Genomic DNA, 72,089 nt, shown 5'->3' on the forward strand with positions numbered 1-72,089 from the left:
CATCAGTAACTCCAAAGAGGTCTCCACTGAGTGGGGGATCTCATGGCAACTCTTTCAGGACTACTCCTTCAGAGTCAACATGACTATACTACCCTCCTATATTAGATTGCACTCAAGTTCATATTAGAACCTATCTCACCACACAGTGATCACCAAGCACAACAGACAGAATATCACACAATAATATATACAAACAAATATCAAATATACAAATATATACACACACAAAAGTAAGTTAAACCCACTTAGGACTAATCCCCAGCAGAGTCGCCACTTAATTTCTATAGCGGTAAATTCATGACCATCAAGCTATGGGTAAACTTGACGTCAATAAAACCAGAGTCGCCACCACGCTTTTATTGTTTCCAAAGGAGAAGGTAAAAAGTACGAACAAAACCCAAAGATAAGAAGTTTTCAAATAAAAACTAATAAAATGTTAGAGATTACTGGTAAGGGGGTTAGTTACACAGAGGGAAGGTGTTAGCACCCAAAGTGTCATAGGTACTCCTAGGGAGCCCTTTCTTGTCTGCAAGTGATTTGGTCTAAATGATGTTTGATAAAATATAGAGTGGAGGGATGAGAAAAGAATTCATAAATCATATTTTTTGTGTTTAACAAGACCTTCAGTCTTGTGCCTACGTACCAACATAAAATGAGGGATCAAAACCTCGTAGTTCGTGGTAAAAATTTCAAAGAAAGTCGGTGCATAGATTTTAATCAAAAGTTTAACAAGAAGGCCCAAAAGACCAAAGATTTGAATGAGGTTGTTAGTTCTTTTTTTCTTTTTTGAAATTAAGGTTAATATGGTTAAGTTCATTTACAAATTTGATTAAGAAATGATTTTTAAATTCATTGGCATAAGGCTAAATTTTCTAATCATTAAGACATGTCTAAGTTGGAAAACACAAGCAAAGAAAGATTTTTTGAAAAGAGGGAGATGTTTTGAAATTTAAGAAGTGTGAGGAGATGAAGAGACTATCTTAGACAAAAATTAAAAGTTAAGGGTTGAAAAGATCTGACCAATGGGATGCAGTCCAACAGACAAGAATGTCATATAGAAATCCATTTTCCCTTGGACTCCAGCAAGCAACAATCATATGCAATAAGCAACATCCAAGCATTATGTGAATATCAATGCATCAAATAAAGATATACATAATATCCAAGCAAGTCATCCAATAGCTAGTAGTCTTCAGTGTTTTCCCATGTAGCAGATGAAATATTCCTTGATCAACTCAGAACAAAACATCATACATAGACAATAATAACAAAACAATTAAGCACATAGATAAAGTAGTTGATGGATCCAAAGCATCCAAGGTCTTGCATCAGATGACGGCACAAGTAGAGATAGCTCAGTCTCAAATGTTGGCATTGGCCAAGTCCTTTATCACATGGAGTGTTGCCTAATTCTAAGTCCAAAAGCTCAAATCAAATCCAATAGTCCACCAAGATGTTTTTTAGGGTTTTTGTTGTTATTAGGTGTTTTAAGGTCCTAAGACCATAAACAAAATCAAAACAAGCAAACAATATACACAATCACCAGGATATGGCTCAAGTGAGCAAAGTGAAAATGACTGAAACATAAACAAGTTGCATGAAATGTAAATGGAAAATGAATGGTAAATGACTAAAATTTAAATTGTATAAAGTAAATGACTTGAAATTAAAAGCAAAAGTGAATAAGAGTTAGTCAAGTGTTAGTCAAATGTTAGTGAAGAATTTTGATTTTGTTAAGTCATTCTTTGGAGAACACCCAACCATTCATTCACAAGTAGGGATCCTTGAACCAAGACATCATCCATGAGAAGGGATCCAACTTGGATAATTCAACAAGTATGCCACTAGCTCTCGTGAAAGGAAAAAGGGTCAAGTCTCCACACAATGTCATGAAGAATGGGAGACTTACAATCTCACTTACTAGAATGTTACGCCTTCTTGATCAAATTTAGCTCTATGTTAAGCAATCGTAATTGGACTCATGTAGAAGTCACAACTATCTGAGGTTGGACAATAAAAATATAGTCGTTAATGCATGTTAGAGATTTGGTATAAAGAACCAAACTCCTAACACATACCACACACTAAAAGAAAAGTGGGAAAAACCTATCTCAGTCAGACTTTTGTTGATTCATCTGACACAAGATCATCGATGAATCAACTAGCATTTAGACATAGAGAAATCATTGATCAAATGAAGGATTGGGAAAGAATAAGGATGAAGATGAAGGGGGAAGGGGAAATAGAAACACAAATTGATCATGAGAGGAATTTCATTTGATCAATACCATCCATTCATTTTGGGAGATGAAATGTACATTTCATCAATCCCCTAAATCCAATGGTTTTGATCAAACAAAAGTCAAATCAACCATGACTAAGGCTCAAACAGAAAGTTAAACATCACAAGACCATAAAAATGGCTCAACATAATTTTCAAGTAATTATTCAATAAAAAATCAATTTAAAAATGAATTAACATGCATTTTAATTTGGTCAAAACCTCAAATCCCTTCAAAAACACCAAATAAATGGCCAAGGGATTTATTCTAGGTCAAACAAGGTCAAAGGACCTTAGACAAAAAAATTCATGATTTTTGGAAAGTCATAAGTATTTTTAAACAATTAAAAATATGCACAAAAACATTTAATTCATGAAAAATATCAAAATTTATCCAAAAAAAAATATTTTAATTCAAAATATGGAAGATAAAAATATTAGAATATTTTTGGTGAAAGTCCCATATTTTTTGGATTATAAGTGAAATTATTATGAATTAAACAAAATAAAGGGATTAAATGAAAATTCAGAAATTAAAATAAAATTCAGAAAAACAAGGGCCATCAAATCTCCCTCATTACTTGAGGTGGCAGATCATATGGCCACATGATAAGGTGTATGATGCGCTCAAGTCAACCACGTGGCAAAAGTGGTAATCACAATGGATGATCAGGATTAGAACGTGGAAGGAAGATCTGATGGATAGGAGCAAGCCACCACATCACCGAAATCATAGCTTCGATCATCTTCTGTGGTGGACCTCACCGGACTGGTCCACCATCAACCACCACCAAAATGAAAAGTAAGGAAGTCATTTTAAAGGAGAAATGCTCAGGAGCTCGAATCCTGCCTCAATTTCTTCCAATTCCAAGTGTATTGAAAGATACATGGATTTGAATTTTGAGGATCATGCTCTGAGTTGCTTCGGTGTAACCTTAAAGCAACTTAATCTTGTTGTCTACATTGGTAGGACTTCAGCTAACCAACAATCAAGCAAAATAATTGAGAAATGAGGGAGAATCGAAGAAGTTTGACAAAATTCACCTTCGGGTAGCTTCAAATTGACTTGATCTTGATCTGAATTCACTTGGTTCTTCCTCCTCTTGCATGCAGTGACCGGTTGAGATGAAAAAGGCAATGAATCCTTGGAGTTTTAATCTCAAAATAGAAGGTGAAATTCAAAATCGATTTCAAAGAAATCCTCAAGGTATTCTATGGTTTAGGTTTCTCGGATGGCTTGGCAAAGCAATGGCAATGCGTGTGTGAAGTTTTGAGGCAATGCACTTGTTTATATAGGCAAAGGAATTCAGTTTTGCACCCTTTGAATTTTTTTCCAAAATTAGCAAGTTTGGTTGCATGGATGCATGGGCATGTACAATGCCCATTGAATGATGTCAATGATCCAAGATTCTGTGCTAATCAACCTGAAATGATTCATGTGGTCATGCATTATGAAAATGAAATTTGAACATAGATCTTACCAAATGAAGCCTTGTAAAGAACCCATGCGCAAGTCCTTCAATTCTTGTCCAAATAGTGATCTTGGACTTTTTGGAAAGGAATTATCAAGGGGAACAACTTTGATGTTGAACACTTTTCAATTTGGAGCTTGTATCATGGTGAATTTTGAGGTGGGAGTTTCAGAAATCAAACATCATTGGGTGAAGAAAGGAGGAATGTTTGAATTGACTTCTGAGTTTCTCATGGGGAAAGCTACTATCTTTTATCAAGCCGGTAGTGTGGATGCTTTTGAAGCCATCTGTGTGTTGCTCATCTATGGTTTGGCTTTGTTCCCTAACATTGACGGTTTTATTGATGTTAACGCCATTAGAATCTTCTTAATTGGGAATCTTGTGCCTACTATGTTGGGTGATATGTACTTCTCTTTCCATTTGAAGAATTCTAAAGGTGGTGGGACTATTGTATGTCGTGTTCCTCTTCTGTACAGGTGGTTTATTTCGCATTTGCCTCAGACGCCTGCTTTTATGGAGAATAAACAATGTCTACGGTAGTCTCAGAGATTTATGTCTCTCACTAATGATGATATTGTTTGGTATGATTCTGCATTGGCTAGTGTTGAGATTATTGATAGTTGTGGTGAATTCTCTAATGTGCCTCTCATTGGTACACAAGGAGGAACCAACTACAACCCTACTTTGGCTCGTCGTCAACTTGGGTTCCCCTTGAGGGATAAACCTAATAACACTCAGTTAGAAGGTCTTTTCCATTAAGAGGGTAAAGATCCCCAACATTTGAAGCAGAAGATGATACATGCTTGGCATAATGTGCATAGGAAAGGAAGATCCGAGCTTGGTCCGTGCAACTGTGTAGCTTTGTAAGCTTACACTACTTAGGTGAAGAAGAGAGCTTTAGAATTGAAGATGTCGTATGCTTGTGAAAGACCTATGTCTTTAGTTGTGGCTGAGCCATCAACTCTCCCTAACCAAGATGTACTGGAGTTGGAAGACTCACTCGCCAAGATGAAGCAAGAAAAGGACATGTGGGAAGAGCGGTTCCATGCTTTGAGCCGAAAGCATGAGGAGTTGCAGCTTGAGTCAAAGGACAAAGACGCGCTTATTGAACTTCTTGAGGACCGAATAGTGAAAAGATAGAGAGAGTCAGAGGTTCCATCTTCATTTAGTATGCCTCAACCTTCCGATGCTTGGAAGAAGGTTGTTGATCAGCTTGTCCTTGAGAAGGCTCAGATGAAGACATATTTTGAGTCCGAGATTCGATGCATCCAAAGGAAGTACGCGCCCGTAGCCAGATCATCTGACACTGTTGCTAGGGGATCCTTAGGATGATTGTACTCAGTGTAATGCTTCCAAATTTTATGAATAAAAAAGAGATTTTATGGTCAATAAAATTGATATTATTGTTATTATATACTTGCAAGTAAAGCAACATGTTCCTTGAAATTAAAAATAAACAAAAACATTGCATTTCATGCATCATTTGCATATTAGGTTTTCTTCTGCCAGATGTCTTATCGGTTATTCTTCTGTGCTTCAGCCAAGCTGACTCACCGATACAACACTCGAGCCAATCAACCCAAAATTATGGAGCATTTGAAACTAGAGAATAGAGAGCTGAAGGATGAGATTGCTCGACTGACTGCCATGATGGAGTCTATTCTTGTTGCGCATAATCAGTCTTCACCAACTCCCGCAACTCCTCCCCAAAGGATTGTCATCTTCGAGGTTGCTACCTCAACCATTCCTGTTGCTGCTACTCAATCTGGTCCAATTATGTCTCCTGGATTCCCATGGGGGATGCCACCAAATTTCATGCCTGAAGGGTTTGCGCCTACATTTTCTTCTATGACGGCATCTAGCATATTCATGTATGTGCCACCTCCGATTGTTCATACCTTGCCTCGTGTTGAGGACACCATCTACCCTTCTGAGCCATCTGAAGGCCCATACGTTTATGAGAAGATGGATGAAATGAAGGATCAGTTCCTTGAGTTGTGCAAGGAGTTGAAAACTTTGAGAGGAAAATACATGTTTGGTAAGAGTGTTGCTGAACTCTGCTTGGTACCAAATGTGAAGATCCCGATGAAGTTCAAAGTCCCTGACTTTGAAAAGTATAAGGGAAACACCTGTCAGTTGAGTCACCTTGTGATGTACTCCATAAAAATGTCAACTTAAACTGATAATGATCAGTTATTGATTCACTACTTTCAAGACAGTTTGACTGGTGCTGCTCTGAGATGGTTATGGGGCTAGACAGTGCAAGTGTTCGCACGTTCAATGATTTTGGTGAAGCTTTTGTGAAGCAGTACAAGTATAATATGGATATGGCGCCTGATAGAGACCATCTGAGGTCCATGTCTCAAAAGGACAAAGAGACATTCAAAGAGTATGCCTAAAGATGGAGAGAACTTGCAGCTCAGATTAATCCTCCCTTGGAAGAGAAGGATATGACGAAGATTTTCCTAAAGACCCTGAGTTCATTTTATTACGAACGAATGATTGCCAGTGCCCCCAATGACTTTACTGAAATGGTAAACATGTGGATGATGTTAGAAAAAGGAGTCCGTGAAGGATGTCTGTCCAAGGAAGAGGTGTCATCCAATAAGAAATACGGTAGTGGTTTTTCCGAAAGGAAGGAAGGGAAAACCAATTCAATATCTGTGGGGAGGCAAAGGAGGCCTCATGTCAGAAGAAATCCTCAACCATGCCAGCATCAACATCAAGTTTCATCATTAATTCCAGTATTTTCTGGTAATTCCAAAAATCAATCAGTTCCAATTCAACAACAATGTCAACAACAACCGCAACAAAGAACCAACTATAACAACAACAACAACAACAATGATCAACAACAAAACTTCGAGAGGAAGAAGGTCTCTTTTGATGCTATTCCTATGTCATATGCCGAACTGTATCCATCTTTGGTTCTCAAGAACCTACTCCAACCAAGAAATCCACCTCAAATTCTCGAGCCACTTCCATGGTGGTACAAGCCTGAACTCCGTTGTGCCTTTCACCAAGGGGCTCCTGGCCATGACATTGAGAACTGCTACCCGTTGAAGTATAAGGTATAGAAGCTCGTGAAGAGTGGGATGGTGTCCTTTGAGGATCATGCGCCAAATGTGAAAGCTAATTCGTTGCCGGCCCATGGTAACGCTTTTGTCAACATGGTAGATGGTTGTCCTAGAGAGTATAAGGTTTATGATGTTCGCCATATCAGACAGACTTTTGTTGTAATTCATAGAGATATCTGTTTGGTCAGTGATTGTGAGCATGATCATGATGGTTGTGTAATATGTAGCGTGAACCCTCGCGGATGTGTCATTGTCAAGAGTGATATTCAGAGGTTGATGGATGAAGGGCTCATCCATATTTTTCAATCAAGAGAGGTATATGATGTGAATGTGATAGTGCCAGTGTTCAAGACCCCTGGGTGGGTAGTGATTCAAATTGATAGTAGCAGCATCAACAACGCCAATAGATCGGTATCACCGTTGGGAATACGGTTAGCGGGGACCGTCCCGTATACATCCGATAAAGTTGTACTTTATCAGTATAATGCCACCATGGTGGAGAATATTCAAGAGGTTTCGTTGCCTGTGGAAAATTATGTGGTAAATATAGTTGATATCACAAAAGCGACCCGTAGTGGTCATGTATTTGGTCCTATTTTTTCAAAGGAAGTAGAAGAGGCTGCAGTTAGTAAAAAGTGGATGTGCCTGTGGTGAATCCAATTAGTGCTCCAGTGTGTCAGTCTGGTGAATCCATCAAGTTAAAGCCTAATGATGATGATGAGGTACTACGTTTGATTAAAAGGAGTGAGTTTAATGTGGTGGAGCAGCTGCTCCAAACCCCGTCGAAAATTTCAGTGCTATCTCTGTTAATGAATTCTAAAGCACACAGAGAAGCATTTCAGAAAGTACTAGAGCAAGCCTATGTTGAGCATGATGTTATTGTGGATCAGTTTGACCACATCGTCGCTAACATCACTTCTTGCAATAATCTGAGCTTTTGTGATGAAGAGCTTCCGGAGGAAGGCAGAAATCACAATCTGGCACTACATATTTCAATGAATTGTAAGGAGGATGTGATGTCCAATGTATTGGTTGATACTGGTTCATCTCTGAATGTACTCCCGAAATCAACTCTATCCGGACTTTCCTACCAAGGCACCCCGATGAGGTATAGTGGCGTAATTGTTAAAGCATTTGATGGTTCTTGCAAAACTGTCATTGGAGAAGTGGACCTTCCAGTGAAGATAGGTCCGAGTGATTTTTGAATTACTTTTCAAGTAATGGATATCCACCCGGCCTTTCGCTGATTATTGGGAAGGCCATGGGTTCATGAGGCTGGAGTTGTGACGTCTACTCTGCACCAAAAGCTTAAATTTGTGAAGAATGACAAGTTTGTCATTGTTGGTGCAGAGAAAGCATTATTGGTGAGCCATCTGTCATCTTTTACATATGTTGAAGTTGAGGAGGAGGTTGGAACTCCGTTTGAAGCCTTGTCTATTCCTGAAGTGAAGCAACTGGAGCACCCATGTCTTCTTTCAAAGATGCTCAAAAAGCTATTGAGGCAGGCAGTATAGATAAGTGGGGCTGAATGGTAGAAGTTGCCGAGAACAAGAATAGGGCCGGATTGGAATTTCAACAAAGGTTGTTCAACGTCAAAGCTGAAGAAGTATAACCGAGTTTCCGCAGTGGAAGGTTCATCCATGGTAATGAACAACACTCAGCTGCCGTGATTGAAGGTGATGAAGGTGAAGATTGTGCCAACTTTGTGACGCATGGCCAGACTTACAACAATTGGGTTGTTGTTGATGCTCCTGTTATTGTCCATCGCTCTAAGTAATTTGTTTTCATGTTTTAAGAAAAATCCTTCTCCTATGCTTAAGGGAGAAGTGAACATTGTTAGGCATTTTCAATCATCATTAATAAAATGCAATTCTATTTCATCCACATCTATGATGTTTTATTTTTACTTTTTGCCTTTCTGAAAATGGTAATCATGAAAAAACCTAAATAAATAAATAATAATTGTCCATCTGCATAATATTTGGTCACAATTCACTTCTCTAAAATCAAAATATCAAATCATTATGAAGGTTGGTTCCCAAACCCGTTGAATACAATGATCCAACTCCCTCTCCAAACTTTGATTTTCTTGTGTTTGAGGCTGAGGAAGAGACTGATGATGAGGAAGTATTTGATGAATTATCTCGTCTACTTGAGAATGAGGAAAAAACCATTCAGCCGTTTGAACAGCAGAATGAGTTAGTCAACTTAGGTTCCGAAGATGATGTGAAGGAAGTCAAGATTGGGTCTCAACTGTGTCCAGAGGTTAAGAATGAAGGAGAATTGCCATCCAAGGCGCAGCGGAATATAAAAATTTCTCCTTTAATGATCCTTACGAATGGGCATGATCAGTGATAGAATCGTTACCTCTTGTGGCGATTCAAACCTTTGGTGCAAATTCCTTGTAACGATCAAAACCTTGGATACAGATCCACGGGGCGATCACGAACGTTGAACGATGACAACCTCTCTACTCAGTCCACATGAACGGTCTCCTTCAATCTCAGTGCTAGCTGGTACGAATGAAGGCTTTGAGTGAGAGAGAGAGAGAGGGAAACGAAATTCCAAGTCTCTACTTGAATTTCAGTCTGAGTGGAGTGACAATGCTTCTACCCAAGGGGTTTATTTATAGAACCACTTGTGTGGGCTTCAAGCTAAAAAAAGCCCACTTAAGTGTATTTTGGCCCATATCTCATAATATGCCAAAATCACTTAAGTATTTGGTACCTTACCATATTTCGTCTCCCACTTAAGTGCACCGTGCCTTACGGTGTTCCTTAGTTGCTCTATTTCTCATCAATCCGCCCTTTGTGTGTGACCTTGTAGGTTTTCGCGACGTTGGCAATTATATTAAATCACGCATTTAACATAATAAATAGTGAGCGGTATCTAGTAACACATCACTGCTACCCAAGACACGAAAATGTCATGTGATCTGACAAAACCTCCTGTGATAATAATTATGTGTATAATTACCCCTTTGCCCTTATGTCTATATTGAACACAAGGTATAGACCGTGTCACCCATGTCCAGTTCAATATTGGGCCCATAGACATTTATCATGTTACGCAGGATTGGCAAATTCCATCTAGGACACTCATGTCCCTCAGCATGCTTCGTGGAGTACCCATCAACTGTCTTTATGGTTATCCAGTTACGGACAATGTTGGATCCACAATAAAGCACTCTACTCTACATCTAGGATCCATAGTGGTTTCATGTCGAAGAGTGGTATACACTATTATCACCATGAGAATAACTTATGACACTTTGCATAACTTTCTATATAGTATTCTCATAGCGGGTCAATCCGGTATAAATATTACTTCTAATATTCATACCTATGTTTAAGACTTGATAACTCTTTATCCATGATCCATGAGATGTGATCATCAGTCTACAAACATAATAGTCTTAATGCTTTAATGTTATCCCACTTCACACTAAAACTCGACTACGAATATTTTAAGAATAGTGTCGTTATGTTTAATGTGTTCTCATGATTAAGTCGCACTTAATACATTAAACGGACTATCTATTCCAGGGACTTTATTAATCAACCATAATAAAGAAAATGCCTTTTATTATTAATAAATAATTCGATACAAGTACCAAAAGTATTGGCCTCTAGGGCTTACACCAACAAAGAAGGGGTTGGTTGATCTTCTTTGAGAATATTCAGATGTATTTGCTTTTTTCTATCAAGACATGCCTGGTTTGGATTCTGAGATTGTGGAGCATAGATTGCCATTGAAGCCAGAATGCCCTCCAGTCAAGCAGAAGTTGAGGAGGACTTATCCTGATATGGCAGTGAAGATCAAAGAAGTGAAGAAACAGATTGATGTCGGTTTTCTTGTTATTGCTGAGTATCCATAGTGGGTGGCCAATATTATGCATGTTCCGAAGAAAGATGGAAAAGTTCGTATGTGTGTTGATTATAAATATTTGACCGAAGGGCATTTCTTGGAGGGTATTATTCTTCCTTTCTACAACTCCATTTTATTATGGAGTTCTGGGACAGGACAAATCATGGGATATTCCATTAGAGTCAAAAAGTTATTCAAAAAGTTTGTTTTCAAATTCGCCACCATGATCACTTCTAACTCTGATGATTTTAGAGTCAAATTCATTTTGCACTTTTGAATAGAAACTAGTGAACACAGAATGTGACTCATCCTAGTGTCTTAAGAATTTTACCCATGTCCAACGACTATAATCATCAACAATAACAAGTCCATACTTCTTACCATTGACTGACGTTATCTTAAGAGGTCCAAAAAGATCAACGTGTAGAAGTTCCAGAGGTTTAGAGGTATAAACGACATTTTTGGTTTTGAAGGTTATTTTAGAAAAGTTTCCTTTCTGACATGCTTCACAAAGAGCATCTGAGAAAACTTCAGCTTAGGTAGGCCTCTGACTAGCTCGAGTTTATTTAACTAAGAAATTCTCATCAAGCTAATGTAACCCAAGCGTCTATGCCACAACCATTGCTCTTCATTTACATACATTAAGCGTTTTACATTTTGATTTTCAAATTTGAAAGATTTATTTTATAAATTTTATTCTTCCTCTTTCCAGTGAAAAAGACTGTGCCATTTTCTGATTAACAACTTCGCACATTTTTTGATTAAAGATTATGTCATAATCGTTATCACTTAATTGACTTATGGGTAACAAGTTATGCATTAATCCCTCAACATAGAGGACATCAGAAATAGAGGGAATAAATCCATTACCAACTGTTCCAGATCCTCTGATTCTTCCTTTCTGATTTCCTCCAAAGCCTACGAAGCCAACATCTGTAAGTTCCAGGTTTTGGAACATATGCTTTCTTCCCGTCATGTATCACGAGCATCCAGAGTTCAGGTACCATGGTTGGTGTTTTAACTCTGCTGCACAGGATATCTGTACACTTTTGGGTACCCATAATCTTTTTGGTCCTTTAGGATTTGTTCTCCCAGAGTTTCTGAAAACTTTGGGTTTTCTAGGATTATTAAACTTTTGTGTTTGTGCAAGTGTATAATGATAAGAAAAGGAAGATTTAGATTTGTTTTCTATAGAAGGTTTTAGATCATCTTCATCAGAGGCATAACCAATTCCTCTTTTATGATTATGACTAACACCATAGATCATAGAAGCCATTTTTCTTCTTTCAAGTTCGTTATTCAGAAATATCTGAAAAGCTTTTTCATATTTGTATATGATAGTGTCAAAAGTAGGCGGAGCTTTAGAAAGAGTTTCTTCAAGTTTTAAACATTTCTTGGTTGAAAATTCATTTTCTTTTTCAAGAATGAAATTATTTTCTTTAAGTTCAGAAAATTCTTTCTCAAGCTTATCACACTCTTCAACAGTCTCTTCATGAACCTTTTTTGAGGTTCTTGAATTTCTGTTGAAGCTTCTGATACAGGCTCAGAGATTCTGATAAATAGGCTTCCAGATCAGAACGAGAAAATTCAGAGAATACCTCTTCAGAGTCAGATTCTCTTTCAGATGAACTTCCAGAGGTAGTAGCCATGAATGCTACATTTGCTTGCTCCTCTTCAGAATCATGTTCTAAAGCTTCAGATTCAGAGTCATCCCATGTTTCCATGAGTCATTTCTTATTTGCTTTGAAAGAGTTCTTCTTGAAGCTTTCCTTTCTGGATCTATCCTTCTTTAGATTTGGACATTCATTTCTGTAGTGTTCAGGTTCTTTTCATTCATAACACGTCACTTCCTTGTTCGGTCTGCCTCTGGAGGTTGAATCTAGACATTCTCCCTTTTGTCTGGGCCTTCTGAAGTTGTTTTGTCTCTTTCTCTAGAGCTCTTTGATTCTTCTGGAAAGAAGAGATAATTCTTCTTCATCATTAGAATCTTCATTCTCATAATCATCATCTTCTTGTTCATCTTGAAAGGCTTTGTTCCTTTCTGAATTTCTTCTTTATGATCTAGACTTTAGAGCAACATATTTGCTTTTCTTCTGAGGTTCATCTTCTTCTAGCTCTATTTCATGACTTTTAAGAGAGCTGATAAGTTCTTCAAGACTTATGTTGTTCATATCCTTGGATAACATCAGAGCAGTAACCATAGGTCTCCACTTCTTGGGAAGACTTCTGATTATCTTCTTGACATGATCTGTTGTGGTGTATCCTTTATCCAGAACCTTGAGTCCTGCAACTAAGGTTTGGAACCTTGAGAACATTACTTCAACAACTTCATCATCTTCCATTCTGAAGGCTTCATACTTTTGGATTAAGGTCAGAGCCGTAGTCTCTTTAACTTGATTATTGCCTTCGTGAGTCATCTTCAAAGAATCAAAGATTTCTTTGGTTGTTTCCCTGTTGGTGATCTTCTCGTATTCATTGTAGGAAATTTCATTTAACAGAATGGTTCTTTCTTTATGGTGATTCTTGAAATCACGCTTCTGATTATCACTCATTCTGCTTCTTGGAATAGAGATCCCAATTGCAGAAATGGGTGGTTCATAACCATTTGTGACAATATCCCCGAGATCAACATTGTAGCCTAGGAAGAAACTTTCAATTTTGTCCTTCCAGTAGTCAAACTTTTCTCCATCAAAAACTTGAGGTTTTGTGTTGTAGCTATCTCTTTCATTTGTGTTAGCTATGAAGCTTTTCTCACCCTGGGTCTCTCTACACGGTTAAGTGTTTGATTCAAAAATCAATAACATAGCCTAAGCTCTGATACTAATTAAAGGTAGAGAAAAACAAGAAAGGGGGGTTTGAATTGTTTTCACAGTAATTAAAAACTTTTTGCAACACCACACACACAAAGATAAATGCTAACAATACAAGGAGTTTATCCTGGTTCGCTTGAAAATCACAGCTACTCCAGTCCACTCGGCCAAGGTGATTTCGCCTTCAATAAGGACTTAATCGAATAATCTCAATAGATTACAAAAACGTCTAAGAGTTTAACAATCTCTTAGCCCTCTCAAGTCTACAAACTTAACGAAGTCACTTGAGAAATATCAATAAATTTGGAGAATTACAAGAGTTTTATCTTAATGCTTCTAGATAAGCAGTATGAAGACAAGTTAAGAACAATGAGACAATGACCACACAATATGAGCAACAACTCTTGTGTGATTATTGAATATTACAAAGAGGGATATGAATATATGTTGTATATTGAGAGTTGTAGATTGATGTGTTGTGTATTCAGGTATCTTCCGCATGTTGTGATGCGGCCTTTATATAGTATTTTTAGATGATACCGTCGGAGGGAAATTATTGGAGATTTCTTGCCAACTATGAGAATTAAAGGTATTAACTTTCTTTTCCTTTCCATAAAGAGAATTGACCATACTTAGAATACTTCTTGATTAAGTTTTTTGATTCGGCGATGTCAGATAGAGTGTTGAGCGTGAATCAGAGTGAGCGGAGTTAGAGTCTTTGAGCAGAGTATTATAGTCTTCAGATATTCTCTTGAATAGTCTTCAAATATTATCTTGAATAGTCTTCAGATGTAGAGTTAAACAGTCTTCAGATGTAGAGTCTTCAGATATTAGAGTTGAACTGTCTTCAGATATCATAGTTGAATTGTCTTTATATATCAGAGTTGAACTGTCTTCAGATATTAGAGTTGAACTGTCTTCAGATATCAGAGTTGAACTACATCGTCAGATTCTGTATGTGATTGCTTCTTAGAAGTGTTCTTGTTCAGAGTCAGATCTGATTTCTTTGTGATGGTTCATCTTTTCAGAGTCAGATCTGATTTCTTCGTGTTAAACATCATTTATTTTAAAATGGTTTAGCTCATCTTGCATTACCAATGCTCATCAATTAAGGTTTCTTTTTCATTTTTAGGTTCAACTTGTGACAGGAATGCAAAGTGATAACATAAATTACTTATCTTAGAGTGTTAGTCACGCCTTTGGTGATGTTTCCAAGAATGTTATCGACTGGATGGTCCTTGGAAGACCTCCAAGCCAAAGGAAGATCATCCACTTTAGTTGGACTCATATCCTTCTACTTTTAAGGATTGTCATATTCCTCCTCATAAGGTTTCTCCGCTTCAAGTTGATTAATTCCTTTTTCGATGTCTTTGAGTATGTCTTCTGAAGATATACCAGCATCATCAAAATAAATACCTTTCCTGACATTTCTAGGATAATATTCACAAAAAATGACATGCACAGACTCTGCAACAGTAAGTAATCTCATATTGTACATTATATAAGCTTTGCTTGGCTGAGAGTATCCAAGAAAGATACCTTCGTCAGCTTTTGCATCAAACTTTCCAAGGTTGTTCTTACCATTATTTAATATAAAGAATTTGCATCCAAAGACATTAAGGTGTGATAAATTTGGTTTTCTACCTTTTAGAAGTTCATAAAGTGTTTTGTTCAAAATAGGATGAATAAGTATCCTATTTAAAATAGAACACGCCATACTAATAGCATCGACCCAAAACTATTTTGGTAGACTACTCTCATTGATCATAGTTCTTTCCAACTCCTATAAAATTTTGTTTTTGCGCTCCATAACATCATTTTGTTATAGAGTTCTTAGAGCGGAAAAATTATGTCTAATGCCATATTTATCACAATAATCCTCAAAGAGGTGGTTTTCAAATTCACCTCCATGGTCGCTTCTAATTGCAACTATGTTTGAACTTAGTTTATTTTGGGACAACTTTGCAAAAGATGTGAAAGCTAAAAAAGTCTCATCTTTACTATGCAAAAGGATAGTCCAATAAAATCTAGAATAATCGTCTACTATAACAAAACCATAGTAATTATCACCCAAGATTTTTTTTCCTAGAATGACCAAAAAGATCCATATGGAGAAGCTCAAGTGGTCTAGAAGTTAAAACAATATTTTTAGATATAAAAGAGACCCTTGTTTGCTTTCCCATTTGACATGCGTCACATATGTGGTCTTTTGAAATTTTAATTTTTGGTAGACCGATAAGTAGCTCCTTTGAGACCACTTTGTTTAGTAAATCAAAGTTAACATGTGCTAAGCGTTTATGCCATAACCAAGAGTCTTCACTCATGGTTATTAAACACTTAGTACTTGTTAATGATACATCATTAAAGTTAAGCATATAAATGTTGTTAACCCGTAAGCCCTTAAACGAGTGATATTTCTTTTCATCATGTTCAATTATGCAATAAATATTCGTAAAAGTTATTTTATAGCCTTTGTCGCATAGTTGACTAATGCTAAGTAGATTATGTTTAAGACCTTCAACAAGTATAACTCATAGATATAGTAATAGAAAAGGAATTACTTACACTATCTTTACCAAGTTTTGCACCCTTGTTGTTGTCTCCGTAGGTCACAAAGCCCTTCTTCGTTAGAGTGAAGTAAATGAATAGGGAAATGTCCCCTCATATGCCTTGAGCATCCACTATCAAGAAACCACATTCTCTCCATGGAGCCAAGACATTCAACCTATCAGATCGAACAAGAGTGATAGGTACCCAATTTTCATTGGGTACTTGAGAGTGAATGGAAATATTATTCCACTTGGGTAACCATTTAAATACACCTTTAGGAACCAAATATCTCCTAAATTTGCATTTAGCAATGGTATGGCCTTTGTTGCAACAATAGTGACAAGTCAAGTAATGATAAGAGTGATTTTCGCTATTTGATTCCCGTACAACAAAGTTATACTTTTTGTATGGAACATTTAAAGATATTTTAAATTTTGTTGGATTTATAGCGAATGTGACTTTTGGTTCTAAAGCTTTGTTCAATTTGGCTTTTAGAGTAATGACCTCTTTTTACCAAATGTAACAAGTTTCACAACCAAACCAAGAAGATTTATCATCATCAACATCAACTTTTGAAGCCTCTATCATAGTTTTCTTAAGAGCTTCCATTTATTTTTCAGTTTCTAAAACTTTGGCTTCTAAGTATGAAAATATTCTTTTATTTGAAGCCAACCTTTTAAAAGCTTCTACGACTTCATCATATGGATTTTAAAAGCAATTTGTAACTCATAATAAGACATTTTATTAATAGGTTCATATTTAGAATGGCTTACATTTTTCTTCTTATGATGATGGACCATGAGGCAAAAAAAATCCGCTTCATCACTTTCACTTGAGCTACTTTCACTTGAGCTACTTTCACTTAAGGATCCACTATCACTTTCCCAATTTATGTATGCTCTTATAGGCTTGCTAGAATTCCTGTATTGACTCTTTCCTTTATCCTTCTTAAGTAATAGACAATTTGGATTATAATGACCGACTTTTCCATAATTAAAACATGAACCTTTGTATTTTTCTTTCTTCTTCTCATCTTTCTTTAAGGAATTTCCTTGTCTTCTATAGTTGATGAGATTGTTGTCAGAGTGATTCACTCCATTTCTCTTAATGTACTCATGGTACCGTTTAACAAACAACCCCATTTCTTCATCATCTAAACACTCATTATCACTAGTTCCAAAATTATCTTCCTTTTTGTATAGGACTTAGAACTATAATTCACAAGAGCAATTGACTTCTTGTCCACCTCCTTTTACTTGTTATTTTATTTCTTAATCTTCTTCTCATGCTTATCTAAGCGAATACGCTCTTTCTCATGTTCTTCAAGCTTACCAAACAAAGTAGTCGTGTCTAAATTCAATAGGTTGTTAGCTTCCTTGATGTCCGCGACCTTAGGTTACCATTCCCTATTAAGACATCTTAAAATTTTGTTAGTAGCAAGTTCATTGGAAACCGGCTTACCAAGTGAATTCAAACAGTTTGCAAGATGAGTGGACCCCTTTTGCATATCGGTAATGGTTTCACCATGCTTCATATGAAAGACTTCAAAATTTTGATTCAAAGTGTTGATTCTAGCTTGTTTGACTTCATTTGTACCCTCATGGGCAACTTACAATGTGTCCCAAATAACTTTAGAGGTTGAGCAATGAGAAACAAGGCAATATTCATCAAATCCTAAAGAGGATATTAAAATATTCCTTGCTTTCCAATCACACAACCACTGTTTCTCATCATCCGCATTCCATTGTGCTTCTGGTTTAGGTACAACAACACCATCCGCATTGGTCACAGTAATTTCAAATGGACCATTTTGGATAGCATTCCATACGTTTCTATCAATATAATTGATATGGACACATATACAATCCTTCCAATAACCATAGCTTTCGCCAATAAAAAAGACGCTCTATTATACGCCCCTTTAGGTTCGGAAGCCATAATCTAATAAGTGATTTTGAAGCACAAGATAACTTAGTGCCCGTGATACCACTTGTTAGATGATGGCAACGATCTAGAGGGGGAAGGGATGAATAGATTGCAAATAAAATTTTCCTTGAATTAAAATTATGTTTTAAAAATTAATCACTATGGCACGCGAAAGCAATTCCGGATCGACACTCGTCTATCCTGAAACATTATCGGAAGAATCAGATATAAGTATAAATCGTAACAAAACTTAAAATAATGATGAGAAATAAACCAATATGTTTTCTAAAATAAAGTTTGAACAAATAACACTTTGTAATTAATTTCCAATGAATTAGGAAACAAAAATTAACTAACACAATTTATCAAACACTTGGTGTGCAATAAATACCAAGCCGATTTTCCTTTGTGCTGAAGATATGAAAAACCAACTGCAATTGTTTAGATTGCAATCATCTTACAAAACAGTTTTAATTAATTCAACACAAACAAAATTATCAGTTTATCAAATTACACACTAACTGAATTATCAAAATGCAAAGAGAGAGAGAGAGAGAGAGAGAGAGAGAGAGGAGGGGGTATGCGCGTGTGTGTGTATGTATGTGTGTGTGTGTGTGTGTGTGTGTGTGAGAGAGAGAGAGAGAGAGAGAGAGAGAGAGGAGAGAGAGAGAGAGAGAGAGAGAGAGAGAAAGAGAGCGGAGAGAGAGAGAAAGAGAGCGGAGAGAGAGGGAGAGAGAGCACAAATATTTTATTAGGTAGTTCCCTAAATGTCCTTACAATGGATACGTCTTCTCCTAATTCCAAATAGAATTAAGATATGTAAATAACCTTTGCAATAGTTTTATACAAGAGAAAAAATAGTAATCTAAACCCTCAAACTGTATAGTTGATGTTGATCCTAACTTATTTTCTCCCCTTGATCTTGACCAAGATCAAGTGATCCAAGACTTCCAATTTGATCCCCCGATTACCGCTACTCCTTTGATAGAAACTCTGTTCTTCAAAGATTTTACTCGGTTGAATCCTCGTTGCGAAATCTTGTACAAAAGCCCCAAATGAACCTTGATCTTTGAGGAAACCCTAACTAGTTTTATCAATAAAACTCCTAAATAATACTCAACACAATTTGATTACAATATTCCTAAATTGGATGTTATCAATCTTTATCTAGATGGTACTCAACAAAAATGATTATGTGTATTTGTTGCATGTTTGCATAGATGAAAGGTTGAAGATGATGAGAAAATTATTTGTGTGTGTTAGAAAGAAAAATAATAGAAAACAAACTTTTAGCATAAATTACAAGTTTAAAAAAATTGGAACTAAATGTGTTGACCCAAAATAAGTTGGAGTTGTCCCAAACAAGGCAGGGTTATTTTGGTTTATCAATGCATCAGTTGGAGTCGACCCCAAGAGGTTATGGGTCGACCCACCCGAGCTCTGTGTCGATCTAAGAGCCTGGTACGTCGACCAAAACAAGGCAACACCTTTCTTTTATAACTCCCTTCAGTATGGGTCGACCCATAACACGTTTGTGACGACCAAAAATTGTGTTTTTCCCATAAAACACATTTTTCAAATTGTAAACATGACTATAACCTTTTTTTAAATTACCTATGATGAAAATGCACATATAGACATATAGAGAAAGGCTCAATGTACACAAATACTAAGTATCCTAGTTTTGAAATCATTCAAAACATTTCTAAGAGATTAGTGCACTCACATACCCCTCATTTTTTATGATGGCAAATCTTATGAAGCATTTGTTGTCTTGATCATATCTCTCTCTAAATATGTGTATTAGACTTTGTTCTTGCATGAACTTCTCCCCATTTGACAACATCAAAAATAGACAAAGCCACAAAATATGAGAAGCATCATGAAAGATATACAACAACATATATAACACTCAGAGGCGTTGAAAAGATAAATTATTCAACGATAACATGCACTCACATAGAATTACATTAAGGTGAAATATGCATATACATAAATAAATAACCAATTCAGACAAAAGAAAAGAAATTCAATACAAATTTGTCATAATAAAGTCAAAATATAACAACATAATAATAAAACGTAATAACTGTAGCGGTAAATTCATGATCATCAAGCTATGGGTAAGCTAGACATCAAATAACAAGAGTCATCACCGCGCTTTTATTGTTTCCAAGGGAAAAGGGAAAAAGTACGAACAAAACCCAAAAGTAAGAAGTTTTCAAATCACAACTAATAAAATGTCAGAGATTACAGGTAAGGGAGTTGGTTACACAGAGGGAAGTTGTTAGCACCCAAAGTGTCCTAGGTACTCCTAGGGAGCCCTTTTCGTTTGCATATGTATTTGGTACAAAATGATGTTTACAAACAAATAGAATAGGGGGATGAGAAAAGAATTCATTAATTATATTTTTGTGTTTGACAAGCCCTTCGGACTTGTGCCTACGTACCAACATAAAAATGAGGGATCAAAACCTCGTAGTTTGTGATACAAATTTCAAAGTGGATGCATTGCTTTTAACAAAAATTAAGTTTGAAAGGCACAGAGGCCCCAAAATGTTTTGATTGAGTTAATTCTTTTTTTTTTGCTTTTCAAAGTTTAGGTCAAGTATAGTTAAGTCTATTTACAAGTTTGATTAAGAAAAGAAGTTTGAAAATGCAATGGTATAAGGCCAAAGTTTCTAGTTTGCAAAGTCGTCAAAGTTTAGAAAAATAACAAGTTCAAAAAAAGAAGTTTTTAAAAGGAGGGAGAGATTTTTAAATTAAAGAGATGGGGAGGAGATGAAGAGACTAATCCTATGCATAATTAAAAGTTAAGGGTTAAAAAGATCAGACCAATGGGTAGCAATCCAATAGACAAGAATGTCAATAGAAACCCAAATTCCCTTGGACATTTAGATCAAGCAACACACAAATGCACAATTATATCAATCTTAAAGAGAAAGGCATCAAATAAAGATAGCCACATCCAAGCTTTAGCCACTCCATGATCTTCTTCAAGATAGCCCATGTAACAGATGAAATCCACAAGTCACAGGTTTAAAATAACAGTTTCACAATGATCATGTTGCAGATGAACTCAAAGGGATCTTCAAAGATGTATCAGAAGAAGTTTCAGATTTGCAAGCACTTGATTTCACAGAAAGTTGGCATTGGCAAAGTCCTTTAGCATAGGAATGTTGCCTAAGTTCTAATTCCATTTGTCCAAGATCAAGTCAACAGTCCACACAAAATTTTTTTAGGGTTTTCTTTATATTATGTACATTAATGGTCAAAGACCACACAAACAAACAAAGTATACACAAGCAAGATATATCACACAATATGGTCCAAATGGACAAAGTGAAAATTACATTAACATAAACAATTAGAATGGTATGAATAATGGCAAATGAATAAAGACTAAAATTAAATGGCATTAAAGTAAATGGCTTGAAATTAAATGTTAGTTGTTAAAGAGTTAGAAGTTAGTATTGTTTTGCTTTTGCTTTTCATTTTTAAGTCATTCTTTGAAGAACACTCAACCCATTTATCACAAGCATGAATCCTTGAGCCAACACATCTTCCAAAGGAAGGAAAAAAGGCCAAGTTTCCACACAATACCATTAAAGAAGGGAGACTTACAATCTCACTAACTAGAATGCTATGCCTTTTGTGTCACAAATTTAGCGCTATGTTAAGCAATCGTAATTGGACTTATGTAGAAATCACAACTATTTGAGGTCGGGCAATAGAATTTTGGTATTAATGCATGTTAGAGACATAGTATAATGGACTATCCTCATGAGACATACCACAGACAAAAAGAATATGCAAAAGAGATGGCCTAATCTCATCCATACTTATATTTATTTTTCAATCAACTAGCCTTAGGACTTTGAGATATCATATGCCAAATGAGATGAATGCATAAAGAATGGGAATGATATGAAGAGGGAGGGGGAATGGATCAAAACTCAAATTGGTCAAAGGAGGAATTTTACCAAATTAATATCATCCATTCATTTTGGGAGATGGAATGTACATTCCATCAATCCCCTAAATCCAATGATATTAACTTGACAAAGTCAAATCAACCTTGACCAAGGCCCAACAACAAGAGTCAAACTCATATAAGTCATCACAATAGGTCAACACAATTAATTGGCATTTATTCAAATTAAAAAGACTAAAATAATACATTTAAATTAAATATGGTTTATCAAATTCCTAAATCCTCATCAAAACACCAAAGAAATGGCCATGAGATTTATCATAGGTTAAACAAGGTCAAAGGACCTTGGAGAAAAAAATTCAGAATTTTTAAAGACTTAAAAGTATTTTTAAACAATTAAAAACAAACACAAAATCAATTAAATCATGAAAAATATTAATAATGGTCCAAAAATTAATTTTAATTCAAAATATGAAAGAGGGAATTATTTGAAATTTTTTGGTGAAACTCTCATATTTTTTTGGATCAATATTAAAATTAATATGAATTAATGAAAATAAAAGGAATAAAAGAAAATCAGAAAATATAAAAAAAAACGTGAGCCACTTGATCTCCCTTATTAATTGAGGTGGCAGATCAAGTGGCTTGAAACGCGCGTTCCACCAAACACACGAGTCAACGCGCTGCAGGGATGGTAATCACAATGAGCGCTCAGGATTAAAACAAATTGGATGGATCCTATGGCTGGGAGACGTGCCAACGCACCGCCGGAGCTGTAACTCCGGTCTTCTTCTCCGATGGACCTCACCGGACTGGTCCACCCTCAACCATCACCAAAATAAAAAAGGAGGACATGATCTGAAATAAAAAATGGCGTAGAGCACGAATCTGACCTCAATTTCAACTAACTCCAAATTTATAAAAAGATATGAGGAGTTGAATTTTGAGGTGTGTCAACTGAGTTGCTTCGATTTGACCTCTAAGCAACTCAATCTTCTTGCCTACACTGGTAGGACTTCAGACAACCAAAGATTCAAGAGAATTGAGTAGAATTGAGTGAGAATCGAAGAGATGAAGTTTTCTGAAAATTACCTTTAATGTTATGTAGAACTTGATGTTGCTTTCTTCAAACACGATCTGATCACACTTGAGAAGCTAGCAGGAAGTGAGTGGAGAGGTTGCAAGGCTGTGGATCCTGGAGTTCTTGAATCTCCAACAGTTGAGATTCAAACTCAAATTTCAAATTGAAATTTCTCAGGTTTTCCTTTAGAATGAGAGGGTTTGAATTGGGGGGGAAAAGCTGGCGCGGAAGGTGTGTTTCAAATGAGCTCATAAGCCTTCTATTTATAGCCAAAGGGAATGATATTTGCACACCTCAAAATCTTTACAAAATTGGCAATGTGAACGGCACGAGTGCATGGGCATGTACAGGCCCATGATGCAATGCATTAAGGTCCAAAATGATTCATGTTGAAGTCTGAATGAAGCTTGAATGGCAAGGCAATGTGAACTGAAGTTTGTATATTTGATTCTTTCCAATGATGCAGCCCTATTAAAGCCATACGCAGACCTAGCAATCTTCATCCAAAATGCATTAACTTGGGTTCTTTGGAAAGATTGGATCAAGGGGAACAAGTTTGATGTTCAACCCTTTTTCATTTGGAGCTTGGAACATGGAGAATCTTGATATAGAAGTTTGGAAATTTCAACACGTTGAAAAAAATTCTAAGTGTCAAGCCATATATCACAATATTCCACCTTACTTAACTTTTTATGTGAACTTCAAATGAGAAAAGTGTATTCATCAAAGTTGTATCTCTTTCAAATACCTTCAAAATGGTCACCAATTTCATGTCATTTGGATTTAGAATGATAGAGTTATGCATTTTTGAAGTTTGGAAAAATCACTTGTTCAATGGTATAGGTCAAAAATGACCTATAATGTATCCTTATATCACATGCTCATAAAAGTTGAATTTGCTTTCACTCCAAACATCAAAGTTGAAGTAGAATCTTGAATTTTATTTTGCAACTTGGAAATATTTCATTTCATAAAAATTGAGCAAGTTATGGCCTTGGGAAGTTGACTTTCAAATTAGGGTTTAGACAAAATGACCTATAATGTTTCAACATAGAAAATGATTTTCCAGGCAAAACTAGCTCTAGGTCTGAACATGAAAGTTGTTTGTAATGTCATTTTGAGTAACTTTTATCTTGGAATCATTTTCATATGGTGAAAATTGTAAGAGATAGGGTCTAGGGAGACCCAGTTTTGATCAGATGAATTCATCTGGCCAACCACCATCAACCAACTTGCTAACCTTCAATTTTATTGATTTTCTTTGCTCATGGTAGATCATATATGCATAAGATGATGAATTTTGAAGTGTCCCTAGAGAAATTTGATCAATTGGTGAGATATCTTGTTGGAGAAGTTACTTAAGATACCGAGTCAAACTAGAGTTTTCCAAGGCAAATCACTTCCAAACTCTTGAAGAACACTTGATCAATATATCATGTAGGAATCAATGGAACTCATATATGATGATCATAACCATTCTTGGATCAATTCATGGTTGTGCTCTTTGTCATGAGGGTCTCAAACCCTAGATATGAACTTGATAAATCAATGGGATCATGCCTTACCTACAAAAGAGTTAGGCAAATGCAAAGACATGTTTTTGGTGTTTTAGTTAGTGATGCGTGCTTTTCGCAAGTGTACGAACGCGTCAGAGTAATATAAAAGATTGTCGAATCCACAAAGACCAAGTGTCAATCTATCGTTATCTGTTGTTATTGTGTTTATCCAAGGCGATTAAAATAGGTGTTTTTAGAGTATGCAATGAAAAGTAAAGTGTTGAATAAAGTTCAATTAATAAAGACAGGGTCGAATGTAATTCACATAATCAATTGATAATCCAAGTACTTGCTAATAGAGCTATTTATGGGCAATGTATCCTACTTTGAAAAGAACTAATTTAACAGGAACTGTCGCTTTCGCGTATTCAGAACCGAGTTGTACTCCCTAATCAAACCCTCTTATTGTCACTTATAAAAAGACGCACATTGCGTTAGAGTAGTAAACCTATTTTTAAGAAATATAGTATCTTGACTAAGTTGAAAAGTATTAAAACCTGGATTTCTTAACCAAAAGAGGTTCTCACGAACCAGACTCTAAACTTATAAACGCGTCCGAAAATAGTTTTAAAATCTCTTTTCTTCTTAAGTTAAAAACTCCTAATGAACTAAACAAAGCGCTTTCGCTGTTTTTGAAATAGTTAAAAATAATTAAGTTTAAAAAGATGTTGGACGGCTTTCGATCTCACCCAACGGAATTGAAGTGCGGGAAAACTTAAGTTGAAAGTCAAAATAGCCCTTAAGTGTTTCTACGAACAGTTGTACGGATTATCGGTTCAATTACGATCCTTACATTCTAACCTTATAGATTTAGTTATACATGGTAAAGTAAAAGTGCATTAATTTAAATAAAAGTAGTGCGAGTGCGGAATTTAAATAAAAGTAGTGCGAGTGCGGAAAATAAATAAAAGTAGTGCGAGTGCGAAAAATAAATAAAGTAAAGCGAGTGCGGGAAATAAATAAAGTAAAGCGAGTGCGGGAAATAAATAAAAGTAAAGCGAGTGCGGGAAATAAATAAAGTAAAGCGAGTGCGGGAAAATAAAATAGATAAAGACAAGTAATAAAAACCTGCTCCAATGGGAGGGTTGAATAAATTGCAAAGCGGAAATGAAAATAGCGGCAGGATTAACTTCCTTCCAAAGTGCTCCAAACTCGATTACAGACTCGATCACAAACTCGATTACACAATTATGGTAACACCCCAATGCGAAGCGATTACCACTTTAAAATACTGAATATATGCCTAAGTGAAACAAAGTTGCTCTGAGTTTGCCTTTGTTCTAAGTTTGGATCTTCCTCTGCTCTAAGTTTGGATGATTAAACAAGTGAATTCGAGTCTCTATTTATAGGAGAGTAAAATGATGGAAATGACAAGGATGCCCTTCAACTTGAAAATGGGAGGGAAAACTTTTCCTCTTGTGGCGCCCGCCACAAGGCCATGGCGCTCGCCACAAGGCCAATCTGAGGCGCCTTAGTGGAAGTAGTGGGGAACGTGGCAATTGAGGGAAGTTGAGCTAAGACACGTCATGGCAGGGTCTATGGCGCCAGCCACAGTGGGAGCCACAAGTACAAAATGCTGAATTTTAGGGTTTTTAGCTCTTTTTCACTCCTTTTCTCGATCGGGGCTCCGATTAAAGTAAAAACCTGAAAACAAAGAGAAACATAGTAATAACACAACAAAATGACAATAAAACTACTAAAATGCATGCGAAATCGGAGTCAAAAATACGGTGAATTTCAGTGTCATCAAACTCTCCCACACTTAAACATTTGCTTGTCCTCAAGCAAAAAAGCTCATAGAAGAAAAGCTAGTGTAAAACGAGTGCTTCAGGTTAAAAGATTTCTAAGTTCAAGTCGGGATGTAGTGATAGGTACTAACTGAGTGAACTAAGGGTATCGTGATGACACTAATCCGCAAATACGGACATAAACTTCGTTCTTATATTAACCAACCCATATCATCCCACAATACCAAGGCCTGCCTCTTCATCTCTTTTTGTGTCCTTTTCATTCAGGCGCAATCACATTAAGCCCGTTATCCGTACATGTTTCATAGCAGAGTGACCTGTTAGTGATTATGATCTAAACATGGGGTTCCTGGCACATAAATATGTGTAAACCCTTTTATTTGACCCAACTGTAGTTGTGGGGGATCGGATCGTAATCCGTCCTACCGAGTTCAGTGCCAGATACCTCTGAACCAACTAATAGCGGGTAAGTTTTTCTTTTTTTCTTTTTCTTTTTCTTTTTCTTTTTCTTTTTGTAGCAAATTTTTACAATTCTTTGGCTTAAATGACTTTGTGAGAGTCACCTATACCGGAGTTGCCTTTTTGCTTTCTTTTATTTATTTTGCTGGATCATTCACTTATTTGCATCGGTCCCCTACGTAAAGGATGCGTAGGCCGAAGCTGACTGCTGAGATAAACTACTGAGGGCTTATACTGAAATGATGATTAAGGCCATGGTATATGGGGTTTCGGGAATGATTCCTATATTTACAAAGCTTATGGTGCTAAAACAGATATTGATGTTTCGCAAAGTTCTCCCAAGTCACCACATCCTTACTCGAAACCTGTCTTAAAAACCCGAAAACTTTCGGAATAACACTGTTTTCTTTTTCAAAAAAAATTGGTGGGGCTAAAGGTATGGGGAGATTAGATTGTACTAAAGATACACTATATTTGGTGACTTGTCAGACTTATGCATTATCTAAGACACTTAAACTGAAAGCAAAATAAACAACTAAAAGGCAATAAAAATAAATAAACTATCTAAAAACAGCAAAGAAAAGCGATAAAGGAAAGCGATAGAGTCTCCTCCCACACTTAAATCGAACATTGTCCCCAATGTTTCGAAATAAGATAAGGGAAGAGTTACCTGACAACCTACTGCTGACCACTGGTGCCCTCGCCATCCTGAGGTGGACGACGGGATCGGGTACGACGACGGTCTCTCTGATCCATCCTCGCTTGTAAGGCATCCTGAGCAGTCCTCACCTCTCGAAGGTTACCCAAAATGGAACCCTGAGTGGCTTCTATGAGTGCAGTATGTTGACGGTGGTAGTGTTGCTGACGGGCTTGCGTGTTTGTGATCGTTTGCAGGGACTGTAAAACAGTGTCATAGGATCTATCTGTCCTCCGCTGTGATTCTTGCATGAAGCTCATGTTATCCGCCAGTTGTTGTTGGATGGTAGAGAGTAGGTCGTCACGCCTTTTCTCTCTAGCCATGTGGTTACGCCACATCTCTTCTGTAATATAAAAGCCAGGAGTGGTACCTGCAGCAGAAGAAGATGGTGCGGTGTGTGGTAGTGAAGGATGATGGGGGGACACATGGGGTACGGGAGATCGCTCTCTCCGATCATATTCATCATCAGTGTCATGTCCCGCCTCATCAGGTATGTTAGGAGGAAGAGGACCCAAAATAGGTGGAGCATCTAAAGCGTAGGTCCAATTCCTCTCATCTCGTACATCTGTACGTCTAGTGCATGGTAAAACAACAGATGGGATGGCTACACCATGAACCATAAGCATATAGCCTCCTTCTCTCCTCAAACGGCACAATTTCATGTCTCTCAGAAATTTTAGGTTAATTGTGCGAGGAGGTAAGGGGTCTAGGGTAGCTATCTCATTGTTCAGGTTAAGCGCCCGAGCAATAGACGTAATCAAGCCTCCAAAAGAAATCGGTCCCGCTTTATTTAAAGTTAAACCAATATGAGCGAGCATGAACGAGACCGAATTAATTCGTCTATTTGTGAGGCTTCCTTGCAAAAATAGAAGCTCTCTAGCATTAACCTTATTTGGATTCTCCCGGCCAAAAATAGTACATGCCAACAGATATCTAAAAACTCTGATGGCCGGGTTATGGATAGTCGAGGCAAGAACTCCTTCAAAAGAGTTTATGGAAGTGTTTGATAATCGCTCCAAGAAGGAATATACCTCGACTGACCAATCCGAATCCAAAGGGGGCTCACAAATAGCACCGTCCCCATGAGGGATTCCTAACAAGCTTGCTAGTTCGTCGGTACTGAATTCATATTCAACAACAAACATTCTAAATCTGACAGTACCAACTGTGCTAGCAGTGTTAGGATTGACAATATAGATTAAAGAACTCAAGAATTCGATTGTCAATCGCTCATAGGTAGGTTCTTTGTTGGAAAATAAATTATGCAAACCTAAATTATCTAATAAATGAAATATGCTATGATAGATACCTAAAGTGTAGAGACAATTTTCGTCAACATACCTTGTCGGGAGGATCTCCCGATTTTGCAACCGTTCGATAATCTTCCTCTGCCTATCTCCCGGTTTCCCTCCTCGAAGAATGAATCCATTAAACTCCATTGTGTAGCTCTTGAAACGTGACCAAGAAGATGAAGTGGAATGTGAAAAGGTTGGATTTTTACGAAATCCGACGGATGAAAATGAAAATGGAAATCGGAAAAATGATTTGTACGGTGTTGGGATTAGAAAGGTCTGAGCTTTTTGTGGGTTCAAGGACGTTTTTGCAAGGTGAAAAAATGGGTTTGAAAGGTTGTAAGGTGTGAAAATGGTGAAGAAAGGGGGTCTGTCCCGACCTTTTACAGACGCTGTGGCGGGCGCCACAGGGTCTATGGCGGGCGCCACAAGGCAAAATCTGGCTGGGCCGGATTTTGGTCCTTTGGCTTTGGCTTCTCTTTGTCTTTTGGCTTGAGGGGTCCGGATAGCATTTGTCTTGTAATTTTCCTAGTATCATTGGCTTGCATAAATTTATAAAAGCAAAAATTAAAGATAAAAATAAAATAAAATAAAATTTAAACATTAGAATAATAAATAAATAAACAACTAAAGTAAAAATATAAATAAAACAAACATAAGGTATATATGTATATATAAAAGTAGAAATATCAATGTGTAGACATAGTTGATAATATATTCCAAATGCGATGATATAAAATGAGTTATGTAAATGCAAGAAAATAATATAAAAAAAAAAGATAAGATAAGATGAAATGGTGAGATCATATAGTAGGGATGTCATCTTCCTGAGCGGATCCACAGAGCATGGCTACCTCCTGCCTGAGCTCTATGATCTCCTGATATAAACAGTCGGCTTCGGTAGCGTGGGTGAGATCAGATACTCCCATCTGTAAAGTGAGGTCAGCCACCTCCTATCTAAGTTCTGCAATCTCTCTACGACACTCTGCAATCTGGGTGCGGATGTTTGGGATCTGCAATGAAAGATTATTAGAGAATACAGTGATCCTGGGAGAAGGTGGTGTAGGCGTGTACTCAGCAATGGGTGGTGATCTTGGCTCCTCGATGGTCTCTCCCTGGCCCTCCAGAGCATAACTCCAATTCGCTGAGTCATGCACACTAGTCATCATAGGATCTGGCAGTGTGAAATAATGAATAGCCTCGCTGTCGACTAGCAGTCGGAACTGACATGGGTGGAAAGAGGCTCTCCTCATCAACCCTCTAGTCAAACAGAAGTCAATTTCCATGGTAGTGTACCCACAGTAGGTCCGGAGATGTATCAGCTTGCGAGATAGACCTAAAGCGACAGCAATCTGTGTAATGATCCCGCCCACATGGATGACTCCTTCGGTCGATCTGGAGACACCGCTGAGGCCACATAACAGAAAGTTCCCACATGCTACTGGGCGAGACTGGGATGCACAAAATAATAGGAAGATCTCCTCTTCACTCAGTAATGTCTCAGCATCCGGTCTTCCTAGGAAGGAGTGTGCCAATATCATCTGGAAGTATCTAAAGGCGGGGTTATGTATGACATGAGACAGCTGCGTAGATGGATCCTGGCTTCCCCCACCTGATATATCACTCCAAAACTTCTCCACCTCCTTACCCAGAAAATATCCCATAGGTGTCTCCGGGATAGCATCAGGAGTGGTTTGGAAACCCAATAGGTAACCGAACTCTTTCTGGCTGAAAGAGTACTCAACTCCAAAGAGCCTGAAAGCAGCATACCCGTCTGGTCCAGAGTATGGGTCATAATCGGATGAGCTGAGGAACTCCAATGTCAAGTTCCGGTATGTGTTACTAAGATCGTCAGCAAACTCGTCCCAGTGAAGCTGGTGGCTCAGGAATCGGATACTCGGCTCGATACCCAGTGCTGATCTGGATAACGTGTGGGTGCCATAGGGCGCTGATAAAGAGCAATGTAGCGCTCTCTATGTGCGTCATCTCTATAGACCACGTGCATATCATCGAAATCCTGCATCCTATAGAAGTTAGGAAAGTGATCCTGAAAATATAAACCATTCAAATTTTTAGTCTCGGTGAAAATAAAAAAATAAAATAAAATAAAATAAAATGAATGCGAAAAAGTAAAATAAAAAACCATGGGTTGCCTCCCACGCAGCGCTTGTTTAACATCATTAGCTTGACGATTAGAATTTATACACCTGTAGTAGTAGGAATCGGTGGATCAACCATAGTGTGGCTCGAGTAGTATGTTGGAATGTCTCCTCCTTCGTAGGGCTTCAGTCTTTGTCCATTTATAATGAATGGGCTACAGGTTTCGTTCTTGATTTCTACGGCTCCAGATCTCAGAATCTTGGATACTTCGAAAGGGCCAGTCCATCTCGAGCGTAGCTTTCCAAGGAAGAGTCGTAACCTAGAGTTAAAAAGGAGAACAGGGTCGCCTATATTGAAGTTTTTATTTACTATTCTTTTGTCATGATAGGTTTTTGTTCTTTCTTTGTATATTTTTGCATTCTCGTAGGCAGATTGCCTAAGTTCTTCTAGTTTGTGGATGTCAAGGGTACGCTTTTCTCCAGCGGTCAGGTAGTCTAAATTCAAAGTTTTAATGGCCCAATAGGCCTTATGCTCTAATTCGAACGGTAAGTGACAGGATTTTCCATAGACTAGTTGGTAAGGGGTCGTTCCTATAGGGGTTTTGAAAGCGGTTCTATAGGCCCATAATGCTTCTTGAAGCTTCTGAGACCAGTCTCTCCTAGAAATAGAAACGGTTTTCTCTAGGATTTGTTTTTCTCCCTATTAGATACTTCTACTTGGCCACTAGTCTGTGGGTGGTATGGTGTTGCTACTTTATGCCTAACTCCATATTTTCTTAAAAGTTTGTCAAATATTCTCGATATGAAGTGTGATCCTCCATCGCTTATGACTAAACGTGGTGTTCTAAATCTAGGGAATATATAGTTTTTAAATAGTTTGATTACTACCCTAGTGTCGTTTGTGGGTGCAGCTATAGCTTCAATCCACTTAGACACATAGTCCACAACTACTAAGATATACCTGTTTCCTAAGGATGGTGGGAAAGGTCCCATGAAATCTATACCCCATACGTCAAAGAGTTCTACTTCCTGAATGTTTCTTAGAGGCATTTCATCACGCCTTGAAATGTTTCCAGTGCGTTGGCATTTATCATATTTGACAATGCAAGCATAGACATCACGCCACATGGTAGGCCAGAATAGGCCAGCTTGAAGAATCTTGGCGTATGTCTTAGAGGTGCTCGCATGTCCACCATAGGGTGCAAAATGACAATGCTCTATAATACTATTTACCTCTTCTTCCGGAACGCAACGGCGAAAAATGCCATCTTTACCCCTTTTGAAAAGGAGTGGTTCGTCCCAATAAAAGTTTCTCACATCGTGGAAGAATTTCTTCTTGCGGTGGTAGTCAAGATCAGGGGGTACTATATCAGCAGCTAGGTAATTAACGAAGTCTGCATACCATGGTACGTTACTTATTGCTATGGAATTTTGGGAGTTCTCATCAGGGTCTAGGTTATTATCTTCAATGGTTTCTACGCTAGCTATCAGTCTATCATAGGCGAAATCATCATTTATGGGTACTAGTTCTGGTCTTAGATGTTCTAGCCTAGAAAGGTGATCGGCTACTACATTTTCAGTGCCTTTTTTATCTCTTATATCTAAATCAAACTTTTGTAGTAATAGAATCCATCGGAGTAACATGGGCTTGGCATCTTTTTTACTTAATAGGTAACGAATGGCAGCATGATCAGTGTAAACTATAATTTTGGCTCCTACTAGATAGGATCTAAATTTGTCTATAGCAAAAACTACAACGAGTAATTCTTTTTCAGTTGTTGTGTAGTTAAGTTGGGCAGCGTCTAGGGTTCTACTAGCATAATAAATGGCATGTAATTTTTTTTCTTTCCTTTGTCCTAGAACTGCTCCAACTGCATAATCACTAGCATCGCACATTATTTCAAAAGGTTCTGACCAGTCAGGTGGTTTCATGATGGGTGCAGAGATTAATGCTTGCTTTAAAAGATTAAATGCCTCATTACATTTTTCATCGAAAATGAATTCAGCATCTTTCATTAAAAGTCCAATTAAAGGCTTAGTGATTTTGGAGAAGTCCTTGATAAAACGCCGGTAGAATCCAGCGTGTCCAAGAAAGCTTCGGACTTCTCTGATAGTTTTAGGGGGTTTTAGGTTTTCTATAACTTCTATTTTAGCACTATCTACCTCTATACCTTTTTCGGAAACTATATGTCCTAAAACAATTCCTTCGGTCACCATGAAATGACACTTTTCCCAGTTTAGCATGAGGTTCACCTCCACGCATCTCTCCAGGATTTTCTCAAGGTTAGCAAGACAATTATGGAAATCAAATCCGCAAACCGAGAAATCATCCATAAACACTTCCATGATACCATCTAGGTAATCTGCAAAGATTGACATCATGTAGCGTTGGAAAGTGGCTGGGGCATTACAGAGGCCGAATGGCATTCGTCTGTAGGCAAAAGTTCCATAAGGGCATGTAAAGGTAGTTTTTTCTTGATCTTCGGGGTGGATAGGTATTTGGAAGAATCCAGAGTATCCATCTAGATAGCAGAAGTAAGAGTGTCTGGCTAGACGCTCCAACATCTGGTCTATAATTGGTAAAGGGAAATGATCCTTCCTGGTTGCTTTATTTAATTTTCTATAATCTATACACATCCGTCATCCTCCTTCTAATCATTTTGCTACATGTTTTCCTTTATCGTTCTGCACGACTGTGATGCCTCCCCTTTTAGGTACTACATGCACAGGGCTCACCCACTTACTATCCGAGATCTGGTAGATTATACCTGCTTCAAGTAACTTAAGAACTTCCTTTTTAACAACATCACTCATTATAGGGGTTATTCTTCTCTGGTGTTCTCTGGAGGGTTTTGAATCTTCTTCGAGCGAAATCCGATGCATGCATACGGATGGGCTTATACCTTTCAGGTCAGAGATATTATATCCTAAGGCGGAGGGATATCTTCGTAAAACGTCTAAAAGTTGGTTCATTTCCTCTTGGCTCAAGGTAGCACTGACTATGAATGGGCGGTTCATCTCTTCATCGAGGAACTCATATCTCAGGTTCTTAGGCAGTTCCTTAAGTTCTAAGGTTGGTTTCTTAGGGCATGGCATAGGATCTGGGGTAAGGGATAAACATTCGTAAAGGTTATCATCGATGTAGGGTTTCTTAAAGTCATCATCTTCCATTATGAGAGTTGATGGTAACTTAATTGTTTTTATAATTTCTTCTTGTTCTAATTCTCTAACACATTCATCAATGATATCTAAGGCATAACACGCGTCTCCCATCACAGGTGCCATAAGAAATTTCGAAAGTATAAATTCTATTTTCTTGTCACCTACCTCAAAGGTCAACTTTCCTCTCTTGACATCTATTATGGCTCCTGCAGTTGATAAGAATGGTCTACCTAGAAGGATTGGTATATCATTGTCCTCTTTGATGTCCATGACAACAAAATCAGTAGGGATAAATAACTTACCTATCGTAACAGGGACATCTTCTAAAATGCCTATCGGATACTTAACAGATCTATCGGCTAACTGAAGTGACATCTTAGTGGGCTGTAATTCTCCTAAGTTTAACCTCTCACAAACTGCTAAAGGCATTAGGCTCACACTAGCTCCTAAGTCTAGAAAAGATTTTTCGATGACATGATTACCCAAAAGGAAAGGAATGGAGAAATTTCCAGGATCTTTATCTTTCTTTGCTAATTTGTCCTCGGAAATAGCATTACATTCCAAAGGCTTCGGATCGTCAAGTCTACGTTTGTTGGTAAGGATGTCTTTGAGAAACTTTGCATAAGAAGGTATTTGGGTGATGGCTTCTGTGAAAGGGATTTCTACATGAAGTTTTTCTATAACTTTAATAAATTTTTGATATTGGTTATTGATCTGGGTTTGTTTGAGTCTTTGCGGATATGGTATAGGCGGTTTATATGGCGGGGGTGGTACGTAAGTTTTATCTTTAGGTTCTTCTCCTTTCTCTCTACCTTCCTGGTTTCCAGACTCCTCTGGTTCCTTTACTTCGTCTGAGGGTTTGGTGTATTCCTTAGAAGTTTCGGGTTCACTCAATCTTGGGTTTGGTGGCTCATCATAAGCGTTCCCACTTTGTAGGGTAATGGCATTGGCTTGCCCTCTCGAATTTTGTTGAGGTTGTCCAGGGAACTGTCCTCCAGGTGTGGTTTGAGGGGCTTGGTTTAAAGCTGAAGGAGAATGGCGATCCAAAACGCAGCGGAATTTAAAATTTTCTCCTTTAATGATCCTTACGAATGGGCATGATTAGTGATAGAATCGTTACCTCTTGTGGCGATCACGAACGTTGAACGATGACAACGCCTCTACTCAGTCCACACGAACGGATTCCTTCAATCTCAATGCTAGCTGCTATGAATGAAGGCTTGGAGTGTGTGTGTGTGTGTGTGTGAGAGAGAGAGAGAGAGAGAGAGAGAAACGAAATTGCAAGAGTGACAATGCTTCTACACAAGAGTTCTATTTATAGAACCACTTGCGTGGGCTGCAAGCTAAAAAGCCCACTCAAGTGTATATGGCCCATATCTTATAATATGCCAAAATCACTTAAGTGTGTGGTACCTTACCATATTTCGTATTCTACTTAAGTACACCGTACCTTACGATGTTCTATAATTCACTTAAGGGAACCGTACATTATAGTATTCCTTAATTACTTTATCTCTCATCAATCCGTCCTTTGTGTGTGACCCTATAGGTTTTCGTGGCATTGGCAATTATATTAAATCACGTATTTAACATAATAAACAGTGAGCGGTATCTAGCAACACATCACTGCTACCCAAGTCACGAAAATGTCATGTGATCTGACAAATCCTTCTATGATAATAATTATGTGTATAATTACCCTTTTGCCCTTATGTCTATATTGAACACAAGGCAAAGACCGTGTCATCCTTGTCCAGTTCAATATTGGGCCCATAGACATTTATCCTGTTACGCAGGATGGGAAAATTCCATCTAGGTCACTCATGTCCCTTAGCATGCTTCGTGGAGTACCCATCAACTGTCTTTATGGTTATCCAGTTACGGACAACGTTTGATCAGCAATAAAGCACTCGACTCTACATCTAGGGTCCATAGTGGTTTCAGGTCGAAGATTGGTATACACCATTATCACCATGAGAATAACTTATGACACTTTGCATAACTTTCTATATAGTATTCTCATAGTGGGTCAATCCGGTATAAATATTACTCTTAATATTCATACCTATGTTTAAGACTTGATAACTCCTTATCCATGATCCATGAGATGTGACCATCAGTCTATGTACATAATAGTCTTCATGCTTTAATGTTATCCCATTTCACAATAAAGCTTGACTACGGATACTTTAAGAATAGTGTCCTTATGTTTAACGTGATCTCATGATTAAGTCATACTTGATACATTAAACGGACTAGCTAATCTAGGGACTTTATTAAACAAACATAATAAAGAAAAAGCCTTTTATTATTAATAAATAATTCGATACAGGTACCAAAAGTATTGGCCTCTAGGTCTTACACCAACAATCTCCCACTAGCACTAGAGCAGTTCAGGCATACCCCTAATGCCCATAGATCTAGTATGGCCATCATGCTTCTGCTACGCAAGAGGCTTTGTCAGTGGGTCAGCAATATTGTCAAGTGTGGGTACTCTGCATATTTTCACATCTCCTCTATCTATTATCTCTCGAATGAGGTGATAACACCTAAGTATGTGTTTGGATCGTTGGTGAGATCTAGGCTCCTTAGCTTGTGCGATAGCACCATTGTTATCACAATAGAGACCAATGGGATCCACAATGCTAGGAACTATGCCAAGTTCACTAATGAACTTTTTGATCCAAACAGCTTCCTTTGCTGCACTTGAGGCAGCAATGTACTCGGCCTCGATTGTAGAATCAGCAACTGTATCTTGCTTTGAACTTTTCCAACTCACAGCGCCATCGTTCAAGCAAAACACATAACCAGATTGCGATCTAAAGTCATCCTTATCTGTCTGGAAGCTGGCATCGGTGTATCCAATTACAGTCAACTCTTCCTGACCTCCATATATCAAGAATGAGTCCTTAGTCCTTCTCAAATACTTAAGGATATTCTTGACAGTTACCCAATGGGCATCACCAGGATCAGATTGGTACCTACTCGTTGCACTTAAAGCATACGAGACATCTGGTCGAGTACATAACATGGCATACATGATAGATCCTATTGCAGATGCATATGGAATCTTATTCATGCGATCCCTTTCTTCCTTAGTTGAAGGGGATTATGTTTTTGATAAACACAGGCCATGTTGCATAGGTATGAATCCTTTCTTGGAAACATGCATATTAAAGCGTCTCAGCACTTTGTCTATGTACGTACTCTGACTTAGGCCAAGCAGTTTTGTGATCTATCTCTATAGATTCTGATTCCTAATATATAGGCTGCTTCACCTAGGTCCTTCATAGAAAAGCATTTCCCCAACCAAGACTTTACTTGTTGCAGGGTAGGGATATCGTTTCCAATGAGTAATATGTCATCTACATATAATACCAGGAAAACGATCATGCTCCCACTAACCTTCTTGTAGACACAAGGCTCATCTTCGTTCTTGATGAATCCATATTGTTTTATCGTTTCATCAAAATAAAGATTCCAGCTTCTGGAAGCTTGCTTCAATCCATAGATTGATCTTTGTAACTTACATATCTTTTGGGCTTCTTCTGGTATGTCAAATCCTTCAGGCTGTGATGTACACGTCCTCAAGAAGATTCCCATTAAGGAAAGTAGTTTTGACATCCATCTGCCATATTTCATAATCATGATATGCAGCGATAGCAAGTAAAATCCGAACAGATTTAAGCATTGCAACTGGTGAAAAGGTTTCATCATAGTCAACCCCATGAATTTTTTTAAATCCTTTTGCAACCAGTCTTGCCTTATAGGTATGTACCTTACCATCCATGTCGGTCTTCTTTTTGAAGATCCACTTGCATCCTATAGGGTTAACTCCTACAGGAGGCTCTACCAAGGTCCAAACTTGGTTTGTGTACATGGAATCCATTTCAGATTTCATGGCTTCTAGCCATTTCTCAGACTCGGGACCATTTATGGCCTCTTGGTAGGTTACAGGCTCATCTTGATCCATGAGTAATACATCACCTTGATCTGTTATGAGATATCCATATCTCTCAGGTAGGTGACATATCCTGCTTGACCTACGCGGGTCTTGTTCTACTTGAGCAGGTTGCTCTTCCAAAACTACTTGTGTTTCCTTCTCTAATTCCTCCATAGGTGTATCGATGCTTTGTGATTCTTGAATTTCTTCAAGCTCTACTTTCCTCCCACTGATTCCTTTGGAAATAAAATCCTTTTCTAGGAAAACTCCAGTTCGAGCGACAAACACTTTGCCCTCAGAAGGATTGTAGAAGTAATACCCTCTTGTTTCTTTAGGATACCCCACAAATAAGCATTTGTCAGATTTGGGCTCAAGCTTAGTTGAAATTTGTCGTTTCACATAAACTTCGCAACCCCAAATCTTCATGTAAGACATATGTGGTTTCTTACCACTCCATATCTCATATGGTGTCTTCTCAACCTTTTTGGATGGAACACGGTTAAGTGTGTAAGTTGCTGTCAATGGTGCATCTCCCCAAAAGGAGTTTGGAAGATCGACGTGACTCATCATGGATCGGACCATGTCTAACAGGGTTCGATTTCTTCTCTCAGATACACCATTCCATTGGGGTGTTCCAGGAGGAGTAAGTTGGGATAGGATCCCACACTCTTTCAGATGGTCATCAAACTCTAGGCTTAAATACTCACCACCTCGATCTGATCGAAGAGTTTTAATATTCTTACCTAGTTGGTTTTGTACTTCATTCTTGAATTCCTTGAACTTTTCAAAGGACTCTAATTTGTGTTTCATTAAATACACATAACCATATCTACTGAAATCATCAGTAAATGTGATGAAGTACTGAAAACCTCCTCTGGCTGGTATGTTCAGTGGTCCACATACATCAGTATGTATAAGGGCCAAAAGACCATCAGCTCTTTCACCTTTTCTCGTGAATGGCAATTTTGTCATCTTCCAAGTACTTTGAGCAGTTTCTCTTCCAGTGTCCGGTCTTACCGCAATGGAAGCAGGTGTCTGCCTTTGCTATGCTTCCACTAGGCTTCAAAGCAGCAACAGTGGGTTTGGGTTCGGCAACTTCCTTGCCTTTCCCTTTATCACCCTGCTTGGTGGGCCTTTTGTTCTGTCTCTTTTCATTTCTGATCATCATAATGGACTTCCTTTTTGTCTTCAGATTCTGTTCAGCAGTTCTTAACATGGCTAGCAGTTCATGAAGAGTTTTATCCATATCATTCATATTGAAATTTAGGACAAATTGACTGAATCTATCTGGCAACGATTGCAAGATCAAATCAGTCGCAAGTTCCCTTCCGAGGGGAAAACCCAACCTTTCAAGGTTTTCCACATACCCAATCATCTTGAGCACATGGGGAATTACAGGGGCTCCCTCAGCTAACTTGCCTTGAAAAAGGGCTTTTGAAACTTCAAACCTTTCATGTCTTGCTTGCTCTTGATAGAGCATCTTCAGGTGTTCGATCATATCAAACGCTGTCATGTTCTCATGTTACTTTTGCAACTCTGAGTTCATAACATCCAGCATGAGACAAGCAGTTTCATTTGCATCATCGTTATTCCTCTTATAAGCATCTCTTTCTGCCTTAGGTGCATAACTAGGAGGTTCCTCTTCAGGAACAGGTGTCTCCAAGACATACAGCTTTCTATTATGTTTGAGGATAATCCTCATGTTTCGGTGCCAATCCAGAAATTTGCCCCAGACAATTTATCTTTGTCAAGGATTGATCGCAAAATGTTTGTTAGAGGTGTTTGTTGAGATTAATGAAAATATAAGTATCATTGACATATTTAATTAGGCCTTTAAGTAAATATGCTCCCACTATTTTACTCAAAACAAATGACCCTCATCATTTGATTCGGAAAATCCCGTTGGAAGATTTTCTAGTGGGTCGAGATCCATATTTCACTTCGTTTTAAGTCCGCGTAGACGGATTACACAAAACTAGGTTATTTAGGTAGGAACTCCTTCCAATTGTATCTCATACAACTCTTGAAATTTTCAGTTGGGTGAATAACTCCTTATTCCAATCCATCATATGGATCATTCCCAACTCTTGCTTCTAAACATATATAATATTATTATAATTAAGTTTGACCCATCGTTTTAGCAGTTGGATATTACAATTATCCCATCGCATCTTACTAATATAGAACATGCACCTCGCGTAGGCGAAACCTACATTATCCGATACTAGTCTTGATGAGTGCTAAAACTTGGAAAGCAAACATATATAATATTATTATAATTTGTTTAGTTAAGTTTGACCCATTGTCTTAGCAGTTGGATATTACAATTATCCCATCGCACCTTACTAATATAGAACATGCACCTCGCGTAGGCGAAACCTACATTATCCAATACTAGTCTTGATGAGTGTTAAAACTTGGAAAGCATAAACTTAATATTTAATTTGAGGGAATTTGCAATTATTCTGATCTCATCGGCTTATTTATCATATAAATCGTCTCTCAAATGCATCAACATATATTCACATGCATCAACATACATACATAATGAAACAGTTATGGCCCCTAGCGCAATTGTTCTCCCAAGCCAATGAGAGAACCTAAGTTAACCTAATAACGATCTAAGCTTCTCCAAGCAAGATCTTCAAGGTTGTCCTCCTTTGGCACTGACTTCTTTGCTTTCTTCATAACATTACATTACATAAAGAAACTCGTTTTACATACGAGGGAGTGAGATGAGAAAAGAAGTTACATTGAGAGATTAAAAGAGAGGCACGACACGCAGGTCGTATTTTAAAACCCAAAACAAAATAAAGGAAAACTAAGGCCATAACCGATCACCACAAGACAATAATAATAAACACATTATTATTATTATTAATTTTAATTCTTTTAATTAATTAAAACCAAATTAAATTTCGACGACCGATCACACTACGCAGAGTTAGCCGAACGGGTGTATTCTGTCTTGCGTTAACCGGTTAACCAAATGCGTTAACCGGTTAACATTGTTGAAAAACTATTAGAAAATTGTATTCCATCTTGCGTTAACCGGTTAACCAAATACGTTAACCGGTTAACACTGTTTGAGAATCTGTTAGAAAGCAGTATTCCGTCTTGCGTTAACCGGTTAACCAAATACGTTAACCGGTTAACACTGTTTGAAAATATGTTAGAAAGCACAACTCTTGTGCAGTCACAACCCCAATCGCACAAATCTTTGACAACACAACCCTTGTCCCGTCACTAACCCTAATGCACCACTTTCAGACCGTCAAACACATCTCGATTGTTGATTCAGTATGATTGATCAACACGTCATTGCTTCACCATACTAATGTCGGATCAAGAAGCAAACGACCATTGATCGCTCAAAGGAAAACAATCATTAAGTGTTTGAATGAATGAAACAGAAACAGTATATCATATATACCGTATTTTGCATCAGGATTACTTATATCATATATATAAATTTATCGATCTCGATTTAATTACTCGTTTATTCTTTGATTCATTCTGTCTTTAATTGTATTAATACAAAAAATAAACATTTATCTGATTCATGGTTTCGTAAGTGGCTCTGATACCACTGAAGGAGAATGGCGATCCAAAACGCGGCGGAATTTAAATTTTTCTCCTTTAATGATCCTTACGAATGGGCATGATCAGTGATAGAATCGTTACCTCTTGTGGCGATCACGAACGTTGAACGATGACAACGCCTCTACTCAGTCCACACGAACGGATTCCTTCAATCTTGGTGCTAGCTGCTACAAATGAAGGCTTTGAGTGAGAGAGAGAGAGAGAGAGAGAGAGAGAGAGAGAGAGAAACGAAATTGCAAGAGTGACAATGCTTCTACACAAGAGTTCTATTTATAGAACCACTTGCGTGGGCTGCAAGCTAAAAAGCCCACTCAAGTGTATATGGCCAATATCTTATAATATGCCAAAATCACATAAGTGTGTGGTACCTTACCATATTTCGTATTCTACTTAAGTACACCATACCTTACGATGTTCTATAATTCACTTAAGGGAACCGTACATTACAGTATTCCTTAATTACTCTATCTCTCATGAATCCGTCCTTTGTGTGTGACCCTATAGGTTTTGGTGGCATTGGCAATTATATTAAAGCACGTAATTAACATAATAAACAGTGAGCGGTATCTAGCAACACATCACTGCTACCCAAGACACGAAAATGTCATGTGATCTGACAAATCCTTGTGTGATAATAATTATGTGTATAATTACCCTTTTGCCCTTATGTCTATATTGAACACAAGACATAGACCGTGTCATCCTTGTCCAGTTCAATATTGGGCCCATAGACATTTATCCTGTTATGCAGGATGGGCAAATTCCATCTAGGTCACTCATGTCCCTTAGCATGCTTCGTGGAGTACCCATCAACTGTCTTTATGGTTATCCAGTTACGAACAATGTTTGATCAGCAATAAAGCACTCGACTCTACATCTAGGGTCCATAGTGGTTTCAGGTCGAAGATTGGTATACACCATTATCACCATGAGAATAGCTTATGACACTTTGCATAACTTTCTATATAGTATTCTCATAGCGGGTCAATCCGGTATAAATATTACTCTTAATATTCATACCTATGTTTAAGACTTGATAACTCCTTATCCATGATCCATGAGATGTGACCATCAGTCTATGTACATAATAGTCTTCATGCTTTAATGTTATCCCATTTCACAATAAAGCTTGACTACGGATACTTTAAGAATAGTGTCCTTATGTTTAACGTGATCTCATGATTAAGTCATACTTGATACATTAAACGGACTAGCTATTCTAGGGACTTTATTAAACAAACATAATAAAGAAAAAACCTTTTATTATTAATAAATAATTCGATACAAGTATCAAAAGTATTGGCCTCTAGGGCTTACACCAACAAAAGCTACCTGAGAGATCTGGGTTTCAAGCATCTTAGTATGAGTAACTATTTGGTCAACCTTGGTTCCTAACTGAGTAATCAATTCGTTAACATGAATGTTTTGGTTCATGAACTCCTTGTTTTGTTGGGTTTGAGCAGTGATAAAATTTTCCATAATTTTCTCAAGGCTCGGCTTTACTGGCACAGGTTGCATAGGTTGATTTGATCTTGGGGCTTGATAACTAGGTCTCGGAGGTGCATTATTTTGGATTGGGTTATTGTTTTTATAGGAGAAGTTCGGGTGATTTCTCCATCCAGGGTTATAGGTATTCGAATATGGGTTCCCTTGGGTGTAGTTCACTTGCTCAGAATGGGTTTCGTTTAACAGACTGCATTCTGCAGATTGGTGTCCTTTGGTTCCACATATCTCACAATCCGATAAAACTGCAGCTATAGTATTCGGGTTTATGCACATATGCTCGACCTTAAGGGCTAATGCGTCCATTTTAGCTTGCATCATGTCTATAGAGCTTAGTTCATGCACTCCTCCTTGGGCTTCCTTCTTCTCAACTGTCGCTCGTTCGACTCCCCATGATTGATGGTTTTGAGCCATATCTTCGATGAGGGCACTAGCTTCAGGATAAGGTTTGTTCATCAGAGCACCGCTTGCGGCAGCGACGATGGTCATCTTAGTGTTATAGCGAAGTCCATTATATGAGGTCTGAATGATTAACCAATTTTCTAAGCCATGATGTGGCATGCTCGTAACAACTCTTTATATCTCTCTCAAGCTTCGAACAACGATTCTCCTTGGTTTTGGGTAAATCTAGTTATATGGTTTCGAAGAACGGCGGTCTTACTTGGGGGAAAATATCTAGCAAGAAATACTCTTCTAAGGTTATCCCAAGTCGTAATGGAATTGGGTGGAAGGGAATCTAACCATGATAGGGCTTTATCTCTGAAGGAAAAAGGGAATAATCTTAAACGTATTGCCTCAGGAGAAGCTCCATTGGTTTTAAAAGTGTCTGCTAATTGAAGAAATATTTTTAAATGTTGGTTCGGGTTCTCAGTAGTGAGACCTGCGAATTGTCTCTGTTGCACTAGTTGCAACAGGGATGGTTTAAGTTCGAAATTATTAGCTGGGATGGTTAGGTTTACTATACTAGAACTAGGTTCTTCGTTGGATGGTTGAGTGAAGTCCTTAAGAGGTCTTTGGTTTTGATCTTCGGCCATAGCTCTCTTAATTCTATGCAAGAATAAACGTGCGCGAGCGTAACGTTCAGGTTCTGCCAGAGGATATACTAAGCTTAAACTTCCGGTGCTGCGAGTTCTTCGCATTGACCGGCGGGAAATAACCTAAGTCTAAACGATATAACAACAGGAAAATGAAATTTGACGAAATTGGTCCCCGGCAACGGCGCCAAAAACTTGATGCGTGCTTTTTGCAAGTGTACGAACGCGTCAGAGTAATATAAAAGATTGTCAAATCCACAGAGACCAAGTGTCAATCTATCGTTATCTGTTGTTATGGTGTTTATCCAAGGCGGTTAAAATATGTGTTTTTAGAGTATGCAATGAAAAGTAAAGTGTTGAATAAAGTTCAATTAATAAAGACAGGGTCGAATGTAATTCACATAATCAATTGATAATCCAAGTACTTGCTAATAGAGCTACTTATGGGCAATGTTTCCTACTTTGAAAATAACTAATTTAACAGGAACTGTCGCTTTCGCGTATTCAGAACCGAGTTGTACTCCCTAATCAAACTCTCTTATTGTCACTTATAAAAAGGCGCGCATTGCGTTAGAGTAGTAAACCTATTTTTAAGAAATATAGTATCTTGACTAAGTTGAAAAGTATTATAACCTGGATTTCATAACCAAAAGAGGTTCTCATGAACCAGACTCTAAACTTATAAACGCGTCCGAAAATAGTTTTAAAATCTCTTTTCTTCTTAAGTTAAAAACTCCTAATGAACTAAACAAAGCGCTTTTGCTGTTTTTGAAATAGTTAAAAACAATTAAGTTTAAAAAGACGTTGGACGGCTTTCGATCTTACCCAACGGAATTGAAGTGCGGGAAAACTTAAGTTGAAAGTCAAAATAGCCCTTAAGTGTTTCTACGAACAATTGTACGGATTATCGGTTCAATTACGATCCTTACATTCTAACCTTATAGATTTAGTTAGACATGGTAAAGTAAAAGTGCATTAATTTAAATAAAAGTAGTGTGTGTGCGGAATTTAAATAAAAGTAATGCGAGTGCGGAAAATAAATAAAAGTAGTGCGAGTGCGGAAAATAAATAAAGTAAAGCGAGTGCGGGAAATAAATAAAGTAAAGCGAGTGCAGGAAATAAATAAAGTAAAGCGAGTGCGGGAAATAAATAAAAGTAAAGTGAGTGCGGGAAATAAATAAAGTAAAGCGAGTGCGGGAAAATAAAATAGATAAAGACAAGTAATAAAAACCTGCTCCAATCGGAGGGTTGAATAAATTGCAAAGCGGAAATGAAAATGGCGGCAGGACTAACTTCCTTCCAAAGTGCTCCAAACTCGATTACAAACTCGATCACAAACTCGATTACACAATTGTGGTAACACCCCAATGCGAAGCGATTATCACTTTAAAATACTGAATATATGCCTAAGTGAAACAAAGTTGCTCTGAGTTTGCCTCTATTCTAAGTTTGGATCTTCCTCTGCTCTAAGTTTGGATGATTAAACAAGTGAATTCGAGTCTCTATTTATAGGAGAGTAAAATGATGGAAATGACAAGGATGCCCTTCAACTTGAAAATGGGAGGGAAAACTTTTCCTCTTGTGGCGCCCGCCACAAGGCCAATCTGAGGCAACTTAGTGGAAGTAGTGGGGAACGTGGCAGTTGAGGAAAGTTGAGCTAAGACACGTCATGGCAGAGTCTATGGCGCCAGCCACAGTGGGAGCCACAAGTACAAAATGCTGAATTTTAGGGTTTTTAGCTCTTTTTCACTCCTTTTCTCGATCGGGACTCCGATTAAAGTAAAAACCTGAAAACAAAGAGAAACATAGTAATAACACAACAAAATGACAATAAAACTACTAAAATGCATGCGAAATCAGAGTCGAAAATACGGTGAATTTCAATGTCATCAGTTAGTAAAATGGTGATATACAAGTATGATAAAATCACATAGTGCTTGGTGATCTCTCCCAAAACAAACCTAATGAGAGAGGGGTAAGGAGGATGCCAAGGTTTGATCCCAATGCTAATGCATATGATGAAATTGCATGAGGGATCTTAGGGTCAAAATTGGGGTCTTACAATAACATGAAAACATAAATGCATGCAAAAGAAACTTGGTTTACTAGGAAATAAGGAAGGTCAGAAAAAATGTAATGAATTAGTAGTTTAAAAAAGTCAAACATTTAGAAAGAGGATAAGAGCCAAAAAATGTAATAAATGGGATATCTGCCATGTTGTCAGAAGAGGCGTTCTTCTACCTGTTTTGGTATTTCGAGTTGTATGTTCGGAATTTTGATATTATTTTGTAGTTTGGTTGACATTTGGCTATTGTTTGGCTGTGCTAGTGTTGTTAATTGATTAATATTAGATTAATTAATCATGAATTACTTAAATGTTATTGTGCACATGGTGTAGGAATTGTATGGGATGCATACGACATTGTTTTGTGATGTTATATGATGTGAATATGATTAGTGTTATTCTGAGATGCATGCTTATATGGTGATTGATTATGTATTATTGGCTTGATGATTAGTTCATAAGGGGGAACATTTGTGTGCTTATGTGCATTGTTGTTATTATTGTTGGATAGTAATTGAGAATGGGGAATGACTATTATGTGTCAATGCATGTTTTTTATGGTCAGGAGGGAGACCGTAAGAATTCTTATTGTCGTTGCATTGATTTGTATGGACATGCATCTTTGTGCCATTTCGTTGAAAGAGGCATGTTCGCTAGTTCAGAAGGGGGGACTAGTGGCTTGTCCTAAGCTTAGAATGGGGAACCCGGTTCCTGAGAGAATCAAATGTTGAGTTTATACCACATGCATAATGTCACATTGAGTCGTGAGTCGCATTACATATATTTGCATATTGTTGGGAATGGGTGTGAGATTATGGTGATGTTGCTTGTGTATTGAACGTATGATATGTTGTGTGTTTCTCTATCTTTGCATTCTTTACACCGTTTATATCAAAGTTATTTCTCACCTTTTTTTATTAATATTGTCCACTATGGACATCTTGCAGATACTCAGGAGTAAAGTTGTTGTTGTGTGTGGAAGGCGGCTTGTTGGAGCTATTCTTCGTTTATCAAAATTTAGTGGTTTTAGTGCTCCAATCTTGTAATATCGGGAACATGACATTTGTTATATTCTGAGTCAATGTTGAATTTGGTGATTTAAAGTTTAATACTTTATTGGTGAAATTTAAACTGAAGTCGTTAGTATGTTAGTTTTGTTGCATGTTGATAGATGTTTGAAAGTTTGTTGTTGGCTTTCACGCCCAAAGCAGACATCTTTTGTAGCCAACAAATGTCGTTGATCTGACCTGAATTCTAAAATAAATAAAAACTTCACAAATCAAAAGAGCAAACCCGACGCTATGACAATTTGTGAACATCGATAAATTTAAAACAAAGCTCTAGAGCTAACAATGCATAAAACTCCAAGGTAAAGTATTTCATTAAATATCCAGAATTGTTACGCCAAAAGAACAAAGGCTTATGAAACATTACAATATATATATAATATAAAGCGAAACGAAAATCAAGTCGATGTATCTGAAGTCAAGGCATCGGGACCACCTCCCTGAGTCGCATCAGGGGCAGACTTAAAAGGATCCATCCCCTTGATAGAAATCACAGTATCGGGGCAGAACGTCCCTGACTGCTCTAGAACTTGCTCGCTTATTTCAAGCATGTCCCGCATAGTTTGCTGAGAGAATCATGAAGTGCTCGTCTCAAATCAACCACTTCATCTTGGAGGTCTTTCAATGCCTCAGTTGCCTGAAAAAATGTTTTCAAGTACTCATCCACTTGATAAGATTTTTCCCTAGTATAGTCAAAAGCAATCTTACACCACTCATCTGTATCTTTGAGGGCATATTTCAATTCAGTCAAGTGAGCCGCCAAGAAATAAGGAGAATTGTGTATTTTCACTGCCTTTTGCAAAGAGTGGGAAACTTTAACCTCCTCGTGAATCATAACAAGCTTTGTCTGGAAATTAGTACACTTAGCGCTAGAGCTCCAGCCTTCCCTTTCCAAATGTCCATTTCCTTGAAATGTTTATCTGTGTCCAAGACATCACTCCGTTAAGCAGAGACAAGAGAAAAGATAGAAATTGCTTTTAACATGTTACGAGCAAGCTTAAAAGACATTTTGATTTTATACTTCCTTGGGAATATTCTGGACAAAGGATAAATTAGACTCAAATATAATAGCAGCAACATCCTTAAGAGTACATGGAAGCTGAGAAGAGAAAATATATGATATCTTTAGAATAAGAGTTGTCATACCCTCAAATTTACCCTACCCTCTCACCACCTTCTTGAACCTTAATTCATGAGCATACATCCCACACATTTCATCTCATATGAATTTGTACATAATGATCCATAATAATCCACAAACTCAAGGCATGGGATTCATCTGTGAAGCTTCAAGATCCTCTGCCCATGCTGAGGTGTGCCCAAGCCACCTTAACCCTAATCTCATCCTCAAGCATCCAACAAAGCTTAGAGGATCACTTAAGTCATATCACCCACTATCCAAACCCAATTTAAATGGTGAGTCCCCTTTGAAGATGCCTTAAGATTCATCTGGTCACCCAAGGACCTTAACCCTAGCTTTTGACCTTCATTGGCTTGCACAAGTCATGATTCACCGTGGATCTTGACCATTTCATTGAGGACCCCTAAAATCCAAAGTTTCTTCATGCCCCACGCCTTTGAAACATCTCAATATGACCCTTGCATCACCAAACCCTAATTCATTTTACCTTGGTTCTTGATGAAACTTGTAGCTCAAGAAACCCTAACTTGGGCATCCCTTGATCATTGACCTTGCTCCATTTTGATAATCCAATCACCCTAAAACTCGTTCAACATCAATTCATGTCCATTGTCATACCCCAATTTTGTCCGGGCATATTTAAATTTTCATAGAATTAATTTCATTTTTTATTTTTTGCATCATATGCATAACAAATCATACATTTCCAAGTTCATACCAAATTCCTTCATTTACAAAGATCTCATTCAACTGACAATTAGATTACATTCCATTGTCATTATATGAAAAGGTGCAAAATTTGGAAATTTTGATAAACTGTTGACTTTTGTCAACCGTTGACTTTTGGTCAAACAATGGACCAAAGTCAACCATATGGCTAAAAAAACCATTCCTATTCTTTTCCTAATCACTTTACACCGTACATTTTCGTTATGTTGGGCTTTGATCAATAAATCATTAATCCACTGTTTTTTACTCTACCATACATAAGACAATGTAAATCATGTTCATCCCAAAAGCCAATCTACATTACATCAACTATTGAAAACCATTACATAAATCTTGTTCATTCTCATTACAAAAAAAAACCAATTCACATACACAATACATAAACCAGCACGTGACTTGAACATCATTACAACACACCTAAGGCCAGTTACAAATTACCCAAACATCCCCTAGGCCAAGTCAGTTACAAAACCGCCCAACTTTGATAAAACATTCAATCCATAAACTACACAAACCACTACTGCCACAATAGGTATAAACAGTTCACAAATCAGCTCACACATAAGCCAAATATCCAAGCAGAACCTGAGCAATGAATCTAGCTGCAACTTCATGCAATTTCTATTTTCTTCCGTCAAGAAGGACCGACAAATAGAAGCACTGGTGGGAGAGCTATGTAACAGGTACATTTGCGTAGCAGATGTCAGACGTAGCAGATGTCAGACAGTGGGAGCGTATATCTTGTCATCCGCCTCAGCTATCATTTACTGAGAAAGGAATGAGAAACTCCTAGGTTCATGGAAAATCTATGAACAAGCCTTGCCAGAAGATTCTGTTAGAAACATTATTGATTAGGCTGAGAGTTCCTTGCAATGGAGATAAGTCGAAGCAGGTGGTACCTGTTGATGTAAACTAGCAGGACACTCATTTTTTGGAAACTCCAAAAGATACATTTCTGGCCAAGACTGGAACTGGATCTTTCCACGGTCAATCCTCTGATTTTGGTCTCCTGGTATTAAAACAGAGATGATAACATTAGGACAGTTCTGGCCACAAGAAATTGTATAGCACAATGAAGTTTCGATATTCAAACAAGACAGAAGTTTAAGCCATTGCAGGATGCAGCATCAAGATGAGTGAAACAATAAGTTGCTACGCTTACCTTCATGTAAACCGGCGACAGGCCAATATATATCGCTTCATTAAAACAAAAGCCAAGACTTGAAAATCATGTATCAATGTTTCATGTACCTGCATTCAATATCACAGGTGGTCACAAGAATACAAAAGGTATAGTGAAAAAGCATACCAAACAGGGCAAGAAATTGCAAGCATAGGCAAACAAAGACCTGGTGGTGGACGACGTACACGACCGAAACCTGCACTACCACAACAGCAATAGAGAAAATTAATCAACAGCAGCATCATTGCAAGAAAGGAATCCACTGAAGGGTCATTTGGTTCGCATCAGAGCCATGCATATTTGCGAAGTTAGCCTTCAGACCTGCGCAATAAAACTGCAACAGCTCACTTTCATTTACAACAAAAGCATTCATCTCAAGAAACCATTACCGCTACCAACTTAATTATTGAGAGATTAGACATCGCAGAAGATAAGAAAAAAACGCATTTCAGAACATCAGAAAAATAAAAGTATTGTTTTTCCAGGAAAATCCGCTCATGATTGGTCGGTCACCTTCTGATTACTTTCTAAGTGCATTTAAAGATGTTCGCTCAAATGTTCACCTCAATGTCCACAATCATATCCTGCAAATGTTTCATCCATTACACAACAGACTTGCATGGAATGCTTAACAGTTGCCACAACAACATAACTCACTAACAGGCATACCAGTTTTCACGGTTAGATCTGAATTCAAGCAAGTCGTGATCATTGTTGTATTCTTCATCAGTTAGGTGATTGTTTCACCTGAAACATCCAAAACAAACCAAAACTGCACCTGCAAAACAAGCAGAGCAGGAAATTTAGAACATCAGTACCCCAACATACACCGGCTACACGAAACAATGACAACAGATGAAAGATGGAATGAAACGCATATTTACAGCAAAAGAAAGAAGGACAGGAGTCAATGCTTACTGTTATTCAAGGTGAAACTTGAAGCGGGTACACCCTGCAACACACCAAAAGCACGTCAGATAACATTCAGAGCAAAATGGATGTTAATCAAGTTTTCATGTGTTCACACCTCCAAGCAGCAAGAATCAATGCAGCAATTCAAACCTAAATGTATTAAGTCCTCACGTCAGCAAAAATCAGAAGAACACCTGAAAGTTGTTTCAAACCAGAAATAATTAGAGTCATGCCTCAGTGGAAGTTGAGTTTTACAAAAATCAAAATTTTTACCACAAGCAAAATACCTGTCTTACAGCAGTAATAATCCAAGAGAAATTCAAGAAAGGGGCCACGCATCAGGGAGAGATTTCACTACTAACAAACTTGCCTTGCCACCTGCATCGAATTAGGGACCACACCAAATCTAGATGAGATTTTATTCTAACGGAAATTCTTGGATTTTGGCCAGCTCACAAGTGAGAGACTTGGTACTCCAGAGCTCTATATAAGGAATATCCATTTCTGAAAAAAGGGGGAGGGAGAAGAAACCTAACGTTATTCTGCTAAAATACTCCCTCACCACCTAACTCTAAAGCTCGTTTACGGATAAGCCTCTCAAACTTATCATCAGGGTTTGAGAAAGGCTGAGCTATAGACCCCAACCCGAAGCATTTGTCAAAGAAGAAATATACCGTTACCCTGCTGAAATCCCACTTCAACCATACCCCGTCTGTCCAAACCCTCCGATCTACTTCCCACACACAAAACCATCACCATCTCCTTTTTCTTCTTCAATCGACCATCAGTCACTCACCACCACTAACGACACAACCCCTCATAAACATTCCGCCGTCACTACCCCATCACCTTCACAATCTCCAACCCGCCGTGAGACACCCGAAAACTCCCAAACGAAAATGCTTTCCGCTCATCAATAATAATTCCTTGCTTATCGGCATTTGCGACCACGATCCGCTCTGACAACGAAGCACGATTACAACTCGATTCGGCGGCGCCCAACTCCGACCTACAGCTTTGAAACGAGTTGATTTGGTAATATTTCGATTTGGGTATTAAGTTTGTGTGGTGGCGATACGTTTTGCCCCAAATGAGGTTGTGTTTTGAAGTTTTGATTTTTGTTTTCCTGTACTGTTTCCAGTTCTCACATGTGAATAGTCATTATGCATTATTTTCTTTAATTTTCTTTTAATTCCCTTCATTACAAATTGGTTCTTGATTGGTTCTATGTACTAACGAAGTTATTAGATATACATGACTTTTAAGGTCTTTCTGCAGTAACTGTTGACGTTTTTTTCTTGAGTTTCTTTCTCCCACCCAACGCCACGTGGAAGTAGCCTTAATGGCTGGTCGAATCTAGCTTGGATTGATACCATCTGTAACACTGTTGGTATGCTGATTTTCCTTCTAATAAGTTTTTCTCCAGAATTCCTAATTGGGCCGTGAGGTTTGGGTTTTATTATGCGTAACATTGGACTCATTTAGTTGGAAGGGATGTTTGTGTATTGGCATAAGCCCATCTTTTAATGCAGCTTGTTTCTAGTTTTTTATTATAAACAAATTCAATTTCAATTCATCAACAACCCAAACCAATTTCAAAAAGCACAAACCACGATTCTCGATTCAACATCGAGCCCATTTTAAAACACCCTTGTAAGTCGATTGCTCTTCGCATCGCCATCAACCTCACATAGCTTACTCTTGGGCTTCCTTACAATGAAACCTACTTGGTTATTGATTAATCGAGTAGATGAAATAATACACTAAAATAAAATTCATTTCACAAATTCAAATCATTTTTCAAACCATTCAACTTCAAAAGGATTTTCTCTTTCAAACATAAACCTTGGGATGAAAAGGAGAATAGTAAGCTTCCGCTTCACTATCTCTCGACTATTCGAATAATTGGCGTACGCCATATTGCTCGGATTGTCGTCATTCATTTAAAACTCTAAAACTCCCTAAAATTAAAATCACTCCCCCAATTAACAATTAATTCTAAAAGCTCTATTAATCTTTGAATGAAAAGGAGAATAGTGAGCATCCGCTTCATTATCTCTCGATTATTCGAATAATTGGCGTACGCCATATTGCTCGGATTTTTGTCATTCAAATAAAACCCTAATAATCATAATATTTCAAATCATTTCTACAAATTCCAAATCATTTTTATTCCATATTTCAGATGAAAAAAGGATAGGAGGCGTACGCCTCACTATCTTTCGATTATTCGAATAATTGGCGTACGCCACATTGCTCGAATCTTCGTCATCAAATTAAAACACAATCGAATAAATTCAAACTATCTTCACAAATCGAATACAAACATCTAAACATATCTTTAACAATTTAAACCTCGGGTGATAAAAGAGGGGAGGCGTACGCCTCACCCTCTCTCGATTATTTGGATAATTGGCATACGCCATATTGCACAAATTATCAACTTCCGACTAAAACACGTTAAATAAACTTGGATAAGGGAATATGTGGTGTACGCCTCATTATTCCTTGAATAAGCAAGTAGGGGGCGTACGCCTCACTACCGTGCGTATTCAACATCCACAAACAAACTTTCAAAATAATTCGAACGAAAAGGGACTAGAAGGCGGACGCCTTATTATTCCTCGAAAGAATTGGACGATTGGTGTACACCACATTGCTCAATCTTTCGTCGTTCTCCAAAAACATCTCAAACAAATCAAATCTAACTTCTCGCCCCCGAGCGATCGAAACCAAATCAAACCCAAACACATCAATTCAACTTGTCACCCCCGCGTGACCAAAACCCTTCTTTCAAAAAGAACACTGTCAATCCTTTCTAATGCGCACAACAAACCAGTGCTAGAGCCTCCACCGAGAGTAGACAATGCCAGCGTTTAGCCATTAGAACGCCGACCTACACAGTCGTTCATCAAAACAAAACACACCCAAATATTCGTAGTAGCCCGAACTACGATTGCTCTGATTTCCTTATTGCACCATAAGGATACGTAGGCAGGAGATTCACTACGCCAAAAATGACTTTTAACAGCGCATCTTAGACAGCGCTTTTAAAAGAAAGCGCTGTCTAAGGTTAAAATTAAAATAAAACACGATTCCAAGAAAATAATGAAAGCGCTGTCTAAGGGGGGGTCTTAGACAGCGCTTTCTAAAAGCGCTGTCTAAGACCCCCCCTTAGACAGCGCTTTTAGAAAGCGCTTTTAAATATAGACCTTAGTCAGCGCTTTTGATAAAGCGCTGTCTAAAGTCTTTAAATTAAAAAAAAAATTAAAACCAAAAGCGCTGTCTAAGGGGGGGTTTAGAAAGCGCTTTTGGAAAGCGCTGTCTAAGGCATACCTTAGAAAGCGCTTTCCACAAAAGCGCTGTCTAAGGTCTAATTAATATAAAATTTCAGACCACAAAAGCGCTTTCGTTCTCTGTTCTTTTGTTTTCCCTCTTCTTCACTCACGTCACAAACTTCCGCCATTTCCTCTTCCCCTCAATCTCCATCAGCCATAACCTTCTTCTCAACTCACACAACATCACGCAGACACTCCAAAACACGACATCCCCATATCACCCTATTTTCCTTCAACTTCCGAAAACCCTATTTTCCGCCTTCGAGGGTCCCTCCGCCGTCACCCAAACAATCGACCGCCGCACTCGCCTCTCACCTCCGAACCTCCGCCGTCACCCAAACAATACGGTACGTTCTGCTCTAATGCTCTTCCTCTTCTTCCATCTTTTGAAGTTGAATACGGTACGTTCTGCTCTAATGCTAACATAATGCTAACTTGTTAGATGTTAGTCAATATGGTTAAATAATTAGCTTGGCTTAGAATAGAGTTAGTTTAGTTATGCTTATGATGTTATCACAGTCGATTTCCATTGTCAATTACAATAAGAAAAATTAATGAACTCAGTGGGATTTCTGTCATAGAATGAAGTTAGAATGTTGGAGTGTTCTTGGATTTGTCAATGATGCTAACTGAGCTATTGTGTTAGTTAGCTAGCTTACTAGTTATGCAATGCCACAACGCCTGCTTGTTTGACTTTGGCTTGAACTGAAATGTTGGTGTTAAAAATGTGCTTGTTTGATTGTAATGCCATGAGTTCAAATAACTTGGATTGTTACTGCAATAGTTTCTTTCTTTTATACTTGTTGCACTTGTATGTTTTGCCTATGTTAATTGCTCTGCTTGAATTGACCCGTTGTTGTTTATTATAGCCTTGTATGTGTGCAATTAGATCCATGGCTGAACGTATGTGTATGGGTTGGTGTTAGCATATGGCTGCCCTGTTTGAATCTACACTCAATGCTTGTGGTTTGTCCATTGCCCTGTTGCAATCTTGATCAAATTTTTACTATCCACCACAACTGCCATTGTTAAGATGATTAATAGGGTTGTTACTGTAGGAAATGATTGTTAGCAATGCATTCATGCCCCCTTTTGAAATGGTGTTAATGGATTGCACGTGAATTGATGTATGCTGTTTGAAAAATATGTATTGCTTGGTCTTGTTATGTAAATTTGGTCTGCAACTGTCATAGAAGTAAAAGTATGTTATGTTAATGTGCACGAAGTTTGCCATGTAATGCTATGTACTAATGCTTTGGTGTACATGTTTCTTCATTGAAATTTATAATTATGATAATTATGGTTAACTGTTTGTTGAAAATGCTATGCTAATCGGTTAGTTGCTGGTGTTACAAATGCAATGTTTAATGATAGTTGGTGATTTGGGAGTTGTTAGTTTGTGTATGTATGTATATTGAATTGTGTATGTATATGTGTATGCAATTTGATTTTCTTTATACTTGCTTGGTATGCATGATGAATTTTGAAATGCATTGCATGTTGGGGCTGTCATGACTAGGCTTGGATTTAGATGTTCAATATTGTTCAAACTTCATGTTTCCTTAGTGATTATACTTGAAGATTGAATAGGTAGTTTTTTTTCTTTTTAACTGTGAAAGTGTTGTTCATCTCACTTTCATTCTAAAGGAACAAGATTTCTCCCATAAAATGATTGAACGAACTCTAATATAGTTATAGGTATACTTATAGGTATATTGTAATAGAAAAATTTGATTCTTGTAATATAAAAAATGAAAGTGATGAGGTAATTAAAGTTGGTATATTGGCGTATCGGATACGTTATTGAAGTTTATATTAACATTGGTTATGTATAGGTTTTTGAAGTTTAAAATGAATTGAACTTTATAATTGTTAGGATATTCAAAGATACTACCTTAGTTATGTATTTTCGTCTGGATTAATTGCTTACTTTAATAAGTAGGAAAACCATGGATAAAACATGGATCTGTGTCGATCGAATGACCAAAGAGTACGAGAGTGGGGTTGCGGAATTCGTTAAGTATGTTGTTCAACACGCTGAAAACCCCAGACGAATGCATTGTCCTTGCTTGCGTTGTTGTTATATTGGTAAGGTTGACGCACATGGATTGAAATCGCATTTGCTGAGGCATGGAATTGATCAAAGTTATCAGTGTTGGATATTTCATGGTGAGAAAATTAACGAGAATGTTGAATCGAGTGGAAAAAGTAATACGACCTATGCTTCATACGACAAAGACACGGAAACATACGATTGTGATCGAGTTGAAGAGATTGTAGAAGCACTGGAAGAAGATCTTCATGATTGTCCTGAAATGTTTGAGAGGATGGTAAGCGATGCAGAGAAACCGTTGTACAAAGGTTGCACTAAATTCTCAAGACTTTCTGCGGTATTAAAGTTGTACAACTTAAAGGCGGGCAATGGATGGTCGGATAAAAGTTTCACAGAGTTGTTGGCCCTTATGAGAGAAATGCTACCGGATGATAATGTTCTTCCTAATCGAACCTATGAGGCAAAAAAAATGTTGTGCTCTATTGGCATGAGCTATGATAAGATACATGCTTGTCCTAACGATTGCATTTTGTTTCGTAACGAATATGCAATGTTAACTGAGTGCCCTAAATGCGGTTTGTCTCGATATAAGAAAAGATTATCTCCCGCAAAAGTCTTATGGTATTTTCCGATAATTCCGAGATTTAGGCGCATGTTTCGTAGTGAAACCGATGCAAGACATCTTACTTGGCATGCAGATGAAAGAATTATTGATGGAATGTATCGGCATCCGGCTGATTCACCACAGTGGTCGAAGATTGATAATGATTATCCTGAGTTTGGATCAGAAGCAAGAAACCTTCGATTGGCATTATCTACTGATGGAATGAACCCACATGGTCTTCAAAGTATCTCACATACCACATGGCCTGTGATTCTTATGATTTATAACCTACCTCCGTGGCTATGTATGAAGCGTAAGTACATGATGTTATCTATGTTAATCTCTGGGCCTAAACAACCAGGGAATGACATAGACGTATACTTGACACCTCTGATCGAAGATTTAAAGATTTTGTGGGAGAACGGTGTGGAGGTTTATGATGGATATAGGAAAGAAAGTTTCAATTTGAGGGCGATGTTGTTTGGCACAATTAATGATTTTCCAGCATACGGGAATCTATCTGGGTATAGCATTAAAGGTCAACGTGCGTGTCCTGTTTGTGAAGACGGAACCGATACGATTCGATTGGAACTTTGCCAGAAGAATGTGTTTCTCGGTCATCGTAGATTCTTACATTCTAAACATCACTACCGTGGGTGGAGAAAAGCATTCAATGGAGACACCGAACATCGTAGAGCTCCACCCGCATTGTCAGGTGAACAAGTTTTTGAAAAGGTGAAAGATGTGCGTACTGAGTTTGGCAAGCCTTTTGCACATAAGATTGTGAAAGGTGGGTGGAAGAAAAGGTCGATATTTTTTGAATTGCCATATTGGAAGTCTTTGTACGTGAGACATTTTCTCGATGTTATGCATATTGAAAAAAACGTATTTGAAAGTGTTATCGGTACATTACTCAATATAAAAGGCAAGTCTAAGGATGGCCTTAAAGCAAGGGAGGACATGTTAAAAATGGGAATGAGAACTGAATTAGCACCCGTGAAGAAAGGAAGACGAACATATCTACCACCTGCTGCTTTTACTTTATCTAGAAAGGAGAAAAAAAATTTGTGTAAGTCTCTGAGTGAAGTTAAGGTTCCAGAAGGATACTCATCTGATATCAGAAGACTTGTTTCTATGAAAGACCTCAAGTTGAAGAATTTGAAGACACATGATTGCCATGTTATAATGGAACATTTTCTACCGATAGGTATACGTTCTATTTTGCCAGAAAAAGTAAGAAGTGCCATAACTAAATTGTGTTTTTTCTTTAGGTCAATTTGTAGTAAGGTGATCGATCCCGAGATCTTACCAACACTACAAAAAGAGATTGTAATTACCTTGTGTGAGCTTGAAATGTATTTTCCTCCGTCTTTTTTTGACATAATGGTTCATTTAGTTGTTCATCTTGTGAAAGAGACACAGTTGTGTGGACCAGCTTATATGAGATGGATGTACCCTGCTGAACGGTATATGAAAATATTAAAAGGGTACGTGAAATCCCGAAGTCGACCAGAGGGTTGTATTGTTGAACGATACATTATTGAAGAAGCTGTTGAGTTTTGTACTGAATATTTGTCTAACGTTCAATCGATTGGACTCCCCAGAGCTCAGATTTTCGACAAAATGGAAGGTAAAAAATTAATTGGGAATAAAATTGTGACAATATCAAGGGATGAATGGGATCAAGTTCATTTGTATGTTCTGCACAATAATAATGAGGTTGAGCCATATGTTGAAATGCACAAGGATGTACTCCGAAGGTTAAATCCGAACAGAAATGAAAATTGGATAGTTATAGAGCACAATCAAAGTTTCATACAATGGTTGAAGGATCATATTTATTTGAAGCGCTCTTCAAATCCTTCTTCGGTAACAGAAATGTTGAGATGTTTGGCATATGGTCCAAGTTTGCATGTGTTTTCTCATAGCGCATATTCAATTAATGGATACACATTTTATACCAAAGAACAAGATGATAAGAGTACTATGCAAAATAGTGGTGTCACCGTGCTAGCTGAAGCAATGCATATATCAAGTATGAAGGACTTAAACCCCAAATATGCAAATTTGTCATATTTTGGAGTTATTGAGCACATTTGGGTATTTGATTACGAGAAGTTTCAGATTCCCATCTTTGGTTGCAAGTGGGTGAATAGTAGTGGCATACGAATGGATAAGTCTGGATTTTTGCAAGTTGATCTTACTAGGGTGGGGTACAAAGATGAACCTTTTATTCTAGCATCTCAAGCTAAACAAGTGTTCTATGTGAATGACCCGAAGAGTACAAAATGGTCTATAGTGCTTTTCTCTAACAAAGTGACTGATGATAGCGGTGTCGATCAATGTGATATTGATGTTGAGAATGAGTCATGCATTAGACGGAATGAGTTGAATAGAAATGATGAAGTTGAGGATCTTATACCGGATGAGTCATATATAAGAAACGATCATAATGAGGGAATTTGGATCAATTCATCCGTACGCATTGCTAAGAAACAAGTGATTAATATTCCAACAAAGAAAAGAAAGAGATGTTAGTGACTTAGGTAAATTATCCATGGTTTCTTTATTTATTTTTTTCAATTGTTTTGATTATAAGTTATATGTGATAATGCATGATTTCATTATATTTTTGTTTTCAATTGCTTTGATTATAAGTTATATCTGATAATGCATGATTTCTTTATTTTTTTGTTTTCAATTGCTTTGATTATAAGTTATATTTGATATTTGATGGTTTCCTTGGTTTATTACAGGTTAGACATGGCTGATGACCAACATGAGGAAGTTAGTAAAAAAGTATCCGCGGAAGAAGAAATTCGAAGAGGCATCACAGTAATGAGGAGGGTGGTCCAAGGAAGATCTCGAGGCATCATACTAGATGTCTGTTGGAACAACCAGGGACAACTTATAGAACCTAATGGGCGTACCTTAACTAGTTTTATCGGTGCACTAGTAAGGAATGAAATTCCCATTACATGTGATGATTGGAGAAACAAAGAGCTGAATGAGTCCAAAGAAAAAATTTGGAGTGAGATAAAGGTACAATCATTTGGCCCTTAATTATACGGTACCAATTATGTTTTTTCAATTACCGATACTAACTATCAATCTGTATGTTTTTCTTAGCGATGTTTTAACATCGAAGAAGAAAGAAGAGGTTTTTGTATGAAATTGGCCGGAAAGCTTCTAAGAGGGTTTCGGACATTTTTATCATCCAAGTTCCTTAAGGATGCGGATGGTAATTTTGTGGATGCGGAGCTTCCTAAAAAATATGAAAGTTTGATATCGGCTGAAGAATGGGAAGCTTTCAAATCCAAAAGACAAGACCCGGTTTTTCAAAGAATAAGTGCTACAAATCGGGAAAGAGCATCAAGTCCCGCATATCCGTACCGAAAAGGACGTGTCGGATATGGACGCTTAGAACAATCCATGGTAAGTATTTATAAATTGCGATAACAAATTTGTTCATCATATATTAGTTTTATCTGATCAAATTGTATGACATAATGTGTAGCTGCAGAAGGAGGAAAGTTCAGAAACATCTCTTCCTGCACATGTTTTGTGGAAGGAAGCCCGTGTGGGCAAATCTGGAGTTCCTCAAGAAGAAGTTTTACACGTATACCAGAAATGTGTAAGTATAACATTTTTTCATTAATTGAATAACATTTTTATACACAAATATTTGACAAGTATACGGTATTCATCTGATTTTTCAGGAGGAGCTATCTCAGTCTTTATCTCCCGATGATACTAAGGGTATACTTAGTCGGGCATTAGATGTCCCTGAGTATTCTGGTCGGGTGAGGGGTAAGGGATTTGGAGTCACTCCGACCTCCCTGAGTATTAAAAAAGGAAAGGCTCCTAGTAATCGGGAGCTTCATGCAAGATTGGAAGCCATGCAAGCTGAGCTTGATGCATTGAGGAGAGAAAGAGAGGCTAGCGCCTCAACAGTATACAGAGATGCTTCGGACAAAAACAGTATCAACTGTACCTTTCAGCCGAACATTCCAGAGGTAATTACATATAATTGTCTTAAATTGAACTATTTGCTTAAATTATGTATTTGACATATATACACATTAACGATTTCTTGTTATTATTGGTTTTAGGGCATTTCCCATTGTCAGCTGTATTTGTCGTCACCATACTATCGGATGGTTGGCAAGGGAAAAGTGCATAACGTTAGCGGAGTATTACTCCACACTAGAGAGCTCCCTGCTGGATGTTTGAAGGTATCAGTTGATATTGCAGTTGAGCCGAATGCAGCATTACCATATCCTAGCGACGATTCGGATGCAACAACGGTGCACGAAGCAGTAGGTTCGTTTGTTGCATGGCCGACAAACCTCATATGCGTAGGATATGAGGTATGCTTAAAACTTATGTTAGCTTTAATGTGTATATTCAAAGTTTAAAATTTATGCTTAAAATTTTACTTACATATTTTCCTTGGTTATGTTAAATAGACTCCCACAAAATCCAAATCAAAAGATAATGCGATTCCACGGCATACCGAGTCCACGGTTTCAAGAAAAGAGGTAATATACAATTATATGACATATATTCATGGAAGTTGTTACATTCTTAATTTGATCTAACTATTTATATGACATGTAGCTTCAAGAAAATGAGGTTAGCAATGCCTCCGCACAACAAAAAAAGGAGGTTAGCAACGCCTCCGCACGGGTAAAAAGTTCTGGTGCTAAGAAGACCGTAGCTAGGAAAAAACCTACCACCAAGTATAGGTCGTGCCTCAGGACATTTCTAGAGATGACCGATATACCGACCGGAGGTGTTCGGAATGTACATATGGAGGTAGGGATTTTCGGCTTTGATTACGACCAAATGATTGGTAATGAAGACTTCATGCAAGTTTTTGGTCATGAAGAAATCGGCGTCAATGTTGTCAATACATATATTAGGTAAATCCGATCTACTTTGTTTTATTAATTAAACAACTTATGTTAATGATGTTTACTTTATGTTAATCCGGTTTACTTTATGTTTCAAAAGAGGTGTTAATGATGTTTTTATATTAGGTTTTTGTATGACAAATTGATGCGCCCCAATGGTTTGGACGAGTCATTCGGATTCTTAGCACCCGCGACCGTCAACTTAGGTTTAATCTTAAATAGACCGGATACCGTGACGGAGTACGTTCTTCGGATCCTCATGGACAATAAAGATGCGGAGAAGTTGTTTTTTATACCGTTTAATACCGGGTTAGTATTTCATTCTAAATTCATCTATTATAATTATTTTCCAAGTTACCATCTAACATTTGCCTAATCATTACAGTGGACATTGGTTGTTGCTCGCAATCAATCCTATCCGAGAAATTGTGTATTATCTTGACTCGTTAGGAAATGATTGGACAACATACCCGGATATGAAGGTCCTAATTGACACGTAAGTGAGAATGTTCAAAAATTTTCTTAGTTTATGTGAATTGTTCTAATTGCTTCATTTTTATTTTATTAGCGTCCTACAAGCTTTTCGGGCCCAACGAGATATCCAAACCTCAAGGAGGGGCGCCAACTCCATTACATGGATTAAAGTGGCGGTATATTTTTAATTACCACATTTTTTATTATATTAGTGATGACACTTGATAAAACTTAGGATTTATAATCCATATTTTTTTTCATATGTAGTGTCCTCAACAACGTAATCAAATAGATTGCGGGTATTTCATGTTGAGGTTTATGCGAGATACTCTTGCTTTGGGCCGATTAATGATTCCCACCGATGTATGTATTTCTAACTTATGAGTTATTTTTATATTTACACATATCTCATATAATTAAATAGTTGGAATTAATTCAAAATATGTTATATTATTATGTAGTACTTTGAGGAATTCAAGTGTGCATTTTATACAAAGGATCAAGTGGACGAAATCAAAGAGGAGTGGTGTCAATTCATGATAGAGCTCAATGTTTTTTCATAAATTTGTGTAATTAATGTGTACATTTGTAGTATATGTAATGACTTGTAAATGTGTACATAAATTTGTATATATTTTGATACATTTAAGGCAAAATTGGTTTGAATTGGTATATATATATATTTGTTAGCCAAAAATTGGTAGAAAAAAGGCCAAAATGGCATGTATAAAATGTGATAATTGTCTGTCAAAATCTGGTTGAAAACAGGTAGAAATTCTGGTTTATAAACCTGGAAAAAATGTGGTTTAAAACAAAAGCTTCAAAAAATTTCGTATACCTTAGACAGCGCTTCTGTAAAAAGCGCTGTCTAAGGGGGGGATTAGAAAGCTTTTAGGCAAAAGCGCTGTCTAAGGGGGGGGCTTAGACAGCGCTTTCTGAAAAGCGCTGTCTAAGGTATACCTAAAAAAATTAAAATAGGAGGGTCTTAGAAAGCGCTTTAGGCAAAAGCGCTGTCTAGGGGGGGGGGCTTAGACAGCGCTTTTTGAAAAGCGCTGTCTAAGGTATACCTAAAAAAATTAAAATAGGAGGGTCTTAGAAAGCGCTTTTGGCCAAAGCGCTGTCTAAGGGGGGGGGGGCTTAGACAGCGCTTTTAAGATTTAAAAAAGCGCTGTCTAAACCTTTAGCAGCGGAGGTTTAGACAGCGCTTTAAAGCGTTGTCTAAGGCTAAAAAAAGCGCTGTCTAAGGTCTTGTTTGTTGTAGTGATTGTTGTATCTTCGCGAGCACACTAATAAAAAACCTCCCATTTCCCTCATGAGGTCTTCATCCATATCTATCATCAATTCTAATCACTCGAAGCAAGCAAGTAACAGTCAATTAACAGTCAAATAGCAAAATCAGACTAAAAGGTTCCCGTTGAGTACAACGGACGTGAGGGGTGCTAATACCTTCCCCTTGCGTAATCGACTCCCGAACCCGAATATGGTTGCGACGACCATTATTCGTATTTCTAAAGGTTTTCTCGATATTTTCCTATTCCTTCATTGGAATAAATAAAGTTCGGTGGCGACTCTGTTTCGAACAACATTTTTTCCGCGTTCCATCGCGAGGGATCGCATTATCACATTTTTGAGGTGCGACATCCATTACAATCAAAATCCATCGTTTAAACATCCATTCAATCAATGTTACAAGTACTTGGCTTGGTAATGGATTTTCAACTTTCAAGGCATTTGATCCACCCATGAACTTGACCTAAAATCATCCCACAAAGCTCCAAATCTAATTTCCCATCATTTTATGATCATATGAACTTAAAACATTCACCATTATTCCTTGGAAATAAAGAAATCACAAAATCACATTTTTATGTCATGTTGGTTGGTCACATTTTGGCAAGAATGGCCTATGGCAAGTTCCAAAGACCATAACTTTCTTATTTCATAAGCTTTTTAAATTTCATTTCGATCCAAATGTCCTAAATGAGTCCCTCTCAAACTTTGTGTAAAGGTCAAAGACCTAATTCATTGAGGAATGACCTCAATTTTTGCATTGGCCAAGCTGGTCCAACATGCCTACCATGCCCTAAAACATGACCAAGACCACTACTTTACCACATTGCCATTTCCAAACCATAACTCATTTTTAACTGATTCTTTTTGTATTCAATCAAGGACATGGAAAGGAACATTTGGCACAAGTTTTGGACACGCTTCTAAAGCTAAATTTACTCTGCTGCAAACTCGAGTCAAGCCTCTCAAAATAGAGATTCATGTTTTAAGTTTCAAACCATGTCAACTCCAAATAACCACCCATAATCCATCAATGACCTCCACTCAAACTTTCCCAAGTCCTAACTCACCTTCTCTGAGCCTCACCTGAGCTGAGCTAAGTCATCGAAACTCCACTCTGAGATCGATTCCGATCAGGTAGTTCCACTGACCCCCATCATCCAAACAAGTTACCATTCAATTCAAAATTTATCACTGATCATTAACCCCAAACTTTTAGCTTTAATTAACCAACTTTCAACATTTAATTTTTAGATTAGGTCAAAGTTGTTCATCTGGTTCGTGCATAAATACTCCACACTCAGAGCTAACCAGTGGCTCATGAGTGTGGAGGTTAGTTTGTTTATGATTGGGGAAGATGAATCCATGCTTAAATCTGGTTAAAAACACTGGTTTTTTAGTTTTGATTTTTGAAGGTTGGAGGTTGAAGATGATTGTTTGTGCGCGTTTGTTCAAATGTTTTGAATGCCATGTCCTGATTGGATGGTTCGCGTGCGCTTTCATTTTAGTTCATTGTTTTATTATTTATTTGTTTTAGTGGTTCATTGACACAACTGATCACTTGGCCCAATGGGAGAGGGGGTTCATACCCCGTAACCCCAAGGTTAGGGGTTCAACCCCTAGAGTGTGCAATCTGTTTATTTTATTTTTATTTCACTTCCATTTTATTTTATTTTTATGATATTTATTTCCAATTCCATTTTAATTTTTACCCTATGTATATTTATTATTCTGAAAATATTGTCAACATAGACCCCTATTATTTTTGTCTCTAGTATTTATTGGTGCTTTGTTTCAAGTCATTTGGATGATTTTTAATGGACTTGTGAGGTCTTGAACCTTAGGGCTAATGAAGTCTACACTTGTCATGATGTTGGATTGTTTAAGGTTGCTTGAACCTTCCTTGTGCCAAACCTACTAATGGATGATCAAGTGTTCATCCATGCTACTTTGAAGCATTGATAGGTTTTCCCTGCATCAACCAACTTGGGTCATTTGACATATAGATGAAGCTTTGCTTATACATATACTAACTTGTTGATTTCATCTGATACATGTCATCTCTTTTGGTTTATACTAACCCTTATACTTACTTGTATATGTTATATACTAACCCTTATTATCTTGTTCATATTATCCATTGATATTTATACCTTGTTTAACTTAACAACTTAATCAAACAATAACTTTTAATCTTGAGTTTGCATAATCTACCTTTTGTCAATCTATTGATAGATGTACTTGGGGTTGCATAACTTTCATTGTTCCAAATCTATTGTAAGTTGATCCATTGATCATATCCAATAATTTGCATCAGTGATAAGTTATCCCCTGATGCGCCATATTTTAAATCTATTGACCTAAGGATAGATAATCCTCAAGTGTTGGTCCATTGTTCATAATACTAACCTAACTTAACTTTTATTAACTAACCTTTTGTTATTATCATTATTACTTTGTCATTTAATTTTATGTTATTACTTTGTAATTTACATTCAAGTACTCATCATCATCATATCCATTATATAAAATCATCATGCATGTTTATTATTGTCATTTATCTTTATTGTTATCATACACCTAAAAACAACAAAAACATGATAAAATGATAAGACCAAAAACATGGCATTCCACTTAATCAACTTGGACTTAGAGGATCTCATCCTAGGACTTTTTCTTGGAGGCATTTTCCATTACTTTGTGATACTTGGTTTCAACTTTAGATTTCATCTGTAACTTACATATCGGTTGTAAGAATGGCATCATGGCACCACCTTAGGGGGGGCATGTTTGTAAGACCATTATCCATTATTTAGCTTAGGTCACTTTTGCACACATAAGGCTTTCTCTTGGGCTACCTTATAATGAGACCCTTTATTTTCTAGTTGGTTACTTTGCATACATTTTGCATTACCCAATTTCATAATCAAATAAACAAACCCTTGATTCAATATCAAATGAAATTTTCATAATCAAATTCAAAACACATTAAAACTACGATGAGTATTGTCTGCCACGAGCCTTAAGTGGTGGAGAATGAGTAAGAATGGGGCATTCCTATCATTACTTTGATTATTTTGGACGCAAGACGCTTGACTTGTTGTGTAGAATTTTCACCTCCGCACATAGACTTTAGTGCAATCTAATCACAAACTCTTTACATAAACCCCTAATCAAGGTAAAATCAACACAACCCATCAAACCTTCTTTTTGCCTTAGGGAACCACTATGAAAACCCTTTTCTCAAAGGTAAAATCAATCAACATACAAACATTTTCTACTCTGAACTACGGAGCTCTAATTCCTCATCACCCGATGAGTGATACGTAGGCATAAGGGCCACAAACCTTGATGAGAACAATAACAAAAAAATCAAAGTCCCATCACTCTTTTTACACGAAAATAAAATAATAAATGAGATAAATACATGCATACGTAAACAACTCAAATGTTTCCCATGGAGTACCATGGATGTCAAGGGTGTTAATACATTCCCCTTGCGTAACCGACTTTCGAACCCAAGTCTCGGTTACGAGACCGATTCTTTATCCCTTTGCACTTCATGTGTGCACCTTTTCTTCTTCGAGGGTTTTATCAACTATTTCCCCTCTCCTCTCCGATAGAGGTAAGCCAAATAAAATCTGGGGGCGACTCTTCTGATTTTTCCTTTTCATTCTCTTTAAGGAGGAATTTCTTTTGTCCAGTCCGTCCAATTTCCTTGTTATCCGAAACCTCGGTAGCGACAAGAGTCCCATCCCTGGAAGTATCACCCTTAGTGACATGAGTCTGCTTTGGAGAAGCCTCATCCAGAGGAGATTATTTTCCTTCATCCCGGGCTCTATTGGTTGAAGCCATGGGAGAAGTTCGTTCATCCACTGTCAAAAATAAGTTAAGATAGGGTTTCCAGGATTTAAAAGATTGAAAAATAAGTTAAGATAGGGTTTCCAGGATTTATGCTCGATATATAGTTGGAAGACCCTTATATAATCCCATGACCTCGAATGAGGCTGGGAAGGAGTAACTTTTAAATGTTTTAAGACGGCTATCTCAAATTCAGAAAAACGCAGCTGAAGTCCTATTCTTGTAAATAAACACTCGTAGAACGAGACCATGCAGTCATCGAAAGAAATGTATATCCTTTTCTCCTATGGAATCAAAAGGACTAACCACTCTGAAGGATCTCCTACCACAATCTCATCATTACTAAGGGCGGCCTCAGTGCTCAAATCCTAGGAAGTACCTGCTACCTTTGCATCTACCTAGTCATACTCCAATGCACCTGGCCGACTTGAAATAATCAAGTGCTCCAACACCTCGATGTCGCTCAATGCGCAGCCAACTATTCGTAGACGAATCTGAATAAAATCTCTAGCAAGGTACCTCCTTTTCAAATTGACTTGTATCTCCTCTTCTGACAATGTAGGAATAGGTATAGGGACTTCAATGTGATTTACACACTCTCTCTCTCTCTCTCCAACATTTTATATAAGGGCATTTAACGACCCAGAAGAAGAATTTTCTTCCTCAAAAGAAACCTCAGACATCCCTTCTAACCCATAATCGTCAGAGATGACACATACAAGGTTTCTACTTCATAATCTCTCACTAAATCATCAGTGTCATCATTCATCCTACTAAGGGAATAATGAATGTTGAAGGTAAAGTTTGAGTTATAAGAGTGCCTGTTTATGAGAGATTGATAATGCAGGGGGAATGAAAAAAAAGGCAAAAGTTTAGGTTATCCCTGGCTCTTCAGTGCCCAGCAAAGCCTTAGGGGCAACTGTTCTGGAATAGCCAAAGACCCAATTGACCAAGACCAAATCTATAAAAGCAGTTCATATGCCATGAGAAGGTACACAATCTCTAATTTCCATATTCATTATATTTATCTTGAATCTTGAATTGAATTGAGAATTGGAGTGCTAACCATGTAGTTCCACCCCACGTCACCGTAAAGGAGATCAGAGTCATCGTTCATGATCACCAGTTATCCAGTTTTCCTCATTTGGGGTTCCTTCGTGGCGGTAAGACATCTATTTCTGATTCCCAGACGAAACACTCGCCAATGGTCGATTCAACCCTAAAAAATGATACAAACATACCCCCAAAACTAAAAATTTTATGTACATAATTCAATTAAGCATGTTTAAAGAAACTTATTTGTTATCATATATTCTAAATGCATGAATATGTTGGTCCATACATTAACAAATCTCTTCTTACAGGGAGACAACCATTTTCTTTAATATAATTAACAAAAAGAATAATGAGAAAACCATGTTTCTTTAATATAATTAACAAAAATAATAATGAGACAACTGTGTTTCTTTAATATAATTAACAAAAAGAATAATGTCTGCATAAACTAACTCGATATGTAGAAAGTATCGCTCATACTCACCCACACAGTTAGAAAAATAGTCTTTTTTCCAACAATCCATCACTAATTCTTGCATTCCATCAAAATATGTTGTTTTCATTTTTCTCCATTTTATGAATATGAAAGCGACATAACGATTTAAATGATGTCGGGAAATCCACTGCAATTGAATTCATCAAGACAATTTCTCTATTCATCACATTGACCTTAAAAATCTATTTATCTTATGTGAAAATTTGTCTAACTTATCTAATACGCATATAAAATTTGATTGACGATAATGTTCCAAATAAGGAAAATCTATCAAATATGTTAATTATATCGATATTACACTAACAATTTAAATTAATACCTATTTGTTTTTGTAAGTGTTATCAAAGATTCGTAACCAAACATGTTCAAAATTTTCACTTATATCCCTGATCACATTATTTTTATAGCTTCCACCTCTTTCACAATCAAGTATCATCTAGCTTAGTCAAACTAAATAGTAACTATGTTGGTCTCATGTTTTCGTTTAACTGTATATGCCAATAACGATATTTGTTCATGAGTTAAAAACATCTTTAATCTTTTAACAAATATTAGTTTGTTATGAAATGTCATGGTTTTCATTGATTCTTGATCTGATATATATACAAGTACAAGGTTGAATACAATATCTAATCATTCTAAATATAGTTGCCTAATATTAAATCATTTCCATATAAACTGATGTTATGAATAGTAAAATGAAGATATGTACAGCTAATGTCATAATGTGTTGTTATGACATTATCTTCACATAATGCATTGTTATGACAGCATCTTCATGATATTATTTTGGCAAGATATTAGTAGCCTAAGATCCCCCTCAAGTTGGAGCATGCAAATTGTGGATGCCCAACTTGTTTAGAAAGTAATCAAATTGTTTTTTTCCCAATGCTCTAGTAAATATATCAGCGAGTTGAATATTTGTGGACACATGGTGAGTTGAAATGTTGCCTTTGAGGAGTTCATCGCGTAAAAAATGATAGTCAATTTCGATGTGTTTTGTGCGCTCATGGAAAACTGGATTGGCAGCTATATGCAATGTCGACTGACTATCACAATATATATTCATGGGGCGAGATTGGGAGACGCCAAGGGAGAGTAAAAGTGCTTTCAACCATTTGAGCTCACATGTCGTAGTAGCCATGGAACGATATTCTGCCTCAGCAGACGAACGTGAGACAACCTGTTGCTTTTTAGTTTTCCAAGAGATAGGCGAGTTCCCAAGAAAAAAAATCCATCCAGTAAGAGAGCGTCTTGTCAAAGGGCTGCCTACCCAATCCGAGTCACACCAGGCGTTAATTTGAAGATCACAATTAGTTTGGAGAAGAATACCTTGGTCGGGATTTCCCTTGAGATATCGAACAACACGAAGGGCTGCATTCCAGTGTTCTTCTAAAGGTTTTTGCATGAATTGAGCCAACATATGAACCGAGTAAGAAAGTTCAGGTCTACTGACAATTAAGTAGACCAAACAGCCTACTAGTCTTCGATAGCGATCCGGATTGGAAAGTGGAGTTCCAATGGCCAGGGGAAGATGGTGATTTTGATCTAAGGGAAAACCAACAGGCTTAGCACCTAACAATCCAGCTTCAGTGATGATGTCAAGTGTGTATTTTCGTTGGCACAAGAAAATTCCTTTGGAATTGCGAGCCACCTCAATGCCAAGAAAATATTTTAAAGGGCCAAGATCTTTCATATGAAAGCATGTGCTCAAGTAGGATTTGAATGACTCAATTGCTTTATTGTTGTTTCCCAAAATGATAAGGTCATCCACGTAAACTAACATATACAACTGTACGCAGTCGCGACGTGGAGTAAAAAGAGAGTAATCAGAGTAGGACCGTGTGAAACCATACCGTTGAAGAGCGCTTTTTAGTTTGGAAAACCAACACCGAGGTGCCTGTTTTAAGCCGTATAGAGATTTCCGCAAGCGACACACCTGATTTGGAATAGATGTCTTGAAACCAGAAGGTAATTTCATATACACTTCTTCATCAAGCTCACCATGTAAAAAGGCATTATGAACGTCTATTTGATGAAGCTCCCAATGTTTTGCAGCAGCAACAGCGAGAAACGTTCTTACCGTTACCATTTTCACAACTGGAGCAAAGGTTTCATGATAATCCAACCCCTTAACTTGGTTGTTCCCCATAATAACGAGCCTTGCCTTATAGCGTTCAATAGTTCCATCTGAGTGATATTTAATTCGATATACCCATTTACTGCCTATAGCCTTTTTGTTTGGAGGAAGTGTTTCTACTGTCCAAGTCCTATTATTTTCAAGAGCCTCAATTTCCAGCTGCATGGCATTTCGCCATCGGATATCTTTGACAGCTTCAACAAAGCTTTGCGGTTCTATGGCTACAGAAACAGTGGCTAAAAAATGCCCGTGTTGTGGTGAAAAGTTAGTATAATTCACATATTCGGATAAGGGATAGGGTGTATTTGAAGGACGTGACGGAGCGATGGAACAGTTTGAGGGGCATATCTTAGAGATGGTATTGGTCACAAAGTCTTGCAGCTTGGTAGAAGGAATCTTGACACGATGGCCACGTCCCAAATATTTGACTGTATCAGTAGTAGGTGGTTCTTCATTGATTTCAACAGCTGGTGGCGTGTCATGAGACTCAGGTGAAGAGGATTCAATATGAGATACAATTGGAACAACTGGTAGCATTCCATTTAATCTATCACGATCATGTAACCTTGTAGTTTCAACTACTGGAGCTGAAGGGACAACGGGTATAGTAACAACATGCTGAAAGGACTCATCTTCAACAATATTGTTATTGAAAGAGACATTGGGCAAG

General features: G+C 37.5%; 1 long non-coding RNA gene and 1 other non-coding gene across 4 annotated transcripts; one reads left to right on the forward strand and one right to left on the reverse strand.

Moving 5' to 3' along the window:
• Positions 1-43,604: 43,604 nt before the first annotated feature.
• Positions 43,605-43,710, forward strand: LOC127116721 (small nucleolar RNA R71). Its single transcript, XR_007801517.1, has one exon. It is a non-coding gene; the product is annotated as a small nucleolar RNA R71 (small nucleolar RNA).
• Positions 43,711-49,418: 5,708 nt separating this feature from the next.
• On the reverse strand, positions 49,419-52,710 carry LOC127132562 (uncharacterized). Of its 3 annotated transcripts, none has more exons than XR_007806779.1 (9): positions 51,479-52,710; positions 51,307-51,385; positions 51,198-51,231; positions 50,949-51,057; positions 50,793-50,863; positions 50,446-50,600; positions 50,259-50,347; positions 49,996-50,105; positions 49,419-49,928 (listed from the first exon to the last, which is right to left on the reverse strand). It is a non-coding gene; the product is annotated as an uncharacterized LOC127132562 (long non-coding RNA). The 3 variants fall into 3 exon arrangements; XR_007806780.1 differs by having other exon boundaries at positions 49,419-50,105; positions 51,479-51,569; positions 51,866-51,997; XR_007806777.1 differs by having other exon boundaries at positions 49,419-50,105.
• Positions 52,711-72,089: the final 19,379 nt, after the last annotated feature.

This window comes from Lathyrus oleraceus, chromosome 1, assembly GCF_024323335.1.
Source record: "Lathyrus oleraceus cultivar Zhongwan6 chromosome 1, CAAS_Psat_ZW6_1.0, whole genome shotgun sequence".
In the NCBI taxonomy this organism is placed as follows: Eukaryota; Viridiplantae; Streptophyta; class Magnoliopsida; order Fabales; family Fabaceae; genus Lathyrus; species Lathyrus oleraceus.